The following is a 55,225-nucleotide window of genomic DNA, read 5'->3' as shown; positions in this document are numbered from 1 at the left end:
AAAAACAGCTGCTTGTTTAAGTGAAAATACATTGATTTTTTTTGCACTAATAAAGTTGTGGAGTTGTAAAGTATTTTGTCTAGTGTCAATTATATCGTCAATTATATCGTCAGTTATATCGTTATCGCAAATTTTCAAATGTATATCGTGATGAATATTTTTGGTCATATCGCCCTGCTCTAGTTCAAAGAAATTGACTCAAATTACCATGACATTCATGCCCATTATGACTGTAGAGAAACATTTTTAAACTACGAGTGAACTCTTTATGAAACATTTTATAAAGTTTAAAAGGGTTTAAATTAATTATAATTTATTTATAGTATGTTTGGTAAATGAGATATAGTTCCTTTGTTACTGAAATTCTTTTTTTAAGTTGACATTCATTCTATAAATGTTTTAAACTTAGTGCCCAACTTTATATAGCATATTTAACCTTATTTCAATAATATTTCAATAATTATTTCCTAACTCTTAATGATATAAGAAATCAACAAGATTTTGATTTTAGCCATTTACTGTATGTCATTTACACTTTTCCAAACATATTTACCCCTGTATCCAAAAAAGCTCAAACACTACAGGATCTTCCGCCTAGTTTATCAATCCAAACAGGCCAGAAAGCAATTCAGCCTTTGCTCAGCTGTGATACTGGGACAGAGAGAAGGTGTGACAGAAATGACACAGGGAAATGTTTTTGCATTTATTTCTTTCCCTTTCTAAGAAATTACTTTTATACATATATCTTCTTATCTACAGTCCTTTCCAAACACATTAACCCGTATTCAAAAAAATTTGAAATGATCTGACAGGTTTGTGTTGTATTCTACCTAGTTTATCAATTCAAAGAGGCCAGAATGCAGAAATGACACAGGGAAATGTTCTTACTATCTTACTGTCTAATACGTAACCTTTATGCATATGTTTCCTTATCTAGTCACTGCACTCCTTTCCAAACAGGTTTAGTGCTTCATTGAAAAAAAAAGGCCAACATGTTCTGAAAGGTCTTTTTTGTGTTCTACTGAGAAGGTGTGACAGAAATTACAGGGGAATGTTAGCATGTGTTTATCTTGCTGTCAAACAGATAACTTTTATATAACTTTCATGTCTATAAATGGCTATGCAGATGAGAAGACAAAATAAAGAGTTAAGAAGTTATCAATGTACACCAAGGTTTTCATTCGTTTTTATTTAGTTTCAACTTGAGATTTTCATTTAGTTTTTATTTTTTTGAAAATGCTTAGCTTCAGTTATAGTTTTAGTCTTTTTTTGTAATACAAGTTGCATACAAGGGGAAAGACTGAACAAAAGAATTCAAAAAAGTTATGTGTAACAAAATCTTGTAATATCACAAATCAGGTAACCTTTTTTTAATGTATTGATTTCGGGAAGATGAGCAACCATCCATAACAGTCAATTGTAAATGATGTATGGCAGAGTAATCTTGGAATTAAGGAAAATAATTACAGCAGCACCTGCAAGCTTATGCAAAGGGTTAGCTTCCTTGCCTCCTTGTTAGTTTTATTATCAATTTCTGCTTTGCTACATCCATCGTAACCCCCATGAGAGTATTGACTCTTGGCTTGGCTGCTTGCAGAAGTCAAGTCGAGTAGCGCAAAGTCTATGGTGATCGTCTATAGAAAGAGAAACATGTTTGATAAGTTTTTTTTATTAAGTTACACACAAATAGCATTCTCTGCCAACAGGCTCACAGAACATGAATATGTAGAAACAAATAACAGACCAGAACCAAAGAAGCAATGTGTACAAGCAGGTGACAAAGACAAGTTTGTACAACACATGGCTCCGTAACAGCTCCAGTGTTTCCTGGAATTGATTGAAACACTAACAGAGCTATTACCTATCAGTGGAATTTCCCCCAGATAGTCTTGGTTGAGATCTGGTGACTGTGGAAGCCATGGTATATGATTCACATCACTTTCATAATCAACTATTCCCTCTTCAAATACTTAGTCACAGGCCAAAGATAATAGCAACTTTGCACTGATACGACTCTTTTCCCTTTGACAAGTGGACCCTAACATGGGAGCAAAGTGCAACAATGGGGGTGCCCAAATTGACAGGCTGCATCCTCCTGAGGACCCGGCCTTCACGACCTACTTGGCCCGGGTCCTCCGAAGGCCGGGTAGCCCGAAGTGATCGGCTGTGAAACTGGACGGTCTAGCCTTCAGTTTTGCGTCACCAGCTGTCTCAGTGGAGTTTAATAAACCCAGCTGTCTGCTCCTTCCTATCTAAAATATAACAGGACACTGGTGTAAATTTTCAATCATCTCACACTTCTGTTTAATCATTTTTTCTGTTTGACATTTATTCAGCTGTCTGAAAACTATAACTTTAATCTCAGCCAAATCGATTTACTCACAAACAAATAAAACACTGAAAAAAGCCAAACAATAAAATGTTTAAGCTATCTGAGTGACAACATGTTTAACCTGAGTAGCTAAAGACCGCAGAGGGGTTGAAAACGATGTACCGGGAGTTTGCTGTTCTCGCCCCAGCTAACTATCGAGCTGGTGGGTAACAGAAGTCTCCGAAAACGTCGGAACACTTTTGCAAATATGTGATATTTTGATAAGCTGAGCAGATATTTGAAGTTTACACAGCTACATTCTCGCCTAAAAATATCTGAAAAGTTTATTTTGTGACCCAGAAAGAGTAATAAGAGTAATATTAAAACTAGCTGCCGCCATTGCTGGAAACTGGAATTGGCTGGGCTGCGCTATGAATTTTGGGATATGGTGGGCCACGAAGGACACACCCGACCCATCCTTCAAATCTGGGGAAAAGGAGGACGCATTTGTCAGCTGCATTCAGGTTATTTTCCAACCTGTTTTGGCTCAAAGGAGCAAAAGAAAAATCCTCATCAATGTTGGAGTAAAATCTTGATGCTTTTATTGTACATACGCTGATAATTGTTGCTCTTGTGTCATTGTAAACCAGTAAAAATAAATAAATAACACATTGGGATCACGCTGAAGATCACAGCTGAGCCATCAGGTGGGATAAAGGAGCTGGAAACATCACCTAATAAAGAAAAAAGACAACAGACTGAATGGAAAACAGAAGTCGCCTTCATTGCACATTTTTGACCAATCAGAAGTCCCCTTCTTTCACTCTAGACTTTTGACCAATCACCGATCAGGATGAATTGCACTACCGTATGGTCCGTCCCCCTGCCCAAATCCTGACCGGGGCATAGTGTTATTATTATTATTATGGTTACAATATCAGTAGTGCCAATATGACCAATTATATTTGCGATAACAGGCCAGAAATGCTTGTACGGAAGAGGATTAGGGCCACTTGTTTATCACACAAATGACATTTAATGAAATTTTCCATTCAACATTTGAACGAATCCCCCAGCCAAATAATGATAATAATAATTTCCCGAGCCTTTCGGTTCACACAGAGGAGGGTCAAGGTTGAATGCACCTGCCAGAACTCAACTTTAGGGTTTTTAATGCTGTTAATGCTTAACAGAAAACTCAGCTGTACTGCTGTCCTGCATCCCACTCTGGCTTCTTATTCTTATATTTATTTTAGTTTGTTTTCCAGATACAATAAAAAAAAAGACTATAGTACCTCGGACTGAAGTGGAGACCTTCTGCTTTAATTTAAGTGGTTTTGCAGTTCGACGTTATCAGAGGCTCAAAATTAACTAACTGGCAAGCAGTTTCAGACAAAAATAGCAGCTGACTCATGATCATTTATCATTGGGGTGAAACACAACACACACACACGCACATTATCATAAAAGACTGCAGTTCCTAGTTTATATTAAATCACGGGTGAAGGAAGAGAAGGAGAGCCTCACCTGCTTTATAGCTGTGAAAGCAAACCTGTAAGACAAGCATAGGTGTTTATGTAGCTCTTTTTTAAAGGTGTAAAAACTGGCAAGTTAAGTTGCTTGTGTTTAAGCAATCGAGAAAAACTGTAACAAAATTTAACCGAACACCTGTTCACTAAGGAGTGCCAAAATGAATTAAACAAATATGTCATTAAATAATTAATTGGGTAGGTAATTAAAGTTTGAAATAATTAATTAATTCAAAACATAAATAATGATAAAATATGAATTCACTTCATTTATATGTTTATGCATATTTTACTTACTTTGAATTTTAACCAATTAATGTTTATCACATTTAATTAACTCATAATAATTAATGACACATTTTACTTTCAATTATTTAATGACATTTTTTTATTATTTAATTATGTGTTCGGTTAAATAATTTTGGCACTCGTGGTCCTCCATAATCTCACTGCCAGCCTAGCCTCCTCTTGATTTGTTTTTTTTAACTATCCCTTTTGATGACTAATTGATATAAATTGTACATTATTAAAAGTGTTGAGCAGCCAGCTGTGCCACTTTCACTGAAGTCCGTCCACTTTATTTCTCTGAAATTATCAAAGCTTTTGGGGAAAACCTATTTATTTACTTCAGGAATTAAATGATACACAAAATGTGTCATATGGAGCTAACTGGTAACTCATTACTGCTCACAAAAAAATGACAAGTGACAACGACCAAAATGAATCCTATAAAGTAACAAAAAGTTTCTGATTTGCTTTACCTTCTCAAAACAAGTTTTTTTTGCGCCAGTTTGTTTGAGGAGAAATGAGCTCAGTCAAAAGATGAAAAAAATGAAATAAGAGAAAAACATATAAACACAAAGGTGTGCCAGCTACTTACAAGTAGGCCCAGAATGCAAAACAATATCCTTTGCATCCTGAAAATAAATATATGCACATTAGCAGGCAATCCAATTTGTTTTCCTGTTCCCACGAGTCCTTGTTTGAGTTTTTACCTGAACTATTCGCTCCTTGTTGTGCGTCTTCACATCTCAAGTTCCAAAGTTTACCCAAGTTTTCTTCTCTGTTGTGCGCTCACAGCCGCTTACTAAAGTACAAGACTAACCCTGGCAGTAGCAGCAGACTCCCGCAGCACAGAGGCGTGGGTGTTATTGCAGTCGGCAGAGTGAGGTTATAAAAGTATGGTTCGGGGAACCCCGGAGGCCTTACAGCTTTTTCCGAGTGGTCTCTTTAAATGTTAGGCTTCCACTGATCAGCAAATGTGAATCTAGCAGTCCAAGTTAACTGGACTGGACAATCTTTGGTTGTCAAAATTTATTGTGAGGATAAGGAAAAACTTTATATACATAACTGCTGCTGTTAGAGCTGAAACTAGAAAACGGACTGCTTTGTGATTACTGTGAAGGGAGTGTAGTGCAGGCAGTGGCGGTCCTAGCCTGTTTGGCGCCCTGGGCGAACACTCCCTCTCCCTCTCCTCCTCTTCTTTTCTATTTTTTCTAAACTGAGCACCTGATGGCTTTGAACTTTTCTTGTCCATGTTCCATTGGTTTTGATTTTGCACTCCAGTATGAACACCCATCCCCGAACCCGAGGATCACCACAACATAACCTAACAGACCTACACCTTAGTTCACAGATTCGCTTTGTCTAAGGTGTATTTCTGGGATTTCGCACAGCCCAGGATTCAAATCATGAATACATGATGGACTTGGAATTACAACATTATGAATGAAATGTGCTCTATTTGGAAGCAGCCGCCCCCAACCCTGTCGACGGGGGCGTTGTGTGTGAGACTTTAAATCATCAAACTGTAAATTATAAATTTTAAAAATCTTATTGATCCCTTTACCCCTGGTCCTAAAGTGTATGTTTATTTCCTTTCTCTTCTTATATATATTGTTTGTTTACTTGCACTGCTGTAACTGGAGCCTCATCATCTCGTCTCTATATACTGGACTGTATGTAGCGGAGATGACAATAAAGTTTACTTTGACTTCAGCAGCAAGCAGGCGCACCGAGGGCTCTCGCGCTCACTTTTCACGTATTTCGAAAAAACATCGGTGCAAATTATAAGTCTGTATCATGATGTCTGGTGTTTTTGTGTTTGTTGGTTTGTTTTTATTTTGTTTTATTTTGCGAGCTGGTTATTAGATGCTGCTCCAGCCAGCCAGAGATTCCCCCGCCGCCCCGCCCTCTCCTCCCTGTGCCGCAAGCAGCAGGCGCACCTCGCAAACGGAGGGCGCCCTTACTCCCAGCAAATGGGCGATAGAAAACCGATCGGTGCCTATGCCATTCCCAATATGCGCTGGCATAACGTCAGGGCAGCATGAGTACGAGCAATTTTTTTTTTTTTTTTGCCGATGGTGATGCCGCCCCCACCACGATGCCACCCTGGGCAACCACCCGTGTCGCCTGTATCAAAAACCGCTACTGAGTGCAGGGACATCTTTAAAAAATTATGAGCTAACAATAAATAAATAAAATCCTATAAATTCACACATTTCTCTGTTCCAAATTATAGCACCAACCAAGCCTGTGTCATTATTTGATCAATAGCTGCTTAAAGCTCCCCATTCCCAAAGTCAGGAGTACTGTGGCTCACTTCTTTCTGAAAATCAGAAATTCTCATGAGGCACTTATGATGATCTTAAATCATTACTCTAAACAAAATCTATCAGAAAGTGATGCATTTACTTGTACATGCATTTACTTGAAAATGTTATAAAAACCTATAAACATCACAGGCTGTTGGCTGTTGCTAATGCTATCTGGTTATATCCAAAGAGGTAAGACAAAAATGTGACCTACCTGCTATATCACAAACTAGCCAACTTCTATGTTTCAATTAACTTTTCACATAAATGAATACATTCATTTACAAATATGTACCAGTACATACTTGTGAGTAATTTCAAACTGGATTTCTATTGTACCAGCAACCCACACTTTGAGCATCTGCACCAATCATAGAAGCATGACTGAGGAGAAGAATAATGGACCCTGGGAAGTAGGCTATCTATTCGCTCATGAGGCTGTCTCTAAAGCATGATCTCACTTGAAACTTGTAAATTTACTATAAGTGTACTGTGTGTTTATAGATATTCTGCGTGTGGGTTCATGATGTGGTTTAACACAGGTTGCCTATGCTTGAAGCAAACTGTCAAAGTTGGCCTTTCCTCTGGAACTGACCCAGAATAGGCAAAAAAAAAATCTCACGCAGTATAAAAGAGTCTTTTAATAAAATAATAAGTTCAAGGTACTTAGAGAATGTACACATTTGACAATCAGCAGATCTATTGCCACAGAAAATATGTCCATAGACAGAGTATGGTGTGCACTCACACGCATTCTTGCAGACACACACATAAAAAACACATTTTTGTATTTTTTTCCACTATTTACATAATTAGCTGTGATCAGAGGATTAGCAAAGTTGATCAGCTTACTTCTGAGTTATTATTCCACAATAAGTTGATCTAGGCACTCACTGCCCTCCAGTGGTCACAGTGAAGTACTACAACAGTACACATTCTCCAAAGACGTTGCAGCATTGATGCAAGAAAAAACTGAGGCAGCTGTTATGGCACAGTGACGAAAGGAAAATCATGAGCACTGATGCAGGTGTGAAGGTTTCTGAGGATGTTTACTCTGAGTGTTGGAGATGTATAGCTTTTAATTGCCAGTTTTTTTACACTGGAAGAAATGAAGCTTATGTGTAAGTCTAAGAGGGAAGATTTGTAATATCTCATCTGCCTGCTTTGCTGGGTGTTTGGCTGCTAATCTATTCAGTACATCACTACCACTTGTCTATGTTCTTAATCTCAATACTAACATCTTTACTCTTGTCCATTCATTTTGTTGTCAGCCTCTGCCCTCACTGACACACAAAACAAAACAATGACTACACAACAGACTAGCTACACAAGACAACACACTAAGTATACACTCCACGCTAAACATCACAAATCTCCCACATCTCAAAACTTGCTCTCTAACCGTCACTCGCTGTGTCTCGCTGCCATCACTACCAAAACCTTCCCCTCTTCCTAACCAACCAAATCCCAAGTGTTGAGTTTTTTTTAAAAATTGCTCAACGTGGTACGTTTTTCAACCAATAGCAAAGAGGTGACTTTTTTCTTTATTTACTGTTTTTGCGCTGTCATTAGAAAATGCTTTAAAAAATCCCCCAAAAAAACCCACCAAAAAAAACTTGACGATAGTATTTAAGAACTGGTGTATACTTTCAAGTCCAAACTTTCAACAGGGCCTGAAACAGAGACTCAGCGTGGCTGCAGCTTGTTGCTATGTCAGTTTAAATCAGTCATGTGATTTGGAGGTGCAGCGTGTCTGTGGACCCCAGAAGGTTAATAACACTCACCTTCATTCCATTTCCAGAGTGTAACAACCAACCACCTGTGTGAAATCTGAAATTGCAATGGTGCTGATCCATTTGGTAATGGTGGAGGCAATATATTCAGTTTAAGAATTTATATTCCCTCTTAACTGTAACTATGCTCAAAGTGTTAGTGTTATCTTATTTTAATAAACAACACTGCCATATGCAAAACTGGGGTAGCAAGAGATCATCTTAGGGTGGCACAGGCCACCTCATACCACTCTTCTAAATCCGCCCCTGACCTTGTGGTGTTTTTCAGACTAAGTCCACAATAATTATTGCAATTATTCATTTTAAATTATTAAAATTAGCTATTAAAATCATCTTCCATTACATCCACAGTAGTTCAGGAGTGCTAAAGGCTAATTACAACATAATGGCCTATCAGATTACCAGCCATGCTGCCCTCAGAGGTGCTGATCAAAGTTGTAATTATATGAACAACCCCCTCATTGGTCCACTGTTAACATATTCACAGTGATTGAAACGCTACTGGTGAAAACACGTGGTTATCCACTCCCACCTTGTTAATATTCAGTGGGTGCTGAAGAAGGTTTTATAATACAGCAGTGAGGACAGTGTTTATTTGTTGTAGTGGTTATACGTGGTTATATAAATCCTAACATTTGCACAATGTTCTCCTTATTTTCACTTTCACATAAAAATATATAAATCTGTGGACGTTATGTGTTCGTGCCTTATGTAAAACCACGCATGGTGTGGTGTCAATGTTTTTCTTCAAAAATAGGTGTTGTAAAATCAAACTAGACCCAGACCCACCTGTGACACATGAAATACTGCCTATATGTCAGGGTTAAATTACAGAGCCCAGCACTGGCTGTGTATCACCTATAAAGTAATTTCACAGGGAAAGGATGAAAGGTGTTGCAGAACAAATAGAAGGAGTCACCAGAGTCATTTTTTTCATAAAAGAAAATCCTTTAATTGATGTTGTTGCAGGTAAGAATTAAAAAGTGGAATGTCTTTTGGAGCATTTTGAGACACATTAAAGAAACCTGACCACACTGTACTGTATATGAATCCTGCAAACTGCAAACAGAACAATAACTTGCTTTAACTGCTTTTCTGGTAGAGTTCCAGAAAAGGGTGTTCAGGTTCAGAGCTAACGATTCTAATTTTTAAGGCTCCTTTTTTATGACCATAGCTGTTTGGACCTGTTTCTCAACAAACTCATATCCTGTAAGCTATGAAAATCTATAATTAGATTAAAGGTTAACAAGTTTTCAGGAAGCTGAAGACCTAGGACTTTATATTACCTGCTGCTAGACAAACAAAAAAAGAACATTTTTCACATCCAGATATGAGAAACGATGGCGCTTTACTTGATGTCAATGCTTCGAATGCGAGCATCCCCATCAAAGTTTAGGGCCGAGTATTTCTCTGCACCGACGCGGTTGGGGAAACGGAATGTTGAGCCATCTTGTAAAGTCACCACAAACTCTGAAGGAGTGAATTCAATGGAGATCTAAAAGGTATTATCAGTGAGAGAAACAGACAGACAAAGGAATCAAATATTGTAATAGATGTGATGTATAACGCTCAAGGTCTTGCAGATGAATGTGCGGTATCAAATAATGAAGTTATCAAAGATGCAGTGGCACTTATTTTCCACCAGAGGTCACTCTCAGAGAGAGGCACTATACAGACTAAAGAGGAAGCTAATAGATTACATATGACCCATGCAAGGCTAAAATGTAAACACACACTCTCACACCTTGAACTCCTGTCCCAGGGAGAAAGGAAAACTTTGCTCGCGTTGCTCCTGACACCAATTGCCTCCCTCGAAAGAGTTGCAGACAATTATATTTGAGTCTCCATGGGCATTGAAACGAGGGTTGAGATGAAATGCAATTGTGTCCTCGCCGGGGCCGATATTCACAGCAAAACTGCAATGTACAGACATGTGACAAACCTCATTTACTTTAAATAAGTAGCTCAGTCTCATTCTAATGGGGAATTTGAAAGAGAAATAAGCATAGTAAGTAAAATACAAGGGAAAGAAGAACAACAATCAAGCACGTTTCATGGCTTAAAACCACATTTACCTTAAATTACTGACTCAATTAAATTCTCATAGTCAATTTCAAATAGAAGTAACTGAGTCAAGTTCAGAAAGATACATGACATGTTCTATAGCTTTATTTCTGATGGTTCAGCTACTTTAAAGAGACAGCTAACACAGACAAAATCTAATTTACTCATTTTTTTAGCCAAAAACACTAGCTACCAGTGTTTGTACTAAATGATAAATACAGTGGTAACGATACCCTGTCAAGAATTAATTTTGCTGAATATCGATTGAAGATTTTTCGAACTTTTCTGTGATTCATTCATTTACAAACTCATGACACAGCTCGTCCTTTATCAATACTTACTCTCCAGCCTCAGGTTTGGCGACTCCAACAACAGTCATGGTTTGTCCAACCTTGAAGGACATGTTCTTTACAAACATACCCTGTGCATAAAAAGAAGGCAAGTTTGGTGATACAGTGTATTATTGTCTACTAATACTACTGACTTTTATTAGATCCAATTATTACAGCTTCAGGCAAAAAACAGCACTGATATAGTCTCGGCCAATTCTCCGATCCTCACTTTATCCCTGGAAACTGCAGAACATCTGTTTTCAGTTATATCCCCATTGACTGGCTGGTCAAATATTCCAGCTCTTGTGTCCTGAGGTTGCCAGGGACATTTTTCTGTACACCGATTTTGGCAGAGACTGAATGTTGAAAAATGATGAGGGACAACTGTTAAACTGAGTCAAATTTTCCTCAGTGCAATACTAGATACCGGGAGTGGAAAAACACTAAGCTTAGCAGAAATTCAGTTCCTGCTGTACATGTGGCAGGGAAATAGTGGTTTGTGTAACAATTAGGAAATGGTCATTCTAATGGGGAATTTGAAAGAGAAATAAGTATAGTAAGTAAAATATAAGGGGAAGAAGAACAACAATCAAGCACGTTTCACGGCTTAAAACCACGTTTACCTTAAATTACTGACTCTATTAAATTCTCATAGTCAATTTCAAATAGAAGTAAATAAGTCAAATTTAGGAAGAAACACTAAATGACATGTTCCATAGCTTTGTTTCTGAAGGTTCAGCTACTTTAAAGAGACAGCTAACACAGGCAAACTCTTCCACTGAAGGCAAAAAGTCCAGGCCCTTGAGGCCTGGAGTTGGACATCCCTGCCTTAGAGCAACATTGTTCACCTCAACCTCTTCATGACTGTGATTCTCAAATCCTACAGAAGAGAAAGTTTTCCAAGGACCTCTGCATATTCTGTAACCCCAGTTACATGTTCATTGTTATCTGCATTATTAGATCCCAATTAAACTAAATTCTGTTCATCTTAAATTATATGTCACCACCATATCAGAGTTTCTATTGGTACACAGATAACAGTACTTTCATTTATATCCCCTTTGTAGACACACAAACATGTAATGATCTGCACTGTTCTATAAACAGGCTGAAATCGTGGCACGCCACAGCTCACTGCAAAAAATATAATTTATTTAAAGATCAACCAGTGTAAGTAAGGGAGGCATAGTAATGTGAACATTCTTCCTCTGTTAGAAAGTGTGTTTGGCTGTGCTGGACTGGGCTTGTGTCCGAGCTGGCAGTGACGCTGCATGTCTCCCAGACATTCTGCCTAATGAAGGAATCTGAATAAAGTAATGTGTAAGACATGATACTTCACTGAATCTGTCACTGGTGTGATGATGAAATCGAGCTGGCAAGTTATTAAAACAGTAACATGTTACTAGTAATAAAGTAATTATAAAAATAAACTTCACTGAACTGAATGAATAATTGTCATTTCTGTGTGAAATCAACAAAAAGTGAATCTTAACAGTGCCAGGGACATTATTTGAGAGATAATTACACTTCTGCTTAAGGGTGAACTGTTATTGACCCCTGTTTGGCTTAGATTTGCAGGATTGTTGGTTCTGTTCTTGTTTCTATGTTATTACTTTATTTCATTTCATCCCTTAATGTGATTTAAACCACAACACCCCTTTAGCCCCAAAAAAGAAAAAGAGATACAAGGTCTTGATTGTATTCTGACTATTTTATCAATTCAAAGATGCTAGAATGCAATGCAGCCTTTGTTCAGCTCTGACACTGGGAAAAGAGAAGGCGTGACTGAAACGAAAGACTCAAGTGTTATCATGTGTTTATATTACTAAGGATAACTTTCATGCATAGCCATGACATTGATCTATTACTATAGATGAGAAAAAGAAAATAACAATTAAGTAGTAAATAATGTAAGCATATGCTCTGTGGTGAATATTTTGACCATAAAAGGTCATCAAAAAATTCAAAACATTAGAACTCCTAACAGCTCAATAAAAACTAAATGCAAACATCTGTTTTAGTTAGTTCAGTTTAGCTGATGCAATTACATCAGCCTGGTAAATATAAAGCTAGGACCAGCTGTCAGTTCAATGCTTAAAATAGGCTTAAAGCCTAAGACTGTCGATATCAGTAAACCAAAGAGTCATATGAAAATCAAAGTAATAGAAGTTGACTATTGTTGTCAAAATTTTACTTACATTATTCATCTTGGCAGATGCAGAAGGTTAAGTACAGCTGAGAAGAAATGAAAGTGCTGCAGGGCCTTGCCTCTCTGCACCCCACCAGATGACTCCAGTATATAGAGGGTGGGAGGTGCCTTCAACCTGAGTGACATTTCAAAGAGCCAATAGAATTGTGCCATTGCTAAACACCCAAGAGCTGACTCACAGTGAGATTAGAAACTGCAAATAACTAATGTAGCAGTTAACAAATACTTGCAGATGTTGGTGAAGTGAGGCTAATTAGTGAAAGATCATTTGTTAACATCAAACTGTTACATTTTAACCTGGTGGAGCTGAGCCTGACTGTGAGGGGAACTGCAGACTTGGAGTTAAAAATAGAAGTGTATTTGTTACCAGGGAGACAACTAAATATTTAGCAGAGCCAGCGGTCTTAATGTCCACTTACTGTATATAGCTCAGGGCATACAGTAAGATCAAATGCTGGCATTTGGAATAAATCTGTGGCAAATTCTAGGTAGAGTTGAAATTAAGTGAAATGTTGGAAGTGAGTCAGATCCTCAAAATGATTTGAATATATGACTCACACTTAGAGCCAGAGTATACTGTCAGCTGCTGACAGAAGACAGCTGCTGTGAGTGCAGCAGGGTGGGTCAGTTCCACACATATCCACTACAATGTATTACAAACGAATGTAATTCAGAGCAATGTCACAGGAACCATTTATCAAGAAGTAATTTCTTTTACAGTTATCTGCTGTTTTTCCCTCTGTAACTACTAATTGTAGTCATATTTGCAGTGTAGGGCTGCTCCAAACTAAATTTGGCTAATATCTCATCATTTAACAATAAAAAACAAAGAGTGGAGTTTCAGAAGGCGTTCTATTTTTATAATCTAGGTTCAGATTCCAGGCTGAAAACTTAAACCTTGTGACCAGTTCCCTTACACTTCACACATTGTAATGGTACAAAATAAAAATTCCTCCCTGTGCTTTATGACTTCTTTCTGGGTCATGTTATTGATTAAACACTTTTTGGCACCACCACCTCAAAATAATGTCCTGAGAGCAATAGAAAAATCACAAGATCTTTAAGTAAAAAGTACAAAAAGAACGCTTTAAACTAATTTACATAGTCCACACAGTGCAAATGGGTAATCATTCAAAGCATATCGCAAAAGCAACCCAACAGTCTATAAAGACAAAGAAAGGAGATATTCTTCAACTGCCAACTCAGTCATCTGATCTCAGCCCTTTAGCGCATACTTTTCAGTTATTAAATAAAAACTGAAGGCAGAAAGATGCACAAACAAGAAACTAAAGACAGCAGCTGCATCAAAGGGTTTCCATCGGCTCTGGCCTTCAGACTGCAAGGGGTTTTTATCCAAGTAATAAAAACTAGTATTATAATAACAAAAATGCAAGCTTGATCAGTTAATTCCTAAACAACTAATGCAATGTGCAGTAAGTAAAAACCTGACTGAATGCTAAAATTTCTATAGGAAATAATCTTATCTACTTCTTGAACCATGTGCTCCTGTGACCATATGTCAAAACAGGGTGCTATCTTCAAATGATGTGTGATAGGTTCTCACACACCTTTCTGGATGGTCATGGTCTAACCCTACTGCACAAGCAAATGCTGTGCAGTAGGGGAATTATTTACAATTGTGGTCAAAAGCTTATATACACTCCTCTTGGGGAATAATGTCATGATAATTAGGGGCTTTTAATGGTTTCTTTAACTGTTGATTGATTGAATGGTTGTGCAAAGGTCACAAGTTGCACCTTGACCACATGCTTTTGGTCATCAACAAGCTTTTAGCGTAATTCTGGATGGATATTTGAGCGCTTTTGTTGAGAAAATTGGCAGTGTTCATTTAAACTAACTGGTTTAAATGGACTCTGCTTTTAAGAGTATTCTACAAATTTTCAACAGGGTTGCGATTGGACCTTTGGGGAGGCCATTCCAGAAGCTTCATGTTAGCTTCTATTCCAAAACCAGTTTTGATGTGTTTTTTGATCATCTTTTCTATTGTCATTGGCTTATACTTGTAAGATTAAAAATGGTTTCCAAGATTTCTACCTTATTAGTTTATTTGATTTCATCTTTTAATGCGATTTTAGATATTGCAAACCTTTTCAAACAAATGTATCCCTGTATCCAAAAAAGCTCAAATGATACAAGGTCTCTATTGTATTCTGCCTAGTTTAGCAATCCAAAGAGGCCAGAATGCAATTCTGCCATTGCTCAGCTGTAATATTGTGAAAGAGAGAAGGTATGACAGAAATTACAGAAATGTTGCATGTATTTATTTCCCTTTCTAATAGAGAACTTTCACATCTCTGTTAGAAAGGGAAATGAAAGGGAAATGCATGTTGACAAGAAGACAAGACAGAAAGACATTTTCCCAAACACTTCTATACCACATGTCTTCCTGGAATAACAGCCATTGCCATGTATTGGATGTCAGTGGGAATACAGATTTAAGACACTTCTGTATTGGCTTTAGCAATGTCCATGGTTTCTATGTGGGATGGCAGGCTCCAGAGCCTGAGGGCAAAAACACCAAAGTCCTGGTTTTGTTCTCTGGCAAGAAAGGGTCACTGACACTGACAGAAACTGGAAGGATGAACTCAGTGACCTCAAGGTAGAATATGGAGTTAAAAGATCTGCAGTATATTATGGAGCCAATCAATGGAGTATTTGAAAACAACTAATACTGAACTTAGAAAATGATTTCACACATAACCAGTGCAACTGAGCGAAAACAGGATAATGTGCTCTCTTTTCTGTGCACCATTAAAAAAATCCGTTTTGAACCATCTGTAATCAAGGAAGGGTGAAACTGAACAGTCTTATTTACAGCAAGTTATGGTAATCCAGGTGAAAGGTGACACAGACAGATAACTGTTTCAACATTTCAGAAATATAAAGGCAATGCATGATGTATGTAGCACGTATGATTAAAAACAGAAGAGGAACAAAAGTGGATCCTTGTGGGATGCAACAGGTACTGGAAGCCGACTAGCTTCATCTTTCGATCATGACGTTCCTATATTTGAGGAGGGAAACCAGTGTAATACGTGACAAAGTTTGTGTTCCAGATATTTTTAAAGAACTTGTTAGATTCTATGCTGAGATCAAGCATGACTAAATAGTAGACTGACAGACAAAAGCAGATTATTATATGCCTTAAACAGAGAAGTTTTTTTCTATGTATGCTTTTCAAACCAGAGTGAAACTTGTCAGATATGGTAAAAGTATTTAAACATGGCTATAATTAGTAACTTCACAGTAAACTGAGTCACTTCATTTTGTTTTAAAGCACACAGTCAGCACACACTCACACAGTCCTATAGAAACACAACATGGACCCTGATCCCCTCAGTAACTATAGGCCTGTTTCCATTTAACACGATTTTAGAAAAAGCTTTGTTCTAATTGGGACTAACAAAGACTCCTTCAAGAAGGTGTGGTGGCGTTTATTACTAGTGTTTAATTATGTTTCTCAGAAAAGTGATCAAAACTGGCAAATTTTGTATTTGGAAAGATTATCTTCACTTTCAGATCAGCTTGTTCAAAGTTATGTACCACCTTACAAATGAACGACTGAGGATCTTAGTTCAGCTGTACTTTGAGTATTGCCAACAAACAGTGTGTAGTTTGTTCAGAAAGCAGGTGGAATTATTATTATTATTATTATTTTTAAAGTTCATCTCTCTACAGGATCAATCTGGAAAAGCTATGTCATATTTGTTGCTAGTATTGTGAAAACCAGTTCCTTTATCAGACGTTCAGTGGGACAAAGAGATGTGACATGTTTGCTCATGCTTGTGGTCTTAAGGCAGTCAGCAGATCTTATGACACACACATATCCGCCTACACACACACACACACACACACACACACACACACACACACACACACACACAATATTTACTGAATATTTATTATAACTATTTATTATCATCACATGAAAGCCAGTAATTCAGCTACATACTTTAATTATATGAGATAATGAAATGCAAACCACTACAACATTTATTCCAGGCTTCACACCAGCACAAAACAATTATATTTGTGTGTATTTCTTAAGCTTAAATGCAAACTATTTTAAAAAATTCTATCTGTTGATTGGTAGTTAGCAGACAATTATCAAAATTCATTATTTTACTTAAGAGTTATTAGTGAAAATGCTTGAAGGTGAGAAGAATTCGCGAATAGTTATATTGTTTGTGGTCTGACACAAAGGTGATCTGAGTGTTCACTGTCCTCCAGTGGTCAGAGTGCAATACTACAACAGTCCACATTCTGTAACAACTATTTACTACTGGAGGCAGCTGTTATTACAAGGTGACAAGGAGAACCAATAGAGCGCTAATGTAGGTGGGAAATCTTCTGAGGATATTCCCAATTAGTGTTGAGGATGTATAGCTTTAACTAAAGTAACATAAAAGTAAAAAACAAACAAACAAACAAAAATATCAATCTGACAGTGATGCAAAATTATAACAAAATATAATGCAAAACGTCACACACCACTCAGCTACACAAAAGTCAATCAAACTACATAGATACGCCACTATTCTTGGGTAAATGCAGGAGCATCAGAGTTTGTGTGAGGGTAATACACCAGGAAGGATTATCTAGCTTCAAAAACAGAAAGCAAAAATAAATAGCAATATTTAATGCTTATTAGAGATTTTCAAAATTGAAATTTACTTTAAACAATTTGGGCTCAAAACAGTCAAAAAAAAAAAAAACAAAAAGAAAAAAAACAAATAGGCTATTTTTCACAATTCAGCCTCCCATATTATCCCTGAGGAAAAAAAATGTGGTGTGAAGCATAAAAAAGAGGGTTTAAAAAAAAAAAAAAAAAAAAGCACTTCACTATGCTCTATGAGTATAGTGTTTCTGTCACTGGAGAACAACAACAACAACAACAACAAAAGGAAAATATAAAATGAAAAATTGTACACATTACATCACATTGTTGCCATTAAGAAATGCAAAACAGTAATCAGGTAAATTACACTAAACTGGCTATTTAATCACAACATTTACCAGTCAAGCACAACATTTTGTACAACAGGTACAACAGGTTGTACAACAGAAGTGACCTTTCAGACTGCAGATCAATGTTAGACTGAGCATTGGTCACAATAATAATTGAAAAGTACAACATATCATTTCCTTGTCATAATGACATAGGTCAGACAATATTAACTTTTGAATACATTTTGGTGTCAGACCAAAGCAGACCAAACCGACACAGTAATTATTGCATACATTAATCTTAAATGTATGTATGTAAGATAAGATAAGATAAGATAAGATAAGATAAGATAAGATAAGATAAGATAACTCTTTATTGTCATTGCACAGTCATACATAGTACAGTAGTACAATGAAATTGGAAAACTGTCCTACGTCGGCACTACATATAACACAACACGACACGATATGACACATCACAACGCAACAAACAACACAACACAGTATATTAACTTAGTATAAAAAAGAAGAAGAAGTGTATGTGTATTGCACACTGTTATTATTGCACATGTAATTCAGGAATACGTGCTATTAGAGCCCTGTTGCTCTCTGAGTGTGAGGGGCTGATCCAGCTTGTAATCATATGAACGACCCCCTCACTGGTATTGGTCCACTGTTAACATTTTCCCAGTGACTTCAACTCTACTGGTGAATATGATGTCAAAACACACGGTTATCCACGCCCTCCTTGTTAATATTCAGGTGCTGGTAGGTTTCATTTTTAAACGCGGACAGACGGTACATAAGTAAGCGTTATTTTAATGTTAGTTAAAGCGCGGTGAGACCCTTGCTAACGTCATTAACTGTAGCGTAGCAAATATCTAACTAATACTGGAATTGACAGCTCGAGGTGCACCGGTTAGTGTGTATATGTGTGTGTGTTTGCCTGCCAGCCGTCATCACAACAGTTTAGAAAACCTGCAATTTATTACTGCAAAGTTGGCATAAAAATGGCATCAATAGCGGCGGCGCATGAGCCAGGCATTAGCCCAGGCTCCGTACCGCTGGCCGATGCTTTAGTCCCGGCGAGTATATTTGCTCCAGACCGTGGAGGATGCAGCGACGACGCCGGGGATGAGTGTTTCGAGGATGGAGACGTGCTCAATGGCGAGCCCGAGGATCGGGGGATTGACTTTACTAGCAAGGTAAAGCTAAGCTCGCCAAGCTAATGCTAGCTGCTGCTGTCAGTGAATGAATGAATGAGAAAAATAATGCGCCTCTCCTCTACAGCTATGTAATTAACGTTTTATAGCTACGGAGTATTTTTAAGCACCAAATATAACACACGAGTGATTTTTCTGGACACCGAGCTGCTTTTGTTGACACTAAAAAGCTAGCAAGTGTTAGCAGCTCCAGCTAAAATAGCAGCGGAGCCCGGCGCTAACGTTAGCTGCACATAGAAGCACTTCTCAAAACAAGTGAATATGGTTCATCTGTTATTAACGTTTTGTGAACCCAAAACAAAAACATACGGGATAAGAAAGAACAATGAGATAATATGGTCGGCTTTCCAGGGTACCAGCTAAAATACCCGACATGTTTTGCCTATAATGTCTACCTATGATATATATTGTTGGCTGTAGCTATATGTGCTGTTGAACCATACTGATCAACTGAAAGTTGCTCTTAAATACCGGAACTTGTAGCATGAAAAAAGAGTTTTTGGCCTGACGTATTCCGGAATGTTTGAATGTAAGAGTGAAAGCAATCATGTCTTTGCCCACAGGTATTAAATTGCACGTTACAATGGTGTTTTTTGGTCCCATAAACACATTGCACAGAGTTGCATCAGGTAGGCAGTCCCTTGTTGACTTTTATGCTATTCTGTGTAGCAACTTCTCAATAACCCAGTCCACTGGGTACTATTCATCTAGCAGGCCTTTAACACAGCCCTTGTAGCTCCAAATGCATATCTCTTAGTATAAAGTATGATAGTACTATTACACTTGTAACCCGCCCTTAAAGGGAAAGCAATGTACTGCCACTAAGTAAAGTATGTTTCTGCTACTACTGGACCTAAACTACATTTCCTCAATAGTTCACTTATTTCATTTTGTATGTGTTTGTTCTGGTTTCTTTTAAAGATAGAAACAAAAACTAGCAAATAATAATAAAAAAATGTTTGTTTAATCAGGGTCCCCATGAGCATCACGCTCATCCTTAGCTACTCTTCCCAAGGTCTTACACACTCAGGCCAACATTCACAACAAATAAACATAAAACAAGCAGGTTCTTCTTATACAAATAGCATTGCACTTCAAGGTGTTTTTAGGTCCATATCAGCAGGGATAACAACACCGTGTTCATGTAACCTTGAGGTATGTCATGAGAAAAGAAGCAGCTGTGTTTGCATGTTGGGTGATGCGTTCGACCCTGCCATTCCCTTCAGATTTCTTTTTGCTTACAGGGTATGAGAGTGTCCTCCAGTGAAACTAAAATGTCCCAAATAAGTAATAATGTTTGGTTCAATGCCTGTTCTTTTTTTTTTTAAACAACCTTACCTGATGCAGTCTCTCCCGGGACTGTTATTAACTGTTATTAGAAGAAGAATATTTGATTTAACAATTTCATGGCCAGTGTTATTCTTTATGTTTTCTCTCTTCCCCTCTCTGGAACCCAATAGCTGGCACTTGTTAGCCCAAATGGAGAGCAGTATGATTCGTTACTTCGGCAGCTACGAGACAGGATGGAAGAGGGATGTGGAGAGACTATTTATGTGGTTGGAATGGGCTCAGGTGAGAGATATATAAAAGCCCTTGTCCAAATTCCAAGGATACTGTAGTGTAAATTACGAGTCTCTCTCTTCCACCTTTTCACCTATTCACTCTGTAACAGTTTGTAACACATCTGTTCTTGTTCTCCTCCTGTGCAGATGGTGGTGACTGGGGTTTGGATGAGAAAGATATGGAGGCCTCAGTAGCCACAGTTCACTCCATGTGTGAGCAGCTGGATGCTGACCTGATCCCTCTACGGGAGCGCAATGAGGCTGCCGGTTTGGTACGTGACTATCTGATACGGAGGCGTGTGGGTGAGCTGGACTTCCTGGAGGTCAGGTGAGCAGTAATGAAGTCACACTTACTTTCAACAGTGTGTTCAGTACAGGTGACATGTGTCCTGACCAGACTGTTTCAATTTTTTATCAGATAAACTACTGAAAAAACCCAGAGGCCCCTCGGGTGTGGAAAAAGTCAGATGCACACTTGGTACAATTACAGCTGAGAATTTTAAAGGAAATTTAAAGAAATGTTTATTTTAAGCTAAATATTTATAATAATAATAATAGTCATAAATCACCTTGTAGATGTTATGAATATTGGTACTCTAGGTGGTTTACAGCCTAGGTTTCATCTAGGAGGATTTTGGGAACAAATCATACAGACATACATAAGCTACGATCATGATAGTGTGATGATGATGGAAGATTTCTGTAATTAAACCAATCCCAGGGCCGGGTTCCAAATCCCTTACTGACTTTTGTCCAGTGGCTTTGACCCGTGTGCTGTCTAATTATATGGAGGGAGTGCTTAAAAAACACCTCACCTCAGCTATTATGGATCAGTTGGCCTGTATGCAGTTAGCATGCAAGTCACAAAGGAGCACAAAAGACACTGCACTGATACTGCTTAATACAGTTACACAGCAAACAGCTGATCAGGGAAGGATTATATTTGTCAATCTGACTTCAGCCTTTAATACAAGGACACATTTTATTGCAAGAACAAATAATAAGAGGGTAACAGTGGATTAGATATTTTGAAATTTATTGTTCGCAGAAGGTCTGTATTACTCATGCTGTCTAATGAAATAATTTGTAATACGGGGAACCTGTAAAGGTGTGTTTTATCCCAATTGTTATTTTCTCTTTATATAGATGATGTACAGCTACAGGATGGGAATATGAAGCTGGTGTAATATGATGATTATATAACTCTTGTTGGTCCCGGTCATAGGAATACCAACCCTGATGATTTTGCATCATTGCGTAGGTTGGAGGAATGCTATAAATCTCTCTATTTGTTGATTAACATTGACAACACAAAAGAGCCTGTCTTGAATTACACAGGCCCTAAAACAGGTCTTTCATTTTCTGTTCAGTCTGTGGAAGTCATTAATAGGTTTAAGTATCTGGGAAAACATTGTGATAAGGAATTACATTTTGCAGCTAATGCTGATTACATCAATAAGAAAGTTAGTCAGAGACTGTTTCTTATGAGGAAGCTAAGAGGCTTTGAAGTTAGCGAATACGTTTTGGAAAGAGTAAATGTCAGCTTGATTGAAATCGTCCTCATGTTCAATACTCAGTCTGGTGTGGTAGCCTGACTGTGGTAAGTAGGAACAAACTGGACTGAATCTGAATTGCACTCAGGTCAATGTTATAGAATGCCTCTGGCTTGTAAAAAGCTATATAGAGGATGATTTGTGCCAAATTCAATTAGTATGATGAATAATAAGCTGCAATATATTTTTACAACTTTACCAATGGTTTATGCATGTGTGTGTATGAATGTGTGCTGATAATTATCAGTTTTTAGTATGAATTGATAACTGACAGTTTTCCACCAGTTTGGACAATGAAAGTTATTCTGTTCAGTTCCATTCTGTTCCCTGAAGCATCCAGGGCTCTTTTTTCAACCTATATGGTATCCTTGTGTCTCTCAGGGTTGCAGTGGTGGGCAATGTGGATGCTGGTAAAAGTACTCTGCTGGGAGTATTAACACATGGTGAGCTGGACAACGGCAGGGGCTTTGCCCGCCAGAAACTATTCAGACACAAGCATGAGATGGAGAGTGGCAGGACCAGCAGTGTGGGCAATGATATCCTGGGGTTTGACCAAGAGGGACAGGTGAGTGTGTATGCTCAGTGCTTTACTTCTAAAAGAAGTGTAACTCTGAAAATGACTCGTGTTTTTAATGATGGTTCATATATTGAGTCATGAGGTGCTGAAATATGTTGACTGTTAAAATAAGTATGAGAAGAAATGAGTTTGGTGAGGTGAACGTTAATAGTAATATGGAGGATCTACAGAAAATGTTGATGGAAGATGAAAGACTGTATGTTTACATAGGATTTCTGTTATTGTACTTGGCTCCCAGGTGGTGAATAAACCAGACAGTCATGGAGGAAGTCTGGACTGGACCAAAATCTGCGAGAAGTCCTCTAAGGTCATTACCTTCATAGACCTGGCCGGCCATGAGAAATACCTCAAGACCACAGTGTTTGGGATGACAGGACACCTTCCAGACTTCTGCATGCTTATGGTCAGAAAGGGGGAGGGGGAGGGAAGATGGTGTGCGTGTCTATGTACAATATCCATGATGTCCCAAAAATCGTTTTCTTTTTTTTTCTTTTTCATACAAGTGTAGGAATAAAATTCACTTTTCCCTTCCTTTCCAGGTGGGCAGTAACGCAGGTATCGTAGGAATGACCAAAGAGCACCTGGGCCTGGCTTTAGCTCTGAACGTGCCTGTGTTTGTAGTGGTAACCAAGATAGACATGTGCCCAGCCAACATCTTGCAAGGTAAGCCTTCTGGGGTTTTATTTGCTTTGCAATATTTCCTTATTATGCAAAAAATACATCAGACCTTGAGTTGGCTTCTATTAGCTTATATGCTGTTTGTCTGCATTTTCACGTGCTAAAAAAATTACAGTAACAACTAAATAACTTGTGTGTTCTTCATTTCCTTCTATCAGAGACCCTAAAGCTGCTGCAGAGGTTACTGAAGTCCCCAGGCTGTAGAAAAATTCCTGTCCTGGTACAGAACAAGGACGACGTCATAGTCACCGCTTCAAACTTCAGTTCGGAGAGGTACTGGGTCTGTTGTTGCGAGATTCAGCAGCAGAAAGAAAATGTCTCACTGTAAGCTACGTGTGTTTGTTGTGCACCCCCAGGATGTGCCCCATCTTTCAGATCTCCAATGTGACCGGTGAGAACATGGACCTGCTTAAGATGTTTCTCAACCTGCTTTCCTCCAGGACATCCTACCGGGACGATCAGCCTGCTGAGTTTCAAATAGATGATACCTACTCTGTACCGGTACTATGAACACTGATAAACTGCTCTCCCTAATGTATTTTATCATGTAAATTTAATGCAAAAAAACAGGTCATGTGTTGTTTATGTCTTAGGGTGTGGGAACTGTAGTATCAGGAACTACTTTACGTGGGCTCATACGCCTGAATGACACCATGCTGCTGGGACCCGATCCTCTAGGAAGCTTCATCTCTATTGCTGTCAAATCAATACACCGTAAGAGAATGCCTGTGAAGGAGGTCAGAGGTGGCCAGACTGCCTCGTTTGCTCTTAAAAAGGTAGAGAAATAATAAAATCATCCACTGTCTAGTGCAGATGCTTGGCATTGCATAGGTCAGTTAAATGTTAGCAGTTTTTTTTTACTCATTAGGCCTTATTGCTGGTCTTGAAAAGTGTTATTCATCTTGATAATAGAAGGGCAGTGAAAATGATGACATGTTTTGTCATATGCTTCCTTCCAAAGATCAAGCGTTCGTCCATAAGGAAAGGCATGGTAATGGTGTCCCCGAGGCTAAACCCACAGGCAACTTGGGAGTTTGAGGCTGAGATCCTGGTGCTGCATCATCCCACCACAATATCCCCGAGATACCAGGCCATGGGTGAGTAGCAGTGACACGCTCTGTGTGTGTTTCTAGAGTCACCTTAAGGCAAAGGCAGGACATTTCAGCAAAGATTTATAGCAAAGTTTCTAAATGACATTGAACATTTGTATGTATAAATGTTATGGGACTGAAATGGTCATTTTACAACCACAGTAAGCATCAATTTTTTCTCCTTTACGTATATATTCCCCAACACTCAGTCCACTGTGGCAGCATAAGGCAGACAGCCACCATCCTGTCCATGAACAGAGACTGCTTACGAACAGGCGACAAGGCTTCAGTCCACTTCCGTTTCATCAAGACCCCCGAGTACCTGCATTGTGACCAGAGGCTTGTGTTCAGGGAGGGGCGCACCAAAGCTGTAGGAACCATCACTAAGGTAGCAAAGCCTTCTGGAAGCTGAAGGTTTATGTTGAGTTAATGCTACAGTGATCTGAGGATCATGAGCCAGGTTCTAAAGCTGTAGTTGGAAATAATATTAAGATTATGTCCAAAATGTAGAAATCATTGTAGGTTTATGTGCTCACAGATAGTTCTTTGGGACTAACGTGTTGTCTCATATCATTTTCAGCTGCTGCAATCCACCAATAACATGCCATCAAACTCAAAACCGCCACAAATCAAAATGCAGTCTACCAAAAAGGCGCAGCCGCGAAAAGAGGACGGCACCGTGGTGGCCGGTGACGACGTGGGAGCAGCAGCTCAACCGGCAGCCTCCAACTCGACACAACCGGTGAGTCACAAGTCATTAAAAGTACTAAAGCTGTATGCTGTATGTACAAATTCTGTGTGTGCGCAGTAGTGCAGTTCCTGCGTTTCTTCAGATTCTGATTACTTACCTCGAAGTTGCTGTTCTAACTTCTGTTTCCTCCTCCTCTTTTTTTCTCATGTAACATCTTGTCTGTGAATCTATACACTGCTTTGTAATATTTCACCCTAAATTTTAACTCACCCACATCACTCCTGTACACTCTCTCCATCTCCTTTGCTTTCGTGGCTGGCTCTCAAAGGGAGAGGGAGATGATGACCCTCAGTTAAAGGAGGGCAACAAAGAGAACAAGGTAAACTGTGTTGACAGAAAACAAAAGCAACAGTGAGGCTGAATTGTGGAGACTGGACTCTGGTCTTTGCATTTGTTGTTGTTTTTGGCATTGTGATGCAGTGCAGCGACTGCCTTATTGAGCGGTTTCGTTCTATCTACGTTACAGCCAAAGTCTGGAGGTGGTGGAAGGAGAAGGGGTGGCCAGAGGCACAAAGGAAAAGGCCAGAACAGCAGCACCAACCCCACAGCAGCGCCTTCCTCATCGGGGATAGGGAGCTGCTGAAAAGCCCACGGGTCCCATTTCTTCCTGTCACTCCACCAAGTGTCTTCATTCCACACACCATGAAGGAAGCAGATGTTTGGAGCAAGACACTCTCCTCAGTCTTATTACTCCTCGCCTTTTTTAGTTTTATTGGGTTTCTGGTTTTTTTTGTTTGTTTTTTTTACACCAGGTCCCGTACTTTTTATTTAATTATTTTTGAAAGGGAACACAGAGGGGTATGTCTCACACTAAAAGCATACACCTCCTAAGCATTTAATATCAGCTGCCTTTACCATTTCGAATGGCTTGGGTGATTGAAAGCAGTGTGGTTTTTGAGGTTAGCCTCACTCAGGATGATGAATATATTTAATTTTATCCATATTTTATGCGTGTCTGAAAACAGTCCTCTGGCTCAGTTTCAGGGGCAGGGAGGAAGGATAAACCCAAGACAAGGGTCCAATACCTATATTTACGAGCAGCTATTAGTGACACCCATGAATTCCCTGTGTATTTGCAATGATAAACAGTTGTACTATTTATACAGCATTAATTGCCTCTTAGTTTTACTGATTGGAATGATGTACAAAATGTATGCAAATCACAAATGTAGCAGAGTTGATTTAAGATTCTAGGTATACAGAAAATATAAGCTGTTTTCTTTTATAATTATTTATTTGACATGCAGAACATTTATTCTTGGATGGTCTTTATTTTTTGAGATAAGTTCACTTGCACACCTAGATTCAGTAGTATGCGTCATTCTTCCATCGTCGGTCTATATACAAACCTTATAATAGTGTTAGTACCAATACAGCACAGTTTCTCACTTCAGCAGCTGCTACTGATTGTAATACTTGCCGTACTTGCAGTGCTACTTGTAATTCTCATATCCCATGTGTTATGGCTTGTTGCTGTAGACATATTGTGACATTTTAAACCCCTTGCTACAAGAAAAGAACCATTAATAAACACAGTTTACTGAACTTTTCAACAGTGCTGGCTATTGTGTTTCCATATTTTCAATATTTCTGACATTATTTGCAGTAATATTATTTGCATGGATGTAACCCCTCATTTTCCATCAAGATGAGCCCGCACTGCTTCAGCTATGTTGAGGCCTGGGCTCTGGGAAGAAAAATCCATGACTGACAGCATTCTATTGTGTTTTTCTATCCAGATGTGCTTTTTTGGGGGGCACTGTACTCAAAATCATTGAGGTTGTTGACAGATGCTTTCCAGATGGTACTAATGCTTTATACATCCATCAATATTGACATGATCCCCTACACCACTGGCTGAAGTGCAGGTCAAAATCCTTACACAGTTGCCACCAGTTTCTACAGATGCCTGCAGACACTCACTGTTGTGCCTCTCTCCAGACCTCCTATGTACCAAACGTTTCAAATGTGCAGTTATCACTCCATCAGACCTGTTGCCACTGCCTTTCTGTCCAGTTGTTGTGTAACCCCAGGCTTTTTCTGCCAGTTTCCTTTCCTCAAAAATGGCTTCTTGACAGCCAGCCATTCTTGAGACCATTTCTGACGAGGCTTCAGTGAACAGTAGATGAATCAACTGCAGAGCCAAATGCAACTCTAGCCCTGTCAGGTCTTTGCTGGAATTTTTTAGTTCAGAAAAATTACTTTCAGATACTGTTCTTCTGTTGTCATTTTTGAGACCTGCCACTTCTTTTGTGCCCCTTTTGTCAATCTTCTTAAGGACAGATTGCACACCTTGCAAACCTTTGGCTGATGGATTCACTTTGTTGGCTATTTTATGTCTGCAAAACTATTGCTCAAGACCATTTCAGAAAAGTTTAAGTCTGTTTCATTGGAAGCAAAGTAAGAAGAAGAAATGTGGGGTAACTCAATGTTTTGCAAAAATGATTTGCCAGGAGAATAGCTGTTTTTCTTCAGTAAATCTTTAGTTAAATTTTGTACAGCAGGACTTATGGATTGGTGAAATATTATTTACTGTAAATGATATTAGTGAAAAGAAAGAACTGTTAATTTGACAATTAAGTAAAAAGTCATGTAGACCTAAGAAACAGCTCTAAGTATTTTCTTTAAGTCTAAGGGATAAAAATCAAAAGAACAAAGTCAAAACCTTTGTCTTAAAAACAGTAATGAACATGTTTCATTACATGTAACACAGCTCACTGAACTTGATACAGTTTATTTCTGGATGTTTATGTCAAAGCTAGAGATCAGTCTGTAAAGCTTTATGTAAAATACAGATAAAAAGTCCTATGTTTGAATTGCCTTAATGGTACATATAGTCACAAGCATATACAAAAAAACATTACAAAGTATAGACTTGTATGTGTAGTTATCTTTTATACATATATAGGTGTAACACAAATTATCTGCTTCATGTACATTATATTATACAAGACAGACGTTTTACTACCACTGCTTAGGTAGCACATATACCCATAGTTTTATATCACAACTTCACAAGGCTTTACTTGGCATGTGCAACATTTAATGAAGTATTTTGTGGAATTTGTGATACTGAGGTAAAATACATTCCACTTGAAAATAGTTTGTAACTTTACAGCTTTGTGTTTAGTAATGTTCTAGTTTGGCCTTAAATCTTTAAAGGATGATGAGGATGAAATTTAGGATAAGGTTACAAAAACTTGTGTTCATCATGGCAACATTATGAGCAGAACCAAAGAATAGATTGTATTTCTCACCCACTCATGCACCATGAGCTTCAGGTACTGGAAAAAAAAAATGCTGTTCGGTCATATGTTGTAGTCTGTCCTAGATGTACAAACTCTTTCTGTGGCAGGAGTGTGTAAGATGTTTATATAGATATATTAGATATATATGTATTTAAACCTTGCAGTGAAACCTCCAGTACTGGGTATTGATCCGTTTAAATTATGTACAATGATGTGCACATGCTTCAGCCAACACGAGCCAGTTGAGTTTCAGTCATTTGGGTGTTACCATTGTCCAAAACTGACACAGGATGAGAGGGTGAACCGGTTGGTGAAGTAGTCACTTCTTTTAGCAGGCTGACAGTAGTGTCTAGATTTCTTGTCTCTGCACTTTTTTTTAACATTTAAAGAACAAAAAAAAAAAAAAAAGGCTAAGCTATGACTTTGAGACCAAGTTGTAGGTTTCAGCCATTTTTGCTGCACATTTATCCATCAATGTCCCAGCTGAACAGGTGATGTTTCACCAACATATCCTGCACTCCCTCTTTCAGTGGCTTCTGCTCCTTTTCCTGGGACATAAATGAAATGTGCAATGCTTTTACTTGAAGTCAAAAGTTAGTAATGCATCACCTGACAGAAACACTAATCAGCAATTTTAATGAAAATATGTTTTATTATCTGCCTAAAAGAATATTGCCTTAATTAAAAAACAAAACAAAACAACACAACGAGTTACCATCTGGAGTCTGAAGGGGAAAAAAAAAATCATGATACTGACCGCACATGATGACTATAGTTTCGACAGTCAGCATAATAATATAGAAGTGAAATCAGTAGATCTCATAGAGATGCAGCTTTTTTCCCCCCAGAGGAGACAGTCTGACTTGCAGGAAGGAGATGGTAGCGTGTCACTAATAGCACTAGCAACTGCCATTTCTAGTCTACTTCTACAGTGGCATGGAAAATTTTCTTCTTTCAAAGATTTATTCTACAAATGTGCCACCTCACTCTGAAAATGAAGGGTAAAAGAAGACAAAGAACACTAATACCTACGCGAATCTACCGATAGTTTGATGAGCGACATTACCTAGAGATCCCAACTAAAGAGGTGATGCTGAACCAGCACTTCCATAACTTCTGCTTTCAGAATAGCAGACTTCTGAAACAGTATAAGTCATAATGTTTTTCGTCACTTAGTTTTAACAAGTCGTCCTTGATAGTAAGACTGGCTCACAACCGCTCTATATTGAGAAGCTGTCACATGCTCCTTGACTCACCTCTTTTTTGTCGGGAAGCTCACAATCTTGGGAGAGACTGAAGGCAAACTTTGACAGGACCCTGAAGAGAAAACAAGTTTGTTAATCATTATCCTGATTGATACACAGCTTCACTTTGTTTAACTTTTACCCTTCAAGCTTCTTTCACATGTATATTCCTGTTTTTACACGACTGAATTCTGTGTGGAAAATGCAAAAGATGGCTCGTGGATAAGATACAGCCAACTTCAAGAATTTAACACTCGGTAACCATCCCTGATTTGAGCAGACTGACCTGAGCTCACACTTGATTTGAACCCATCCGGGGCTACGAAGGAATGACCATGGGTGATACCATTTTTCTACAGCCGCCATGCTGGAGCACAACACCTCCAACCATAAGTGCAGCACCTGCTCACTGAAGAGAAACATGTTAAGATTCAAACAGACTCGTTATGAAAATATGATTCTACAGAGTGACTTTGATGATTTCAATTCTACATGCATGTGTGATGAAACTTACTTCAGGCCAACACACACAAGAGACCTAAACTTGACATCCATTTGGGCATGTGCTGCATCATGGCTCATGTTGACTGACTGCACTGCCTGAGAAGGTAATCAAAGGGAAACAGTCATGCACTTTATCAGTCCTCAGTGCTACACGGCAACTTTACAGACTAGAAGCTAAGCCTCATATTACTGACAAAACACTTGGTGATTAATAAATAGAGTGTTCACTCACTCTGTAAAGCAGCTCCTCTGGCGTTAGTACTTTTCCATCTTCATCTAACCTGGTAAATCCCAAAGACAACCACTTGTTACTTCCAAATCTCTACTAGCAGTAGTGCAAAAAGCACACAGTGTACTGAGCATACAGTTAACGGTAAATGGCCCATTTATGTTCTTAACAAAGCATCATGCAATGCTAATTAAAGTCAAGTGCATCCCTGATGGCCCCTGGAGAACATTACAATTTGGGTTAATATAGCAAAGAATAACACTTTCTGTACACCTCACCTGTAGGTTTTACACAGGACTAGCCTTGAGTAAACAGAATTGAAGTCCCTCTCTACCTCCCTGCTGGCCGCCTGAGTAAAAAGAAGATGATTTAATTTAAATTTTCAGTTTGACAGACCCATGTGCGATACATGGTACTATGATGACAAAACGTTTTCCTACCTCCTCTATGAATAACCACGGGTGACATGGCCCTCCAAGTATAGATGGTTTCTTCAGACCATGCTGAAAGATAGCCTTCAGAGCTGGACATAGAGTCCCTCTGGCCAGGTCTGTCACTGCCTCTGTCACAGAGTCGTCACCTGCTAGTGAGTACTGAAGACATGTACGAGATCGTCAATCACTGTTGAAAACACTGTATGATTTGACAGTCAGGACATTACAATAATAAAGAAGCAAAGACAAAACCGGGTGCATAGTTGATGACATCGAACACTGGAAGAAACATCAGCTAACTGGACAATTTCAAAGTGCTTAGCTTTAATTAAGAGAATAATGTAAGAATGTGCATACCTCCTTGCTCCTTTCATCAAGGATCTCAACAAACTTTGCTGGAAACCAGCCTGTTAAAGACAAAATTTATCATACAGCAGATAATTACTTACTGATCTTTTATATCAGTTGTTTCTATTGTTACATTTTACTTATTTACTTTAACTTGATTCCTTTTATAATTTTATCCCATATCTTTTACACAATTTTACTTATTTTGCACATTTTACTTATTATCACTTGTATAATTCTTTACTTTCTTTTTCATTTTTAAATGTGGAATGTAAATACATCTGCCTTTGGATCAGCTTTTTAAAATTTTAAATGTGCTAGATCAATAAAATTTTTTTGGCTCTTTATATTAAAAAATATATATATTATTTTTTTAAATCCCACATACCTCTAAGGCTGTTGAGTTCACCAACCCAGCAATGTTCGTCCTTTTGCGAAATAATCTGAGCGACAGAAGAATACAGCAGGATGAGACACAGAGACCAGACGGTGTTAAAGCTGTGCTTCTTTTTTGCCAGCATTTCTGTAAATTATGACTCACAGTGATGATGTCATTCTTTCTAAAGCCCAGTTCATCATCATCATGACGCTCAAAGTCTAGCAAAGCCTTTGCTCGTCTCCGTCGGTTGCGAGATACCACAAGAAAGTTTTCATGATCCCGCTGATGACTCTCCATGGAGTAGTCTGGAGTCAGATCCTAGACAGAAAAAATGGAACGGATCGATATGAAGTCAAAATGTGAGAAAATAATAATCTTAAAATTAATTCCACAATTTGGAAGTATTATAATGCTACAGACAGCAAATGAAAGTACAGCATGGCTGATGCGCTGTTTATTTTGGTTGATTGGTAGTTCAGAACAGGACATAAACACTCACAGTGCTGGAGTGGCGTGGATCCAGACAATGGAAGTGCTCTGCAATGCGGGTTATGGCCTCTCGCAAGGAGGCCACCAACTCAGTCTGCTTTATGTTCTTTGACTTCAAAGCTTCTGCCTCATCCTCCCCAAAAAGCAGGGAGGTCAGGGTGGATTTCCTGCGCAGCGACTGCCTCCTCACCACCTAAACATTTATCAATAAAATCTCAATTTTTTCCCCTCTTTTTGTTTAACAAGATTTTTAGAGGAAAGTAAATATACAACTCCTACTCTCCCTGTCTAAACCACATGGCTAATAAATTATGCCAATACTATAATGACTGACCTTGTTGAGATTGGTGTTGAGTGTTGTGTTGTTGCCATTGCTGAGCTGTGCCTGTTCATTTAGGATGTAGGCTAGGTGCTTGTGTCTGTGAGCTTCCAGAGTTTCTTGGGAGAGTGTCCCTGCTAGCCTCATAGCCTCCCCTAGAACTGCAGGTGCGTCTCTCAGCTGGCTCGGCAAATCCGAAAGAGTATTAAAAATGGATGCAGAGTTCTCTGATGACACAAGTTCCTCCTCCTGGAGTCAAGAAGTAAATTAAATAAGATTAGGATTAGGATGATGGCTTTATCTTCCATCCTAATTGCTCTCCCCCAAAGAAAAAAAATCTAATTGGTAACTGCACATACCGACTAAAGAAAACAATAACAATAAATGTAAAGCATTCAAGAAAAATACAAACTGCAAGAGGCTATTGAGATTCAGCAGAAGTACTGTGGCTAACCTTGATCTTGAGCATGCCCAGTGTCACCTGGAAAAGCACAAGTGACCCTTCATAGAAGAGCAGATCCCAGATTCTTAGGAGCAGACGGATATCCACCACACTGGCAAATGATGTCAGGAACCAGTGCAATGTGATCAGTGACAACTCTGGATGTTCAAAAAAAGAAGATGATGTTACCTACTCTATACAATGTACAGTATAGGGTGCAACTCACAACCCTTTTTCCACAACCCAAGGACTAAACTCTCATTATCTTTCTTGATGCTTGATCCTACCTATGTCATGCTCCTGCAAAAGGCGGTCAAGGGCCGGCAGGTACTGAACAATAAGTTGGCGGAGAACTCTCTGATCTGTTTGAACGCCCAGCAGAGTGGAGGAAAAGTAAGATGGAGGAAGAAGATCTTCGATCAGGGCGCACATCATCCATAGTGCATCCTCCTCCTCGAGAAAGAGCAACAGGCAGGAAACAACCTGGATGGATGAGACAGATATGAGAAACAATGAGAGCGTAAAGAGGAGAATACCTTCTATGCTGAATCAGCTGCTCTGAGTAATGTAACTGATCAGACAGACTCTCTATGTATGTGTTCTTACCATGCCAGTTCCCTGACAGTACCCAATGTCAGGGTAGAGCCATGCTAGGCTTCTCAGTACACGTCTCAGCCTTGGCACTCCAACACTGGTCAGACTATTGAAACACGCATTGGTTGGCATAGTCCGTAACAAGTCCTTCTCTATCTGAGGGACAAAAGATTAAGACGGGATCATCCCATTATTATTTGAAAGATCTTTAAGGATTCTGCAGAGCAAATGAAGAAAAATAGTGCAAAACACCCTAATGCTTGAAGTCTAATCTCCAAATGTGTCAGACAGATTTGTTGACTGTGTTTAGGCAGTACTTTTTGAACTTAATAATAATAATAATAATAATTACAATAATAAGTCTTCACACATTTATACAGTTAGGCATTTTACCTGTTTAGCAACTGTGGTGTCATCATTAGAGCTGTTCTTGATGATTTCTCTGTAAGAGATCTCAGAGGTCCTCTTCTTTTGAAGGGCTCCAGACAGACGCATCCAAAGCTAGGAGAGGAGGGGGAAAAAAAACGATGTTTCAGTAACATCACTATATAACTAGCTTGCTTTAACAGTATTTTAGACTTCTAGTCAATGCTACAAGAAACAACACTGATGGTAAAGCTTACCTGTGGTCTCATACTATGAGGTATTCCTCCTAGCACCAAGGAATGCAAACGCTCAGAGCGTGGAAGGACAGGATCAATAAGATCCCAGGTCAGGTCACCTACTGTGTGGTTATGGGTGAACTCCAGGTGGGCTTGCCAACGCAGTCGCTGCTGGGCGTCTTCACGCTGGGGCGAGCCCTCAGTGCTCAGCCAAGACTTAGGCTCCCCACCATCTAAGAGAAAGTAATATATTCAGCCTTAACTTCAGCTTTAGTTTGTTATCTGTGCAGGCTCTATATTAAAATTGTTATAACTTACAAACTCTTGGATTAAGGAGAACAAAATAATGGAAAATGGTACCAGCTACAATACTGTGGGCATGCACTGCAGAGATATGAAAGGTGCTTCACTTAAAACAAACTCAGCTGAGTCTCTAGGAGGACTGGAGAGAGTAGTCTCCTTTTTCATGAGTTGTCAACCAGCACACTTCAGAGAAGCAGAGAATTCTGCTTTCATCATTCATGACATTGGAACCATAATTGTGTGTATTTGGATTGTTTTTTAAAAATCACAACATTTTGGCTGATAGATTAACAAAACCTTTTTCTGGGGTTTAAAACTCAAAATACACACTCAAAGACAATTCAATAAATAGCCTTCTTCATTGTCATAATAGGTCAAGGCTGGAAAAACCCTGAGATCACATGCACTTCACCTACATAATAGAGCTACTATGCTCATATCTAAAAAAAAAAAATTTTCCCTACTGCGATTCACCAAATGATGATAAAAAAAGTTTTAAGATAAAAAAAGAATTGTCTGTGTGTGAATGAGAGAGAGCAAAAGAGAAGATAAATGAAATACCCTCTGTGTCCACCCTAAAGCCAAATTCATCATACTGGAGTTCAGGCTGCTGTGAAGAGTCTTTCTGCAGAAACAAAACAGTGACATGCATTTAATTGGTGAACATCTCATAGTAGAAACATGACTATATCAAACAAACGTGGCTATAAAGAAGTGAGATTAATGGTTTCAGTGCCATTAAAGGAGCAGTGTTTTAAACTGATGAGATCACCATGGTAACTTTTGCTGAACAACGTTACCTTCGCCCATACAGGCTACAGTAGGTGTTTTAGATATAAACCGGCAGCACAAAAACACATTTTAACTACGTTTTTCCTCTCAATTTAAAAGTAACCTCAGATACATTATATACAAACCTGTGGGTTATTTAATTGGTGATTTAAAAACTAAATATTTATGGTTAGTCGTAAATACCTGATAATGAAACTGGTAGAACACAGAAAACAAAAACGATAAGTCTACTGATATTCATATCAAACCAATACATGGATTATACACAATCAAAAACTTTTATTTCACTTTGATTTGGGCAAACACTAAAGGGAATTCCACCCCTCTTTCACTGTGGGACCATAACCTTGAATGCACTTAATTTTTTACATATATTCTTTATTTTCTTTCTTTTTTTTTTGTTGAAGAAAACTAAATAAAGATGGATGGAGATGTGTGACAGCTTTTAATATTTTTTTCTCAATTTCTAAAATCTGAAATGTTCGATTTCTCAAGAAACTTGTTTTATCAACAATGTGGGAAACCATATTCTTACTTGATGGTACTTGGCCAAAATGTCCTGGGGCCACATACTTGGGGTAAGAGCCGAGAATGGCCCACCAGGTGCTGGAGTGTAGGTACCTAAAAGAGAAAAAAGAAAAAGAAAAAAGGTCTTATTATATCCATCTTCATCTGCTCACACTCACACAGACCCACACACACACACACACACACACACACACACACACACACACACACACACACACACAACACACACACACACACACACACACACACACACACAATTACATAGCCAATCAGAGCCAAAGTTCGCAAAGAAATTACATTTTGCAAATATACCTGACATTTTGCTGATTGAGTTCAATATGGTGGGACACCTGGGAGTAAACAAGTCAGCTGATAGCCACTCTATAGGAAAGAAACAGATGCTGAGAATCAGTTGGCAGTTTAATTTCTAGATCGTCAACATTTGCATTTTTCAGAACGATGCTGAAGCTAGTCAGTCCTCCAGCTGACATAGAATAGAATAGAATAGAATAGAATTCAAACCTGTTGTGACACGTTATGTTTGTGGGAAAATCTCCAGACACATAAATGACCTTTACAACCACTAACCACATCAAATTAGCAGACATTATAAATGTGTTTGACTTCACTGTTTCAGTAGCAAATGTAATGTTTGAAATCCTTCGGATACCATAATCTGTTACTCAGGACCTCAGTCCATTTTGATACTACCTAACTGCTAAACAAATACACCATTCCTCAAAACAATCAAGTACAAAGAAATTGTTCAACAGACCAACAACAATGTAACAAGGCAGTGCCCCTTCTTCTAGAACGAACTTCTAGAACGAACAGGACATGCAGAGCTTCGGCACAAACACAGAGAGGAGAAAAGAAAAAAAAACGAGATAAAGAGAATTCTTGTTTCTCTCTTCAAGGCGATATGAGTGCTGTAATTACCAGAGGCTAACTATTCTACTAAACTCTTTGTGTATGTACAAATGTGTGTTGTGATGCTCTAAATGTAGAGCGCACATCTTGGGGTAAAATTAACATTCTGTGAGAAAACCATAAAATGACTTGCGCCTACAAACACACAACAAAGACTTAACATACCATGTATTTATGAGCTTTTGTCTGCAAGATTTTAGCCTTTGCATTAAAGCTAAAAAAGTGACTGTTTAAGCATATAAATAAATTACATGGCAAATATTGGCAATGAAGGGGAGCAAAGTGAGCCATCCCTCTACAGCACTGCGACAAATACCATGATCTCATCTAACTGTTGGTACAAAGTTGTTAACCTCAGTACAGCCTTTCTGTGTTTTAGATATTATCATTAACAATGGTGTTTCCACAAGCTAATATTCACAACTTTAACTCAGGTCCACACACTTTGCACACTATGTAACTGCAGTGGGTGAACCTGTCCTTCACCCACTGTCTGCTCCGGTATAATATCCACTCTAATAACAATGTAATAAAATAAAATATATAAATAAAACAAAAAGATTAACAAGAGAAGTCTACAGAGAGTCTGTATATGTTTTGCCCTTAAGGCATTCAGACCATGATTCTGCTCACTATAAAACAAAACAATCAACAACAAAATAAAAGGACATTTTTCTAAAGTCAGAATGGTCTAGAGGACACTGATTTATTTACAGCCTTTGTGTGTACATTTAAACAGCACTGTGCTTGGGAACAACCCAACATTTTTCTGGAGGATTTGTGATGAAATCTGACTTTAATGAAAAGATGCAGTTGGTATTTTTCCCTTTACAAAACAGAAAGCTAGAAAACTATTCTTGGAGTAATTGTGCGATGATTCTGGCTCAATTTTTCTAAGTAACCACTGCAGCATTTCTAACAAAATACAAGTCACATAGGCATATCAGGAAGATGTATGTGTAATGGCCGATATATGGTTATTGGACAACTTCAAATGTCCCTCTAAAATGATGGATTCTTGCCATTAGCATCTAAGAAGATTTCAAGTCTCAGTTCTGTCTTTTGCATACAAATAGTAAAACACTATATATGGTTTGTGTTTGATAGATGTTTTGTGGGCAAATGCAACAAACGAGTTGTTGCCCCACAGAAGAAATAATACAGTATATCAGTAAGACAAACCACTACTTGGAATCTAAGCAACTACAAGCCACATAACACTATAACAACCATAACCTGTGAAAAGAGGCTCGCCTGCATGCAAACACGCTGCCAAAATGATTCATTCTAGCAGCAGGCTTGCGGCATGAAGGGAGATTTAGGACTTAAGAGATGAGAAATCAATTTGAGGTCTGGAGGATGGCCAAGTGTTTTCAGGGAAGCTCTGTCTAACTGAGGGAGGCCTGGGATTTTAGAGCTTCTCCTTTACAAGAACATTAACAGTTTAATCACCTGCCAAAGAAAACCAAACATTACAAAATCCATCCTGCAAACTGTTGCACATATCAGTAATCTGACAGCAAAATTCGTCCGCAAACCTGAAACAAACATTACGAGCAAGTTCTGAGTAACCCACTATGAATCCTTATTCTCGGAGTCATCGCAGAATGCGCTCTATACTACAAAGAAGAACACCAAGTTTGCAAACACGGATACATAAAATACGATTGTGACTCTGCATGTGATTAATAAAACACATCGAGTATTTTAGATTTTGTCGAGAAAGGCAAAACTTGGGCAGAAACAAGTCACAACTTTCAGGAAATGAACAGAACTAAGGTGACTTGGAAGTTAATGCTCTCACATGCATGTGATAAATGGAAATCATTAACTTGTTACAGTTTTGTTCTCCCAAGGATGTAAACAGCACAGACAAATCAAATCACTTCATCTGAGGACCTTCCTGGACCTATAACAAAGGGTCTTTCATGCTTTTTTCCTCTCCAAACAAAATAACATCCTTTTCACTGCGGAGGTGTGGCTGTACTCACAAGTGTTTGCACACACACTGGTCAACACCCTGTTGTAAGAACACCAACAAGCAACATCCTGCTGTGCAAACAGGCCAAGAGTATGCATCGTGCACAGCAAAGCCCTTCCTTTTAAACACTGTAAGGAAGCTCTTACTTCTACTCTAATTAGAGTTTGTGCTGCCCCGTCAGCATGCCCAATCAGCTCTACCCACTCCACTTCCCCTTACACCTCCCCCAGCTGTCCCTTTCACTAACCACAACATTGGTGACTCATGTCGCCTCCTCACCAAAGGAAGAAGAAAAAAAAAAGGGTGTCGGTGTATGCCAGAGCATCTCTGCCTTGTGCCCAACAAATCTAGCTTTGGCTGAAGAATGACAGGCGCACACCTTCAGTCTCCTTGGCAGTCCATCTGTGTGTGTCTCCCCTCTTACACACTGGCATGCATCGCATCTAATTATAGTCTCAGTTAGACTTACGCACACATACACGCAAAGGGATGCTCGTGGAAGGCCACTTCTTTGAGTGAAAGTGCTGGAAACTCCCGTCTAAATACTCTTACTTCCTCGTTTCAATGGAGTGTAAGGCAAGAACCTGCAGGGAATAGGCGCTGTATGACAAAAAAGCACTGCATCACTCTTGTCAACATCTATCTGCAACACCTAAGCTCTGTTGTCAGTAAGCCACAAGGTTATGCATAAGGCAACAAGTGACTCTCCTGCGTCTGATAGCACTACGAGGCACGTTTGAGTGTAGACTGCAGCATCTGTCAGCTTTGTATGTGTCATCGTTAAACCGTTCAGCTGACCCAGAAATGCTGAAACGTTGATGGTAGACCACACGTGATGTTACCGACTCACTCACACACACACACACACAAATCTCACTGAATATTCTGTTTTTTATTAACTTAAAGATATGTATGAAGCACAATGCTCAGAAATGATTCAATTATTGTTACGTCAAACCCCCAGCTGACGTCAGTTGCAGATACGAGACAATAACACAACATTTTCTTTCCTTAAAAAACACCCCCATCAGGGACAACACATTTGGTCAACACCACAAATGTTATCAAACAATAAGCCATGAAATTTAACGCTCATACATTCATATTGACTTGTCAGCTGTTAGCCAAACATGCTACGTTTAGCTTTTAGCTAGTAGTTAGGTGCAAAACGGTGTACCACGGAAGGCCTGTCCGATTAACTTACCGTGACATTATTCTAGCGAACGCACGCTAAGGTTTCTGGAGGACGTGCCTCTTCGTTTTTCCCCTATAGTTTTAAAGAGAAAACGCCATATGCTATGCCATCTCTCGCCTCGGACGTAAGACTTCCCAATACTGTGCACCTGCTAGTGGCGACGTGTAACTCCGACGTATTCTTACGCCCTGTAAGGCTTTCCCAGTTCCTTTTCCATCGTGGGAAGTAGCGCCAGATCCCGGAACTACAATTCTCAGTCAAAAATATCCTTCCGCAGGTGGGGAGTAGGTGACGCAGGCACACGACGTATCTCTTTTTTGTTCCATTCATTCATTCATTCTTTTTTTTTCTTTTTTTTTTTGGTACTCCCTTACCTCATTCAGACCAGCTATGAAAACAACCAGACACGTTTCAGAACAGTGCTAGTCATGACGGGTCAACCAGTAGCTGTTATGGGAGCTTGTGCTAACTCCAATTGCTTGAGTTGTTTTTTTTGTTGTTGTTGTTGTTTTTTTGTTGTTTTTTTCAAATAAACCTCTTTAAAAAATAGGTCAAGACAGAAACTGCAAATGAGAAACCTCAACTGTCACTGCATATATCACTGTTATTTCACAGTAATTAATGTTTATTTAATTTATTTACTCTTATTAGTATTAAAGTGTATTCACGCACAATACAGCGTATTCCACTGTCCCTTCTCTTTCCTTCTTTCTAATATTGTTAAGCATTAGACAGCAGCTTAATTTTTAATCTAATTAGCTGCTGATTGAAGCCACATCACGTTGCTCTTACATGACTACTCCACAAGATGGCTGTGTTTTACAAAAGCCTCCTCCTACCCTCTCGAATGAATTCGTTTTAACATTAATAACGTCTTTCAGATTTAGTTATTGTTAGTTTAGTATTTCAAGTTTACTATCATTAATCATCATTTCATTATTTTTTAAAGGGATTCATGCTTTTGTCCTTTATATCAATATTCTTCATCTTTATTTATAGTTTACAGTGATGAGCATTCTGAGTGATGAGCATGCAAACCACAGCTTGACGTCAATGCCTCTCAGCGAGTTCCATAATAATAATTTAATCTGAAATGATAAATAACAGCATAAATAACATCAGAACATTTGAACATACTATCAGCTTTGTGATGCTCTGTTGCATTTTGAATCCATGTGGTCCTTTTCTTTTCCTTCTAAGATGCCAACTAGTTTATCCATTGGGTGTTTACCGAGGAGAGGGGAAGTTTGTTGGCTCTCGGGGCCACAGAGCAGTTGCTTGGCTTCTGTGTTTATAAGTTGCTGGTGCCACTGTCAGTGTCAGGGATTTACCTCTTTACAAAATCATTAACAAAGCTAATATGATCTGCATAATGTAACCCACAGAACTCAAGGCACGTGCTGTTCTTCTCATACAAGCACTTTTCAGCTTTATCCTCATACAGCTCCTGGTAATACTTGTTATTTATTGGATAGTTTTTTTTGTTGCTGTTTTTTTTAAACACTAGACTGCAGTGAGGATTCCTGTGGAAACATTAAAGCGCACATCTCCCACCATCCACTATTATCCATCTCAATATGCCAGCCAGTTAAACTATCTTTGCTGTGTACTCTTAGAGGAAACTGGCACTTGGGGATGGCACCTTGCACATTTTATGTAAGTATTTGGAAGCCAGGCTAAATGAATGCTAAAACCAAATGATCAGTTATTTTCCCATCTCAGAGGAAACTTGTGCGTGACGAGAGGAAGCTCTTTGATGCTGTAGCTGAGAATGTGGACTGTGCCACTGCATTTTAATTTCTTACTTATCTGTGTGTGCATGTGTGTGTGTGTGTGTGTGTGTGTATGAAAACTCATATTGCACATCCTTCTGACTGTGAACCGATGATCTTATAAGTGTTGAACACATCTGTATATCAAATACATTTTCACAGCTTCATCCTGACTTTCAGCGGTCTTCATGTCTTTTTTTATGTTGGGGTTTTTTTTGTTTTTGTTTTTTTTTTGCTTACAGACACATTTATACATATAAACAAAAGTTAGCAAGTCTTCAGCATAAAAAAAAACTAATTTTATATACCCTTCCATCAATCTCTCTTTTCCACAAGTCTCCTTTTCCCTTTTCTAGCTGTATGTTGACACATCAGTATGACACTATATTCTATTTCTAACCCTCTCACATTGCTTAGCTTCACCATGCCAGAGTGAGTCACATCATTAAAAATGCTCTAGCTGCCGACCTTGCCCACAATCTGCCTGGCCAAATAGTGCGCATAGTGCGAGGCTCAGTCCCTTTTTTGTTACCTCTTTCTCAATGCCCCACCTACCCGTGCTCATCGGTCTGACTGCCTCTGTCACTCTTGATAGAATGATGCCCACTGTCGAGCAAGCTCTGAATCTTACTCTGCAGTTACAATGACGTCAGGCAGAGGCAGAGACGGGTGAAGGGAGCTGCAAGGGGAGGAATAAGGAGATGGATAGAGATCGAGGTACATCCAGGGTGGGAGAATAGATGGGAGAGCAGAGGGCGGACGGGTGGAAAAATAATGCTGCAAAAAGGCAAATATGAGCTGAAAAATTACAGGAGAATGAGGAAGAGGTTTAGCTTAAAAAGGTGTGTGTGTGTGTGTGTGTGTGAAACTGAAGCAAAAGAGGGGTTAGGCTAATAGTATGGCAAGGACCAAAGCTGTACGAACACAGAAAGCAGAGGAAGAAGAGAACATGTGGGCTGAAGAGACAGTTTTTTTCCTTCCCTTGATATATTGTTTTTAGAAACTTACAGCTTCTACTGCACATGTGGGTGGGTCTTGCACACACACATGAGCACTGGCATGTTCATTGAATTAGATGACAGAGTTTAGTGATCCAGATGAATCAGCAGGTTAACATCAGATAGGTGAAAGAAAAAAAAGACTCTGAAAGGACCACTTGTTCACTCTGGATCAATTTACTGCAGTCCTGCAGTCATTTTTCAGGACAGAAGATAGCGCTGTTGCATTGCATCAGGCAGCATACAATTAACTATGCAAGTGGGCCATATGTGCGGAAATTAGATTGTAAACGTAAAGGTCTGTGTGCCCTCACGTGCGCATGGATTCAAGGATGCACTGATGTGCGTGAAAATGGGCACATGCATTACTTCTGTTCATGCATACTAATTTATATGCATGGATACAGTATATGTGTGGGTTATGTTTTTTTTATTTTTTATTGTTCTATATATATAATATTGCAGTGGATGAATCTAACTTATGTCCACATTGAAATTTACAGGAATTTAGCCTCAGCTTGAACTAACCTGAAACTTTTAAAATTAGAACATGTCTAAGTCTTTACTGCTGTGCAGGCAATGTATAAGGCACACTTTAAGTACAGTGCACAGGTTTATGTAACCTGCATGATTTGGCCTCTGGGATAATTTGCATCACTTATTCATAAGGCCAGGTTAGCCTAGCTTGAATGGTTCTCCTGGGCTGGATCGTGGGGCTTTCATACAGCTGTTACCCCAGTCTCTGAGGGCTTATCATGTGATGAGGAAGATTGAGGTTAAAGGCAGGGGCTCTGGGGCTACATGTGGCAACGGCAACTAATTTCTCTTGGGTCACATGAAGGGAGTGGTATTTTTAAATCTATACTGTTTGCAAGGTGCAACACGGACTGCTGCAACATATATAAATAAATGAAACTAAATAAATAAATAAATAAATAAATATGGAAGACAAACATGTTCTACACTGGTCCATGTAGTGAGAAGAAAAACAACTAATATATAAAAACTTGTTTTTCATTTATGGAGGTTAACTTATGAGATGTAAGATAACAATGTGACTGTTGTGATGCAATGTAAAGAAGAACGTGAGTTTGATGGTGCATGCTGATCGCAAAGGAGACAATCAATGCCGTTTTGCAGCAGAGGGAAGAACAGATGCTGAACTTTGCTAACATGAAAACAGAAGACAGAGCAAAAGACAAAGGGTACAAATCATAAAGCAGAATTTTTGTTGATAGTAATTTTCCTGCAGGACATCAAAGACCACCATCAATGTTTAATTACCCTTAAACCTGTGTATATGAACCTTCACACAGTGCTACAAGACAGCTCAGGATACATCTACTGCCAGCAAAGGAATAAAAATGCTACTTACTGCAGAGTGATATCTATTACAGCTATTACTTTATGGTTATTTGTAAAAAATAAAATAAAATAATCTAAATTGTTATAACACTTAACAAAACATCAAAACAAGTCTTTTCTATACTGTAGTTTAAAAAAATATCATTAAAGCTCCCATGAAACACTTCCCGATTGTACATTGTTTGCTGTTGGCACGAGTGATGATAGTGATGTGCTGTTTGTGTACCAATTATCTCCATCTGCTATGGCCATGTGCTGGGTGGGTGGATGATCATTATTTTTCTTAGTGATAGACAGAAAAAGAGATGCTGTAGCAACATATATCCCTTTAACCTCTTCCATCCCTCTTCCTTTCCCTTCTTGTGCAGTATTTAGGACCTTGCGAATCATGCTTGTTAACCGTTGAACCCCATACTGTGCTGTATGTCACAGTGTCTGTGTGTGTTCACATTATCATAAAATGTATAAAAGTATATAGACATTAATTTATAGAATTCTATTTCATTCCAATGTTTCATTTGCAGTGAAAGTGAGAAATGAGAATACGAAGGGATAATAAAAAAATATCTCAGATGAGGTTTTCCCCACATTCATTTTGCTACTTTATAAAAAAATGCAATTAAAATATGCTTAACTATCATCTTGGGGATCGTTGTTAAAGTTTATTTTTGTCTGTTGTTTTTTACGACTCGCTCATACACTGTTGATTTATTTAGTGGTGATATAAGATTGTGAGCACTTGCGTCAGGCCTATTAATGACCTGGTTTTGTGCCGCATACAGTTACTTGAGCAGCATGGTGGTGCAGTGGTTAGCCTCACAGCAAGAGTTGTTCTGCTTTCAAATTTGCATGGGAGGGAGTTTGCATGTTCTCTCTGTGTCTGTGAGGCTTCTTCCCACATCCAGAAAATGTGTTGGTGATTCCCAATGCGCTGCTGGTGTGAATGTATGTGAGAGTGAATGATTGCCTATCTCTCTGTCTCTCTGTTAGCCCCGTGATAGACAGGAAACCTGTCCAAGGTTCACACCGCCTCTTGCCCTATATCATATTTGGGAGAGCCTCCAGCTCCCCCTGTGACCCTGAACTGGATAAGAGGATGGATGGATGTTGCCATCTAGGTTTCTTTCAAAAGGTTTTTCCTTCATACAGTCCATTTATATAATTATTTCTCTGTTTTATTTGCTTTGACTCAGCATTGATTTGTTTAGAAGCTGTGTATTTTTGTGATCACTTCCTTATCATTGTGTATTTTCTACCTCTCTGTGGTTTATGCTGCTCATGATAACAATTTGCTTATATCCATGAGCTTATGGTCATCTCTTACACTGGTCATAGCATTTCAGAAGACCACAGAGAAGTCTCGCTTTTTCTGAATGCAGGAAAAACAAACAAACAAATAAAATAAAAACGCCACTTGTCTATGTTGTAGATTGGGATGAATTTCAAGGTAGCCAGTCTTCAGTTCTGTCATTAGTCTTTGTCAAAGGCAAAAGAAAGAAAGTGCAAAAGAGTGAGGGGACAACGACAGTGTAGATAGTCCAAACTGAGATAATAACTTATGTCCGTATATCTGTGTGTGTGTGTGTGTGTGCGTGTGTGCGTGTGTGTGTGTGTGTGTGTGACTTTTGCCAAAAGTAATGAAAGAACAGCGTGTCCTTTATCCATATGGTGACTTATATTGCAATAATAGTGTGTACACATACTCTTCTGCATGCGCACTGACATTAAGTATATGAGCAGCTTGCATAGAAAGCCTGATCTGAAAGCCTAATGTGTAAACATCACAAGGAACATAAAAAGTATAAGAGAAAGACCATCAGTTAATAAAGTTTTTTATGTTAATGTGTTGCCTTTAAATGCGTGCCTTTATAGGTGTGACAATGCAGCTGTAAACCACAGATGATCCTTTGACACGCTGCTTTGTAAGTAATTTAGATGTTAGTGTTGCAGTTTGTCAGTTTGTGTTCAAAAATTATGATCGTACAGCCACCAGAAGCACATTAAAAACACTGATGATACTGATCAATACAGTCCAGTGTTTATCTTGTTGGCTCCTGCCACTCTTGTGGATGCTGCAGCATCCCCGAGTGCGCCGCACTAAACCGCGTACAGCAACAAAGAGCCCATGGCATTTACTCTGACCTCCAGACTCCCTAGATCCCAATCCGATCATGCATTTGTAGGATGTGCCAACACAAGACTGAGCCATGAACGCCCCTACCTGCAATATGGGGGCCCAAGGTCATCAAAATCTACCTGACCCACTATGAGTGATGTTTGATGTCACCTACTCTTGCAGAAATATCAGTCAAAAACAATTACAGATTTGAGACAGTTGACAACCTGAATATCCACAGGTGAATTCTGACACAGACAGCTGTCACTGGCAGCTGTCTGCTGTGCTAATTTAAGTCTCTTGACTGTGTTTGTAGTGTAGATGCATTGAGGAGCCTCTTAATGTTATTATATATTAAGAAATATAACTTTCTCCGGGGTTAACTGCGCTAACAGGGCATCCAAGAAGATTTTATGAGGAAAACCTGGCATGTTTGGATATTTCTTAGCATTAATTAACAAGTGTTGGTGCCTTAGCAATGCAACGATAGTGCATATGAATGCATCTTGCCATTATAATTTGCTTACATAATAACAATTTCACTTCAAAAATCATAATGGCAGCGACCAAAAGGTTTCAAACCTGGGCTTCACAAAACATCGGGCAACATTACAGTGGCCGTGTTCATCTTTTATATACAGTCTATTGTATAAGCACAATATACCTAAATTCTTGAGCGTATTTTTTTCGCACAAATCTTTTTTAACTTTGAAATAATACAGGTGCTAATAGAAACTACATGTTCACAGATAAATCTGACTTTAGCCCAGTTTTCTCAAGGACAATAATTTTTCATTTTAATAACACCATCACCCATCTTATCCAACCTTGTCCTCTTGATTATGATTTAGAATAGTTCACCTTTTTGCAGTACTTACAAGGATGTCTGATAGAGATCTTTCGGTCCAGAGGTGCAGATAAAAATCAGCAGCAGCAAGAGCACTCGGTGGCGGTTATCACTGATAACAGAAATGAATAGTGTCCTGGTAGCCCTGATACACATCAACTGATGGAGACCACACGGTCCATTTTCTGTCTGGCTGTTGATAAACACTGCGATTTTCTGCGTGTGTATGCAGGAAGTTATATTCATTTATGCTTACTGTGCAGTTAATTAGGATTTCTATCCTAGGTATATGTCATAATCTGAAATTTGTGATGCACTTATGAGACGTGAGTCTCAGGATTCCTGCAGTTTTGCAAACAGTCATGTCATGAGTCGAGTAAATCCAAAGACCTTCAGGTGGATTTAGGAGGCTTCTGAGGACCCTGAAGTATTTGGTAGTCGTTCCCATGTTCATGAAAGCACTTCTGGGTAAATTTATGTCCATAAAGTCAATCATTGCACATGCACCAGCCTGAACTGTTGACAGAAGATATCTTGGATCCTGTTTATGCTGATTTCTGAGCATCGTTGGCTGCAATCAAAAATCAAGTCTTCAACACTCCATTATTTTTGTTTGCCAGTGAATCAGTGCCCACTCCAGCCTCAGCCATCTGCTTTTTCCTGTGTAAGGAGTGAAACCTGACATCATCTTTTACTACTGTGTCCTGTATACTTCAAGCTGGTATGTGTTATGAAATCTCAGATGCTTGTTTGCCCCACAGAGTCGTATAATGTGTTTATCAGGGTTGCTATAGCCTTTCTGACCTCATCAGCAGAGCATTTCCATGTGCAAAGTAGCCTCTAAGTAGATGACCTTTTCCATTCATTAGGAGTAAACTCTAAAGAGAATTGTATATGTGAAGATTACTACGATCATCCTGTTATCAGCAGTTTCAGATAAACAAAAAAACAAAACCAACTGTTGTGATGTTAACAATTACACGTCTAAGATCATATTTTCCCCTCAATGCTGGTGTCTGACGTGAGCATTAACTGGGACTCGTAAACACGGTTTTATGCATTGCTGCCAGTCATGTGGCATAACAAAACGGATGAGCAGGTGTACTGATGTTCCTAACAAAGTGCCTCATGACTGTGTATGTGTAAGTGAGAGAGCATCTGGGAGCAAAGCAAGGTTTGCAGCCTCCAGTAAAAGGCCTTTTCCAGATTGGCCTGTTATGAACTCTTCACAAGTCTGTTTTACTACACAGCACAAAAAGAAGTGCGCAGGTCACAGCCAAGAGTTATAGACATAAAAAAAGAACAACAACATTTCACATCATATAAAAAAAAAAAACAGAGAGAGAAAAAGAGACTTTAAAATTGTTCTACCAAGACTCACTTAAAATGCTCGGAGCAATCTGGATTCAAATAGTGCCTGAAATGTTACCACCGAGACTTCATTAAAACCTGCTTTGAGTAAACACGTCCCAGTGGGTATCCGGACCGAGTGAACAACAGTTTTCAATATCTATAAAGCTCAAGCATGCATAAACACAATTAAAGGGATGGAATTCAATACTTAGGTGTAGGTACACTCAGAAACAATCACCATAAGGCACATACAGATGGAGGGACTGCTCGTAATAATGAGCATCTACACAGTTAGCCATCTGACACATTGTCCATATCATTGCACGCCCACATATGCAGACTTATGGGCTCTATTTCTTCACTAATTTGTGTCCCTGTGCACATTAATTGAAATGTTGGCCTAAATAATAATTTAACTTCCTGCGTAAACATTTACAGTGATTCCAATCTTGCTTGGGTTTAAATGAACTGTCCATAGACCGAAAATCATCTACAGGTTATAATTTTGATATGACTGATGACACTTATTAATTTTAGATACATGCAGCTGGTCAAATTGGTAGTTCTAATATGCATTCAAATAACAAATGAAAGAGTAAAGCAGGAGGATTATAAGGAATATAGCTCAAACAGACATCCTGTAGCGTTGTACATCAAATAAAACCCCAAAATGGCAACTTGAAGAGCTTTTGGTGCATTTTTTAGTGGCATAAATTCAACTGTGTGCCGGGCTACAACAGTCTTCTTGTTCTTCTCTTACACAAGCACCTTTCTCTGTGTCCATTTGCATTTGCGTATGTGTGAGAGAGAAACATAGCACTGAGCTTAGAGCAATGGTTTATTTATTAGTGTGAAAAGCTTTGCAACTCTCCATGTCAGAATGAGTGGGTGCAAATTAAAATATCAACGCGAGGGCTAGACGTTACAAACAAGCTTTCGTTGGGAGATAAGTGTTCTCGCGTCTGAATGCTGTCCGTTCATGTGCACATGTTTGCATGACGTCATTGAAGCTGTCACAGGATAGGTTCATTTCATTTGTACGACCTTGGACGTTAATGAAGGGCAGCCAAAGTCTGAAGAGCCCCTTGAGTCAAAATAAAATGAACCATAGCTGGTTTAGCCAAGAGCTAAGTTGTAATCATGCACCTATTGATTATGATGAATGTTGTCTGCATTGTTTAATCACTTCAAAGTCCAGACACTTACCACTTCTAACCACAATGAAAAGCAGTTATTCGCCTATTCTGCATGTTTTTAGTTTGGGTTGTGAAAAGATGCTAGCTTGCACTTAGCCCTGAGGAAAGAAAAACAAGATATCATGCTGGATATAAGTAACAGAAAAACATAAATTAAAGCTAAAATGAACTCAGCTAATACAGTTAGTGTGCTAATGTGAGAGATACTTACTCTCCTATTCAAAGCATGCATCTGTAGCTCTCTCCATGACAACACAAACACAGGTTGCTTCTTCGAAACCAGCGTTTTATTGCTGGAGTTTTTCTCCGATATCCCAGTGACACTGTGAGAACTGTATTCATGAGTGAATGAACAGTAAAAAGCCCATGACACAGTGCCTAGCATGTACACAAAATGGCATAAAAATGCAAAGCACTTTGGACCGAACAAATAACAAACTACCTCTTGTCATGATGTTTTGATGAAGTTCTCATGCCGTTTCGGGAAGATTGTCCTTCATCCATACGCTGACTTCAATTACAACTCACTACATTCTCCCACTGCAGGAAATCTATGTCCAAACATATGACGTAACCAGTAACCCCCTTTAATAACCCTAAGACGCAACTAGATGCCTGGGTCGTTGACCCAGGGTTTTTGAGTTTATTATATTGTTTATCATTTCTAGTCTTTGGTTTCAGAGTTATGTCTTATGATTTATGTCTCTGTGTTCTCTAGTTGCTATATCCCCGTGTCCAGTCAGTGTCTGTCTGCCCTGGTCCCATGTCTCTGTTCCCTCTGTTGCAGTGCCTGCATGTGAGTCTGTCTTTAGTTCAGTCTGTGTTATGTTTCCTGTTTTATTGTATTGTATTTAAGCCCTGTGTTTCTCTGTGTCCGTGTTGCGATCTACCCTCATTTATGCTGTGTTCTGTCTGCCTGCTTATGTAAGTTTATTTGGGTTTTTGGATTTTTGTTACATTTTGCCATCCAGCAATAAAAGCTGAGTTTGAAGTACACTTGCCTGCCGTGAGTCTGCACTTTGGGTCCATTACTCCTGCCTGCACGCAGCGACATATGACAGCAACCTTTAACGCCATTCAGTTCAATATGGGCTGTGTTGCCCTGACATATAGCTGGATTTTTCAGGAGGTGCACATCAGATTACGTGGACAGTAACAGGGGGTTAAGAGCATTTTCTGGTTTGGTCGTAATTTATGACCTAGTATAAATAGGTCACGTCAGTTTACATCAGGGGTAGGCAACTCCAGGCCTCGAGTGCCGGTGTCCTGCAGGTTTTAGATCGCACCCTGGGTTAACACACCTGAATCAAATGATTAGTTCATTACCAGGCCTCTGGAGAACTTCAAGAAATGCTGAGGAGTCATTTAGCCCTTTAAATCAGCTGTGATGGATCATGGACACATCTAAAGCCTCCAGGACACCGGCACTCGAGGCCAGGGGTAGGAGTTGCCTACCCCTGGTTTACATGCTCAGCTTCACATAAAATATTACTCAACAGTGTTTATATGCAGCTATGGTTCTCTTTGTCGTCGACCCAGTCAGTGCCCAAAAAATTAGTACGTTAATAAATAAATAATAGTAATGATAATAATAATAATAACAATGATTAGAAGATAGAGATGAAAAAATAAGGCTTAAGCTTGAATTTGTAAGTCACAGGATTTGAATGGGCTTATGTTTTATGGAAGATATATGGTAGACTTGCGCTGATTCCCTCATCAGAGGCTTTTGCATTACCTCATAAACAAGACCTGTGGGAGAAAAGTTTGTGATACTTACAGGTTTTGTTCTGAAAGATAAACCTACTTAAACCTAAAAGCCTAAAGGTAACTGCAAGAAATCAAAAAGTAGCTTTACAGTAGGCTATGAATAGACTCAACTAAATAACCTCCTGTTATCCTCTGCAAAAAGCTAACTCATTTCCTGCAACAGGTAACAAGTGTCATCCTTTCCTAGCTGTGTTATTCTGCCCATGTGGAAAGCACGCTTGAGTTATTTTGGAAATATGCTAAATTCTTACTCAGTCATTTTCACTTTGTTAAGTGCCATAAACTGTAACAAAACAATACAGACACTGATAAGTGAAAATACAGCTGTGTTCTAAAACCTGACCATCAGGTTTCGATCTATGACCTCAGCAAACACGTTCCCGATGCTTTAAGTTTTTAATATAACATCTAATTTTAGCAATCCACAAGGACAAGAATAAAGAGTATGATTTAGCAAACAAAACAGCGAGATGGAATGGTGCCACTTAATGTAAATGTTCATTGATGGTACATTTCCTCGTATTCAAGCTGCCAATTCCATAGGCGCTACTGCACCCCCATACCATCATCAGAGATGCTGGCTTTTTATGTGAGTGCTGATTACAAACCAGATGGTCCCTCTCACAGTGTCCATGTTTCCCGAAAGGAATTTTAGATTTAGATTTGTTTCACCGCCGAATGGTTTTGCATTTTGCCTCGCTCCATCTTAAATGAGCATTGGCCACAAGAAGATGTTACCGGATCACATGGATTCTTCTTTGCATCACAGAACTTTAACCTCAAGTTGTGGATGGCAAATTGTATTCACAGACAATGATTTCTGGAAGTGTTCCTGTCCATGCAGTGAGAGATCCATGAGAGAATCACACCTGTTTTCAAAACATGCAAAATTTTAATGCAACAGAAATAAAGAGAATGCTTTAGGATTGACAGCTGCAGCACCCGGTGTGCACGGGCTGCATCTCCGTTTCTCTTCCAGTTCATCTTCTCGGTTGTCTCATCTGGTTTCAAAACACAGATAGCATGGTGATACTGAATGTGAATGTTTATTATGTGTACAGCTGAACATGCTGGTGAGTGGTAATAATGTATCCATGTATAAGCCGTATTAAGCTTAAAATTCCTCCCAAACATACAACCCCAATTCCAAAACAAAAAATACTGCTGTGTAAGTTTTCCAGTGTTTCTGTTGATTTTTGGCCTTGTTTTTTGAGCACAGAGATTTCTCTAAATTCTTAGAATCTTTTTATGCCAAACCACGACAACAGTTGCTTTAAGGCACTTTATACTGTAAGGCAAAGACTGTGCAATAATACTGAGAAATCCACAACAATCAGTTGACACTCCCATGAGCAAGCACCTGGCAACAGTGGGAAGGAAAAACTCCCTTTGAACAGGAACAAACCTCTGGAAGAACCAGATGTTGGGGGTGAAGGGAGTATCATCATGTTTATCAGAATAATCTTACTAATTAGTTGCAAAATATTCCTCCAGTTGTTTGTTTTTAGTCTGATTTCTTTTCCCATTATGACCTAAATCATCTGTACGTCAATACAATTAAAAAAAAAAGCCTGAAAATGAGAACCAGAGTTTTAGTTTATTTATAAAAATTCAATGAATAAGGCCAGAAATGCTATTTTCAAGCAGTCAGCTTTTTATGGCAGTATGCGCTTTCTGGGTCAGATCAAATATTTAACATTCTTTCACCTCACTCATCCTTGAAGCTTTAGCACAAAAAATCAAATATTTAAAATCTGTATTTCAATAAATAGTTTAATAAATACTCCCGTGCACGCTTTTAAATTGTACACTGATGCATCCATGTGCACATTTGCAAGTGTCCATGTAAAACTACAGATTTACATTTAAGAGGGATGTGCATGTAAAAGACAAAAGTACACACCGCCTTTAACTACAGCATTAAAATAAAATATTAACTGCAGTTTTGTTGCTGTTGTTTTTTTTTAGCACTTATATTTATATATATATATATATACATACATATATATCCCTGATTGCGTATGTGGCTCTGCATGTTGCCAGTTATCTCCTTCCCTCTGAAACACTTTATAGGCAGGGGGTCCACATGGATTGGAAGATTAGGGGGATACGGCTCTTCCTTCTTGTTTGATATGTGCTGACACATGGCTGTGTGCAAGTGTAAGTGTGTGTCTAAGATGTACTTAAGACAGTAATGACATAAAAGCCACTGACAACTGGTCTCAGACAGGGAGAAGCAAATCTGTGTTGTGGTGGTTTATGCAGTGATACGATTGCTAAAGACAGCTGGACGCTAAACTTTTCCGATTTCCAGCAGTTCAGCCTTTTGTCTTTTGTTTGCCAGTTCATGGCTGCTGGACATTTGAATAATTTGTCCTCTAAATGAACCTTCCCAAAAATCTCATGACATTTTTTTATTCTTGTTAAAGAGATTTTACTCAGATGTGGCTGTTTTGTAATGATTATAATTATTGTCCATACAATATTAAAAGTTGTTCTACTTTCTTTTGTAGTCTATAGTAAATATTTACAATGATTTTTTATTATATAATTTTGTATTTCCTATTCTGAGCTTTATGCAGCATGTAAATACTGTATTCATGTGAACATGTTGGCGTGGGGCTGCCTGATGGTCACACTTTATATGCTGTGCAGTTCTGTATTTGTCAGTTTCTGTACATGATTAATATTTCAGGAAGCTAACAGCATAGATGTCACTGTTCTGCCTGACACTTAGGTCTCCTGTAATTCATCTAATTTTTCTCTCCATCTCTATCGACTTTAATCCTGTCATAGTTTCTCTCGTTTGCTCACAGCAGAGATTCAAGTGTCATTCTGTCTGCCTCTCTTCCCTCTCCCAGTCATTTGTCCACGCGTGCTGCCCTGCGTCCTTTCTCTTTCTGTCTCTCCAGTCATCCGTGCCCCTTTCCTTCATTTTTCTCATTCTCTGCTCATTCCTCTATTCACCCCTTTTCCCACCGCTCGCGAGCACTGTATGCCCATTTTCTGTCCTCGTCTTTGCAACCTGATAACAAGCAGGCTAGTGCAATGCCACGCTTCACTGCTTCTCCTTCTGCTGCACATGAAAAAAAAAAGTGAATACACAGAGAAACAGAGAAACAGAGGTGCACACACGTAACCCTGCACAGACACACACAAACACACACACACAGACACACACACACACAGACATTATGCACACAGTACACTGAAATATTTGATTTATCCATTTTCACCATGAGTCATCATCTTGGTGAGAGGCTAGCACCCTATATGAAGTAATGAAATTTAAAGCTGTCTTTAACTTCACTTTCAATGGGAGTGCTGAAGCAGCAAGACATGGATATGAATAATGCCATAATTTATGTCCAGAACATTAATTTTTCCAGCTTGCCAGCTCTGTATCCCTGTGAAATATTTTGCATAGCTCAGGACTGCTCCGATGCTTTTTGCTACAATAAATAAAGTTACGTGTACACTTTATGAATATGCAAGAGGATTTTAAGGGGTGGGCTGGGCGACGTGTAGTAGAAGTAAGAGGAAGTCTAAAGTCAGCCTGTGTAATGCTCATAAATATTCCGGATTATATTATACAGTCTAGTTTGAATACTCTCTCTAATCTTGAGAAGGGCAAAAAGGTATTTCAGACTTAAAACTAATCAAAGTCCAACATAAAGTCTAAATTTAAAAAAAACTGAGTTAACTGAGTTTTATGTTTCTAAAATGTTTTTTTAAAAATATAATGAAAATATAATATAAATAAATAAAAACAGGCAGAAAGAAGCTCCAGGTGCAACCGTTAGAAGCGCTTTGCAGCATGAAACGCCGTGTCCGATTCTGTTCCTCTTCCACGATGCTGACATTTTGCACGGAAACAGATTGTTTATCAGCAGGGGTGGGTAAAAATGGTAATATTAATTGGCAGGGTAAACCCTCTTGACACCTCTCTAAAAATGCTGGAAACTGTTGACTAATATGATAAAACGAGTTGGGGGGCAGGAAGGATGGAAAA

General features: G+C 38.8%; 3 protein-coding genes across 4 annotated transcripts; 1 reads left to right on the top strand and 2 right to left on the bottom strand.

Moving 5' to 3' along the window:
* Positions 1-9,397: 9,397 nt before the first annotated feature.
* On the bottom strand, positions 9,398-12,919 carry LOC102301210 (beta-galactoside-binding lectin). The gene is made up of 4 exons (XM_005946471.2): positions 12,822-12,919; positions 10,633-10,712; positions 9,972-10,143; positions 9,398-9,722 (listed from the first exon to the last, which is right to left on the bottom strand). The coding sequence occupies exons 1-4, from the start codon at positions 12,828-12,830 to the stop codon at positions 9,576-9,578; spliced, it is 408 nt and encodes a 135-aa protein (XP_005946533.1). The 5' UTR covers positions 12,831-12,919; the 3' UTR covers positions 9,398-9,575.
* A 5,585-nt stretch (positions 12,920-18,504) lies between these two features.
* Positions 18,505-26,790, top strand: gtpbp1 (GTP binding protein 1). Of its 2 annotated transcripts, XM_005946469.3 has the most exons (14): positions 18,505-19,005; positions 20,484-20,595; positions 20,733-20,913; positions 22,520-22,703; positions 22,954-23,118; positions 23,255-23,378; positions 23,552-23,666; positions 23,750-23,894; positions 23,987-24,169; positions 24,355-24,490; positions 24,694-24,872; positions 25,065-25,226; positions 25,504-25,554; positions 25,702-26,790. In XM_005946469.3, the coding sequence occupies exons 1-14, from the start codon at positions 18,811-18,813 to the stop codon at positions 25,816-25,818; spliced, it is 2,049 nt and encodes a 682-aa protein (XP_005946531.1). In that variant the 5' UTR covers positions 18,505-18,810; the 3' UTR covers positions 25,819-26,790. The 2 variants fall into 2 exon arrangements, with proteins under 2 accessions (XP_005946531.1, XP_005946532.1); XM_005946470.3 differs by lacking the exon at positions 25,504-25,554 and having other exon boundaries at positions 18,508-19,005.
* A 1,733-nt stretch (positions 26,791-28,523) lies between these two features.
* On the bottom strand, positions 28,524-40,048 carry sgsm3 (small G protein signaling modulator 3). Its single transcript, XM_042213278.1, has 21 exons — positions 39,806-40,048; positions 36,003-36,071; positions 35,698-35,783; positions 34,932-34,995; positions 34,089-34,300; positions 33,859-33,966; positions 33,478-33,621; positions 33,159-33,354; positions 32,884-33,029; positions 32,445-32,678; positions 32,121-32,303; positions 31,784-31,939; positions 31,631-31,685; positions 31,252-31,301; positions 30,901-31,053; positions 30,739-30,809; positions 30,464-30,512; positions 30,242-30,327; positions 30,014-30,136; positions 29,740-29,800; positions 28,524-29,031 (listed from the first exon to the last, which is right to left on the bottom strand). The coding sequence occupies exons 2-21, from the start codon at positions 36,007-36,009 to the stop codon at positions 28,948-28,950; spliced, it is 2,268 nt and encodes a 755-aa protein (XP_042069212.1). The 5' UTR covers positions 36,010-36,071; positions 39,806-40,048; the 3' UTR covers positions 28,524-28,947.
* Between the last annotated feature and the right edge of the window lie 15,177 nt (positions 40,049-55,225).

Source organism: Haplochromis burtoni, unplaced genomic scaffold (assembly GCF_018398535.1).
Source record: "Haplochromis burtoni strain Fernald_Lab_line unplaced genomic scaffold, NCSU_Asbu1 Contig_431, whole genome shotgun sequence".
In the NCBI taxonomy this organism is placed as follows: domain Eukaryota; kingdom Metazoa; phylum Chordata; class Actinopteri; order Cichliformes; family Cichlidae; genus Haplochromis; species Haplochromis burtoni.
Note: the sequence above shows the minus strand (reverse complement) of the source record. Positions and strands in the feature narration are given on the sequence as shown.

What these genes read in the sequence shown, in the direction of transcription:
- LOC102301210 (XM_005946471.2), bottom strand. An exon ending in GCCAAACCTGAGGCTGGAGA is followed by an intron (nt 10,144 to 10,632) that starts GTAAGTATTGAT and finishes TGTACATTGCAG; the next exon opens with TTTTGCTGTGAATATCGGCC. An exon ending in CCCTGGGACAGGAGTTCAAG is followed by an intron (nt 9,723 to 9,971) that starts GTGTGAGAGTGT and finishes AATACCTTTTAG; the next exon opens with ATCTCCATTGAATTCACTCC.
- gtpbp1 (XM_005946469.3), top strand. Translation starts at nt 18,811, where the DNA reads ATGGCATCAATAGCGGCGGCGCATGAGCCAGGCATTAGCCCAGGCTCC. An exon ending in CTGGACTTCCTGGAGGTCAG is followed by an intron (nt 20,914 to 22,519) that starts GTGAGCAGTAAT and finishes TGTGTCTCTCAG; the next exon opens with GGTTGCAGTGGTGGGCAATG. An exon ending in GGTTTGACCAAGAGGGACAG is followed by an intron (nt 22,704 to 22,953) that starts GTGAGTGTGTAT and finishes CTTGGCTCCCAG; the next exon opens with GTGGTGAATAAACCAGACAG.
- sgsm3 (XM_042213278.1), bottom strand. An exon ending in CTTTAGGGTGGACACAGAGG is followed by an intron (nt 34,301 to 34,931) that starts GTATTTCATTTA and finishes ACTTTCTCTTAG; the next exon opens with ATGGTGGGGAGCCTAAGTCT. An exon ending in CAGAGGAGCTGCTTTACAGA is followed by an intron (nt 30,328 to 30,463) that starts GTGAGTGAACAC and finishes TTACCTTCTCAG; the next exon opens with GCAGTGCAGTCAGTCAACAT.